The sequence below is a fragment of the Papaver somniferum genome, chromosome 10 (genome assembly GCF_003573695.1).
Source record: "Papaver somniferum cultivar HN1 chromosome 10, ASM357369v1, whole genome shotgun sequence".
NCBI classification, from domain to species: domain Eukaryota; kingdom Viridiplantae; phylum Streptophyta; class Magnoliopsida; order Ranunculales; family Papaveraceae; genus Papaver; species Papaver somniferum.
Genome location: NC_039367.1, coordinates 61,820,447 through 61,879,254, shown reverse-complemented (window position 1 = coordinate 61,879,254; position 58,808 = coordinate 61,820,447). Strand labels below are relative to the sequence as shown.

The 58,808-nt window shown below is 35.2% G+C and overlaps 3 protein-coding genes and 1 long non-coding RNA gene across 4 annotated transcripts; 2 read left to right on the top strand and 2 right to left on the bottom strand.

Annotated features, from left to right (window-relative positions):
- Positions 1–22,691: 22,691 nt before the first annotated feature.
- Positions 22,692–25,024, bottom strand: LOC113319325. Its single transcript, XR_003345364.1, has 3 exons — positions 24,672–25,024; positions 24,528–24,579; positions 22,692–23,001 (listed from the first exon to the last, which is right to left on the bottom strand). It is a non-coding gene; the product is annotated as an uncharacterized LOC113319325 (long non-coding RNA).
- Positions 25,025–26,380: 1,356 nt separating this feature from the next.
- Positions 26,381–30,066, top strand: LOC113318447 (F-box/kelch-repeat protein At3g06240-like). The gene is made up of 2 exons (XM_026566614.1): positions 26,381–26,532; positions 26,845–30,066. The coding sequence occupies exons 1-2, from the start codon at positions 26,463–26,465 to the stop codon at positions 27,594–27,596; spliced, it is 822 nt and encodes a 273-aa protein (XP_026422399.1). The 5' UTR covers positions 26,381–26,462; the 3' UTR covers positions 27,597–30,066.
- LOC113315710 lies at positions 28,929–30,201 on the top strand. Its single transcript, XM_026563966.1, has 2 exons — positions 28,929–29,286; positions 30,155–30,201. Exons 1-2 carry the CDS (start codon positions 28,929–28,931, stop codon positions 30,199–30,201), a joined length of 405 nt encoding a protein of 134 aa, XP_026419751.1.
- Positions 30,202–30,265: 64 nt separating this feature from the next.
- Positions 30,266–30,928, bottom strand: LOC113318449 (calcium-binding protein KRP1-like). The gene has a single exon (XM_026566615.1). It carries the CDS (start codon positions 30,797–30,799, stop codon positions 30,446–30,448), a length of 354 nt encoding a protein of 117 aa, XP_026422400.1. The 5' UTR covers positions 30,800–30,928; the 3' UTR covers positions 30,266–30,445.
- Positions 30,929–58,808: the final 27,880 nt, after the last annotated feature.

Here is a 58,808-nt window from a genome sequence, read left to right as displayed (position 1 = left end):
CAACCCGACCAGATTTGTCCATTATTTGCAGGTGGTCACCTGGCTGATCTGCACAAGCAGACTGTACGTGGCCGCATGGGTGCGATCATAGAAATCTAATATTTAGGAATTGGATGTGGGTGCTAATTTAAAACTGGTGCGGTCTTAGAAATCTAATATTTAGTGGATTGGATATGGGTGCTAATTTAAAAATAAGTCCATTGGCATTCAACCCACTAGGTTTAGGGATATATGGGATATAAACACAGAGAGGTATTCTTGTATTTGGACGATGATATATAGGTTTGGATGTTTTCTTGTTCATTTCGTTGCACTTCTTCCACTTCTTTTGGTTTTAGACACTTGGATCCATGGAGTTGTACACTTTCTAGCTCTTTTGTAATCATTTCCACTCTTCTTGAGATGATTCACCTGATAAAACCAAATAAGAAAGAAAACAAGAGTACTACAACATAGAATGCAAGAATATAGCTAAAACAAGTATGGAATGTACACTAAAATCATGTGACTTATGCAGCTATCAAATTCCCCCACGCTTGGCTTTTGCTAGTCCTCGAGCAAACTACCTAACAAAAAGTACAACAACTCCCTTTCGTTGAGGATATGGTTGTACTTAGCAAATGAAACAAGTCGTTAAACCCTTAGGCGTCCGTAGTGGACGAGTTATAGTCTCGTGAGGGCTTATGAGAGGTATACCCACAAAACCTACTCCAACTTCAAAGTGTTTCGCGTCCCAAGAACCCAAAGAGATAGGAAGACATAAGGGTTCTCAACCTATTGTCAAGAAGTCAGAAGTACAAGAAAAAAATTAAATGTGAAATGCGATTAATCAAAGAAAGTGTGACCGGTCAACTTATGAATGCATGTTCGAGAGCGAAGTCAGAAGTCAATAACAATCTTATGAGTCTTGAATCAAGATTAGTTATCATTGAAGATGATTGGAATCCTTTAAGATCTACTGATCTGTCTCCAAAGAAATTTGAGAAACTCTAAGAGAGTTCAAAGATCAAAATTAGTATAGACTAATCAATTATTGATTTATTTCAATATTGTGTAAAGTCTATCCAATAACTATCATTATTATGAATGAATAAATTTTTATTTTATAACTATTTGGTTCATTCTTTGATAGTTGTGATTACATAAGCTTGTGATGAATAGCTATATTTTTATGCCATTACTTTCGGTTTATGATATGTTAGTTTCAGTTTTTGTTAAAACTTAATTTCCGATCTCATATTGTGTGAAAGTAGGCTATATCAAAGGATCATAAGGATACATGATTAAAACTCATGTGTGAAAGTCACAATGATGTTGATATCAATTTATTCTTACCTAAGTTGAATTTAGCATAACATGTGAGTTTTGGGTTTAAACTTTTGCTATTGGCACGCAATGGTTAAAACCGAATCAACCTTTCTCTGGTAAAGGTTGTTTTGTCTTTGTTGTTATTCTTTTGTTCTTGCGAGAGGATGACAACAAACAGGGGGAAAGTTCTTATTGAACTCGTGCTTAATTGATATATCTTCCTGGGGAGAAGCGGTTGCGGAAACCAAGGTAACAATTTTTTTATTGTTAGTTAATCGTTTATCCTGTTAAGAAATGCTTGATTTTATTGCATATATTTTGCTTTTGCTTAACGAAATTCGGTACAATTGATATTTTCCATTATGATGTATGGATTGATTATTGTGGTTCAATTGTTTCCGGTTAAGAAAAACTATGTCAATTCTATTTAACTTATTAGTGTAGTTACTGATTTATTGTTCGGTATCAATTGTTTCTGCTTAAGGAAATTCGGTGCAATCGTTATATTTCCATTAGATTGGATAATCTTTGTTCAATTGTTTCCGGTTAACAAGAACTATGACAATTCTATGATTTGATTTGTATATACTGTTTTTTCTTAACAAAAATACAGGGTCATTTGTTTAATCCATTTGATTCTGGATAAGAAAAACTAAGTTAATTCTGATCTGAGTTTAGGCTTATCAAATGTAATTCAAGTCTAATTGAAATCTTGGACAAGAAAAACTAGTTAACTAACCTAGTTTTTGTCTTGTCTAGGAAGGTCTAAGTTATTCTATGATTAATTTGAACCTGATAAGAGAAATTGAGTAAATTCTGATATCTATATGTGTCTTATCGAATAAAGCAATTATACATATATAATTGGTTCGAATTGTAACCGAAATATCTTGGTTGATCAATCGTACTAAGGGAAAATTTCTTCGGGCAATTGTTTCCTTGATAACATACTAAAACAAGATTACTTTTGTAGATTCGGTTTTAGTATTGGTTATCTAAAATGGTATGTGAAACCTTCGTGCTTAACTCTCATAGGTTGTATGTTAGAGCATAGCTCGGTTGAACTCACCAAGCGTAGGTATGTCAAGTTTGGTTGTCGTATTTTAGTATCAAAACTCATCTTGAGTCGCTTGATTAAATACTAGAGTCAACTTCGTTTAGGTAAGACTAAAAAGTCTAAGAATGTTGAGACATACAAGTATTACTTCGAAGACCTGACGAATAAGAAGAAGTAACGAACTACAACGACGACATCATCCTTTCACTTGAGGTTAGTAATATTGACTTGAACTCATTTCATTCCTAACGTATCTTTCAAGTCGTGCATATTAAAAACATAACTGCGAAGCTTTATATACTGTACATATTGTATATAATACTCTAGTGATGAGACATGATCATAATAGTATGATCATAGTATTAAGGAATTAGACTACGAAGTATAACGCTTATCTTTTGAACTTCGTAGATATGACATTGACATAATCTTGTATATAGTTTTATGATTATGTGTACGGGTTATTGTTAGAGCACTGCTCGGTCGAAATCGCAAGCGTTGCTATCTCAAGCTTGTTTGTCAATGTTAGTGATCAAAACTATAAGTCTTGATTTCTAGTCTACTTATAGATGTCTCGGACTAGGATAGATTGTGTAGTTGAGCATTAGACTTCACGGCGTTCATCAATTGATGACGAAGAACTACTAAGGAGATCTTGTGGAACTTCATCAACAAAAGGTATATGAAGACAGAAACTCATCTATCACTTGGAAAGTCTATTTCTACTCTATGTCCTATATTGAGACCTAAGTCGTGTTACGATATAGTTTTCTATTATACACAATTTGAAATTTCGAGCTGAGTTTAACTCGCTTAATTACATATTTCTCGGAATATGTGTTGGTAAGCTTTCGCTTCAACCAAGTTCATCTTATATTCTTGACGAAATTCAAAAGATGATCATGTGAAAATCCCCGAGTAACATCTTACATGGTTTGTGTAATACAATCATTTGGTGTAGACTTGGAATGTTTCCTTATGATTATTTCAATAACTTGAAAATTGCTTTGATGCTAATAGTGTGTGAAAACGGCTATTGTCATCCTCTAAGAAAGTTTCAATGATTGAAATAAGAGTTTAGAATACTTAACCATCACTGGATTATAAACATAGTGCGCATTCTTGCATGTATGTGATCCATGACCGGAACTAAAGTATGCATACCCGTATGCGTACTTGAAGTTGTTAAATTCCGTGTACCAAGTACACATACCGGTACGCATACTTGCGTAAGGTATAGGTCCGGGAATTTCTGCTGGGTTTTGGAAGTGTACTAAGTATGTGTACTTGTTCGCATACTGGCGAACCCAAACTCAGACCGGCTACTTAGGTATGTGTACCTGTATGCATACTTGAGTGGATAAAGTTCTAAAATCGGTTGGCTCATGAACTAATACATTTATATATTAAGGAATGCATTATTTGCAAACCGTGGCTATAATATTCATGAATTGATTCGAGTGAATCAAACTGATTTTGCTTTAATTGTGTTCTTGTATACTTCTATGAGAATATAGCAATTCAACAACTCTTTAACTAGTTTCATTTGAGTCATTTGAACTAGTTATGGTTATGAATAATAAAGATGATATGAGAGTGTTCATATAGCTAACCTCGGTTAACTACGATTAAGCCAACATGGTGTACACGTTTAGGTACGGTTACTAAACCTAAATGAGGGTATATTTCATTTGTGTATAACAAGCTAAGTTTGATCTGACGTTTGAAATATATTAGCTTGAATCTAATCAGGTTTTCATCTAACGGTGAATGTTGAATGCTTTTTTACCAAGGTAACTTAGATTGCAAACCCTGATTTGAAACTATATAAAGGAGAACTCTAGCAACTGGAAAACCTAATACCCACACCTCATGTGTGATACTAGTTGCATAAGCTAGAGTCCATTCTCCTTTAACCTTAGGTTTTTCACGAAACCCTGTAGGTTAACGACTTAAAGACTTCATTGGGATTGTGAAGCCAGACCCAACTATTTTCTGTAGTTGCGTAATCTGATCTTGTTGTTTCTATCGTGTTTGAGTACTATCTTCTCTAAGATTGGCTCGAGATTTAATCTCCGATAGGCAAGATAAAAAGTAGTCACAAACACCTTCGTCTCATCGTTTTTGATTCCACAATATCTTGTTTCGCTACCATAAGATTAAGATTATTGTGAGGTGATTGGTATTTCTAGGTTTTTCTTCGGGAATATAAGTCCGGTATATCAATTGGTTCATGTTCACCTTGATTTATCAAAAGACAGAACAAAACTCGTAGGTATTTCTGTGGGAGACAGATTTATCTATTCCTATAGATTTTTCTGTGTGAGACAAATTTGTTTATCAAGTCTTCGACTTTGGGTCGTAGCAACTCTTGGTTGTGGGTGAGATCAACTTAGTGAATCAAGTGCATAGTATCTTGCTGGGATCAGAGACGTAAGGAGCGCAATTGTACCTTGAATAAGTGTGAGATTGATTAGGGTTCAACTACAGTCCAATCCGAAGTTCATTGGTAGTAGGCTAGTGTCTGTAGCGGCTTAATACAGTATGGTGTTCAAATATGGACTAGGTCCCGGGGGTTTTCTGCATTTGCGGTTTTCCTCGTTAACAAAATTCTTGTAATGACCCGTCCCTCCATCGATACTATCCCCACCTATCCACTGCAGTCATCCAGCAGTGTGGGGTTTTCAACGGGCATCGCTCATCCAGCAGCAACTTCTCGGGAGGTCACCCATTCCTGGATTTCTGCTGAGTTTTCAAACTCAAATTCTGGTTGCTATGGTACACGTACCCGTACGCGTACCTAAGCTAGTTATATTTCTCAAATCGGTAGTTTCATAAACTTAAACAATAAATCAATAAGGAATGCAATCTTTGCAAACCGTGGCTATATTGTTCATGAATTGATTCAAGTGAATCAAACCGATTTTGCTTCAATTGTGTCAATGTATAAAGATCTAAGCAATTGAACAACTCTTGAACTAGTTCTTATGAGTCATTTGAACTAGTTATGAGAAATATGAATACGGTTAATATGAAAGTGCTCATATGGCTAACCATTGGTTAACTATTTGTGAACCAACTAAGTGTACACGTTTAGGTACGGTTACTCAAACCTAAATGAATGCATTTCATTTGTGTGTGACAAGCTAAGTTTCGATCTAACGGTTGAAAGATATTAGCTCGGATAAATCAGGTTTTTCATCTAACGGTGAATATTGAATACTTTGTTACCAAGGTAACTTGGATTGCAAACCCTGATTTGAAAACTATATAAGGGAGACGTCTAGCAACTGGAAAAACTAATCCCCACACCTCCTGTGTGATACTAGTTGGTTTGCTAGAGTCGATTCTCCTTTAACCGTAGATTTCTTCTCGAGACCCTGTCAGTTAATGACTAAAAGACTTCATTGGGATTGTGAATCCAGACGAAACTACTTCTCTTGTTGTTGAGCGGTCTGATCTTGCCATTTTCTATCGTATGAGTTCAACTGTAAGATTGGCTTGAGATTATATCTCCGATAGGGCAAGATAAAAAGAAATAGAGTAAATTATATCAAAGAGTTTAATATCTCTAACTCTTAATTCAATCCGCAATCAGAAAATAGAAATCTGCGAGCCCGATTGAATAAGATGAGTAACTTGAAAGGTACCAAAGACCAATGTTCAAGTGTCAATCAATGTAAATCAACAACCCAAGGTTGGATATTCTAATTAATTGATCTTAATGCACAACCTGTGATATTTCAATTATATAACAAAATATAATACGGAAAAGAAATAACACAGACACCATAATTTTGTTAACGAGGAAACCGCAAATGCAGAAAAACCCTGGGACCTAGTCCAGATTGAACACCACACTGTATTAAGCCGCTACAGACACTAGCCTACTACCAATTAACTTCGGACTGGACTGTAGTTGAACCCTAATCAATGTCAAACTGATTCAAGGTACAGTTGCGCTCCTTACGTCTCTGATCCCAGCAGGATACTAGGCACTCGGTTCGAAAACTTCCGCCAGTATGCGTACAGGTACGCATACTTAACCTGTCTCCTTCATCAATTTCGTATACACACATATGCATACACTTGGCTTCCGGTTTATGGATTTATACACTAATGTGCGAACACACTATATATGCTTATATCCAAACATGGTTACATTCTCAACTTTTTATTTCAATCATTGAAACATTCTTGTATAATGACAATAGCCGTTTTCACACACTATTAGCATCAAAGCAATTTTCAAGATATTGAAATAATCATTATAGAAACATTCCAAGCCTACATCAAATGATTGTATCACACAAACCATGTAAGATGTTACTCGGTAATTTTCTCATGATATAAGATGAACTTGGTCGAAGCGAAAGCCTACCAACACATATTTCGAGAAATATGTAAGCGAGATACACTCAGCTCGAAATCTCAAATGTGTATAGAGAAAACTATATCTTAACACGACTTATGTCTCAATATAGGAGATAGTAGAAATAGACTTTCCAAGTGATAGATGAGTTCAAGTCTCCACATATCTTTTGTCAAAGAAGTTCCACAAGCTCCCCTTAGTAGTTCTTCGTCTTCAAATGATAAACTCTGTGAAATCTAAGATCAACTACGCTATTTATGTCCTAGTCCGAGACATCTACAAATATGCTAGAAATCAAGACTTATATTTTTGATCACTAACATTGACAAACATGCTTGATATAGCAACGCATGCAAGTTCGACCGAGCAGTGCTCTAACAATCTCCCCCTTTGTCAATTTTAGTGACAAAACTATCAATACATATGGATTACAAAATAGATAGAAATTGTAGCTTCTCATCCAAATGCTTGATCTCCTTGGCATCTTCAACGCGACTCGAAATCTTCGTCACTTCCAAGTACTCCATGATCCTAAAGGTTGTAAGTTCAGCATCACAGTTGTTGAAGATCCGTAGTGATAACAATGAAAAAACAAAAATGCTCTCAATCATTGTTATACGGTGTCAAAGTATTATTACACAGCATCAAAGTTCAATTGTATCACAACTTTGACAACAATACTATGGTGATATGTATCACTCCCCCTTAGTCAATACTTCATCTCAACATGAAAACCACTCCTCCTTACATAATGATCCGTAAACCATATGTATTTGTAGTATCACACTACACATTAATTCTCCCCCTTTTATCAATATAAATTGGCAAAGGCACGAAAACTAGTGGGATCCTCATGATATTTTCACAGAGATAGTTCATGACCAAAAGAGAATACCATATCAACTTATTTATATGCCATCATAAAGCCGAAGATAAATGCATTCATCAAGGAGTTTATAAAGATACAAGATAACCCCTAATATTCCACAGCCGCACTCCCCACAAAGATTTGGCAATTAAGCACAAGTTCAAAATGAACTCCCCCCCATAAAATGTCAATTCGAAAGAACAACAAAGGCGACCTTGCTTTTACAAGAAAAGAAGGATTTCTTTTGGATAACTCAAATCACATGAAAACATGAATTTGTATCCAAATTATTCAATTGAATTAACCACAAGAGAACCCGTGATTAATGCAATCGAAAAAATACAACCAAATTAATCACAAGAAAACCCACGATTAATTTAATTGGAATACACAACCAAATTAACCACAACATGATAAATTCAATTGGTCATGCTCGACATAAGAGAACTTACGGAGCAACAACTAAACTAACCACAAGAGAGTGATCAATTTAGTTGGTCATGCTCAAACATAAGGAACCTTACGGAGTAACACAGTATATGCACAAAGATGTGGATTGGAGATCGACCAATACTGCGGAATAAACAAGGATTCATTATATTTCCATCATTATTTGCACAATGACATATAATAGATTTAATCCGTGTAAAGAAATTTTTTATCCTTTCTTCCATCAAAATAATGACATAAAAGGCTTTAACTTTTGTAATGTCAAAAGTTTATTCTATCTTCTATCAATACATTCATACCGACATAATAGAGATAACTTTTGAACAAGTATGGGACAGTCACAGGTTCACGGACGTAAACAACATATCCCATAACAATTTGCAATATATAAAATCATACAGATTAAAATTGCAAAAATCATCTTCCAAAAACTTATAATTTAACTAAATAAATCTAAAAACATTGAAGATGAAGTTCGTTGTACATAGCTATGTGTACTCACAATAATGGCTATTCCAAACCCTAGTTATTCTTCTAAAAACATAAAAAGAAGATTTACTAGACATTGAGACCTCTGAAGAATTCTTTATCGTCCCCGAACTCCTTTTCGTCAACAACCATGGGAACATAAGGTTCATGGAGAAAGGATTCGATTCCAACAAACCTTCTAGGTTGATGATGTCGAATCAGGGCCTTCTGAATTTCGAGAGTTCTCATAACCAAAGCCTTTATTTGTTGAATCTCCTTCCTTGCTTCCTTCAACTCTTTAAGAACATCAGAAAACTTCTGAGAATTTGAAGGAACAACTCTTGGCTTCCTCACATTCCTTCTTTTTCTCTTCAAAGTTGGAGGCAACGAAGATTTTTCTTTTTCCTTCATGATTGATGGCTTAACAATCATATTAACATCTTTTCCATCAGAACATATGATGCTTGGAGTCTCCATACTTGTATGGGTTTGTGAGAGGAAATCACAATAAACTCAACATGCAGTCTTAAGATGAAAAGAGTTTCAGAGAGAAAAAAGGAATGTAGGGTTACGGAACCTTTTAACCACATAGGTTCACGCACACTCAATTCACGACCCTAAAGAGAGTGGAATTGACGAGAATAACCCTCTTTTATTGAATACATAGGGAAGTCCCTTACAATATCAGGTAGATATCAAAGAATTCCAAAACATACAACAAAACTAAGAAAACAAACATAATAATTTTTTTTCTTTTAAGCCTGAGGTGTGCAGAATCTTGTCTCTTTTTGATCAGGCACATGAGACAAGATGCACTAAAACAACACAATCAAGTTGTGCTGTGGTGAACAACAATTTGTCCACCATCCCTTCTTTGAAAGGAATTCATAGAACCCTGTCTATCAAATTGTTTAGACCATACTCTTTTCTCTAGTGGTCTTGACCTATATTTGGAAACCAACTTCTTTGAAGAGGATAAAATCTTATATACCTCAGCGGTTTTTTGAACAAGTTTGAGCTTGTTTGCTAGGCGATTTGCTATTCGTTGAAGTCTCTTGACATGCTTCATCTTGTGTTTATACTTGTAACACTTCGAAAGTTCATGACCCTTGAGTGAACAATAAGAACATGTCCCTGGATAAGATGATTGAGACACACGAGATGTGCAAGCTGCTAGGCACAAAGTGGAACCTGAAAAATTAGACATAGAGTTTCCAACAGAAAGGTTAATTTCTTCTTCCAGATTGGTTGAGTATTCTTCTGGAAGGATATCAAGATTGATGTATGTATTGCTACAATTATCAAAATCAATATCTTCACAAAGAAGTGCAACACTTGATTTTTCGTCTTCGTTGGAATTATATTGATGAGACATTTCATCAAGGGTTGCAGCAAGACCTTTGTTTCCAGTGTATTTTATACGGTTCGGACACTCATTCGCAAAATGACCAAAACCTTTACACTTAAAGGATTGTGGCATATCCCCATCATCAGCCTCATTAGCATCCCTGTTTTTAGGAGGAATGTGATTGTGAGGTTTAACTGACGACCTAGGTTTGTCTCTGGAGAACTGTTTACTTTTCTTCAATAGAAGATCTTTAAACTGTCTTGTGATCATAGAGACTGATTTTTCAAGATCTTTATCTGATGAATCAATCTCGGAAAGATCATCCGCAGAGACATAAACACTTTTACTTTTGTCAAGTAATTTAGTGTTATTTTGTGCTTTGAAGGCAACATCCTTTCCAACATTGGATGTATGCTCATGATCAAAGATCTTTGGCTTTCCAACCAACGTATTTTTCTGGAGAGAGCATCAAGGTTATTTCCTCCAACGATCACATGCTTCTTTGAATCGTATCTAGATGGCAGCGATCTGAGAATTTTCATCACAATGTCCTTTTCAGGAATAGTCTTACCCAATGCAAAAGATGCGTTAACAATTTCAGACACTTTGTGATTAAAATCATCAAATGAATCTTCATCTGCCATACAAAGGTTTTCCCAATCGGAATTAAGGTTTTGAAGCCTAGCTTCCTTTTCACTGGTATTTCCTTCGAATACGGTTTCTAAGATATCCCAAGCATCTTTAGACCTAGTGCACGTTGTCACATGGTGTTGAAGATCTGGGTTAATGGCATGTATGATTGCATTCAAACCGTCGGAGTTTTGCTTTGCAGCAAGTATCTCTGCAGCATCGTATGCACCAATGTTCTTTGGAACGGTTGCATTACCTATTTCCACAACGGGAGCCTCATAGCCATTAACTAGATAAACCTATGATTGAAAATCACGCGCTTGAAGAAAGGCACGCATAACAATTTTCCACCATAAGTAATTTGAGCCATCGAAGACTGGTGGTACGTTTATAGAGATAACACCTCTGTCCATATCAGATCGCTACAAACACAGACTTGTAAGGTCTTTAATGTGTTTGCCTGCTCTGATACCAATTGAAAATGCGGGGGTCGTCTAACAACCACACCCAACAATTCGTTTGGAAATCTGAGAGGATTTACTCCAATATACTTTCTAGAGAATCAACTAGACAGTTAGACTCAATCTAGAGTAAAGTATATCAAAGAGTTTAATATATCTAACTCTTGATTCAATCTGCAATCAGCAAATAGAAATCTGCGAGCCCGATTGAATAAGAGGAGTAACTTGAACGGTACCAAATACCAATGTTCAAGTATCAATCAATGTAAATCAACAACCCAAGGTTGGATATTCTAATTGATTGATCTTAACGCACAACCTGTGATATTTCAATTATATAACAAAATATAATGCAGAAAAGAAATAACACAGACACCAGAATTTTGTTAACGAGAAAACCGCAAATGCAGAAAAACCCCGGGACCTAGTCCAGATTGAACACCACACTGTATTAAGCCGCTACAGACACTAGCCTACTATCAATTAACTACGGACTGGACTGTAGTTGAACCTTAATCAATGTCACACTGATTCAAGGTACAGTTGCGCTCCTTACGTCTCTGATCCCAGCAGGATACTACGCACTTGATTCCCTTAGTTGATCTCGCCCACAACCAAGAGTTGCTACGTCCCAAAGTCGAAGACTTGATAGACAAATTTGTCTCACACAGAAAAGTCTATAGGATAGAATAAATCTGTCTCCCACGGAAATACCCAAGATTTTTTTGTTCCGTCTGTTGATAAATCAAGGTGAACAGGAGATAATTGATAACCCGGACTTATATTCCCGAAGAACAACCTAGAATTATCAATCACCTCACAATAAACTTAATTGACTAGCGAAACAAGTTATTGTGGAATCACAAACGATGAGACGAAGCGTTTATGATTACTTTTGTATCTTGCCTATCAGAGATATAAAATCTCGAGCCAATTATTTCAATTGTACTCAACACGATAGAAACAACAAGGTCAGATCACGCAACTACAAAGATAATAGTTGGGTCTGGCTTCACAATCCCAATGAATTCTTCAAGTCGTTAACCTACAGGGTCTCGAGAAGAAACCTAAGGTTAAAGGAGAATCGACTCTAGTTATGCAACTAGTAACACACATGAGGTGTGGGGATTAGGTTTCCCAGTTGCTAGAGTTCTCCTTTATATAGTTTTCAAATCAGGGTTTGTAATCCAAGTTACCTTGGTAACAAAGCATTCAATAATCACCGTTAGATGAAAAACCTGATTCAACCAAGCTAATATCTTTCAACTGTTAGATCGAACTTAGCTTGTTACACACAAATGAAATGTACCCTCATTTAGGTTTATGAAACCGTACCTAAACGTGTACACCATGTTGGTTCACAAATAGTTAACCGATGTTAGACATATGATTACTCTCATATCAATCTTATTCATCTCAACCATAACTAGTTCAAATGACTCAAATGAAACTAGTTAAAGAATTGTCCAATTGTTATAGAAAACACAATTGAAAGCAAATCGATTTGATTCACTTGAATCAATCATGAACATTATAGCCACAGTTTGCAAATATTACATTCCTTATGATTTAAATGTTTAAGTCCATGAACTGACCGATTCGACAAAGTAACCAGCTTAAGTATGCGTACGGGTATGCGTACTTAAGCAACCGGATTTGAGTTTGTTTAGTTTCCAAACTCAGCAGAAATTTTTGGTTCGAAAACTTCCGTCAGTATGCGTACGGGTACGCATACTTAAGGTAACTAGTTAAGAGTTTGTCAAAACCAAACTCAGCAGAAATTTTCGGTTCGAAAACTTCCGCCAGTATGCGTACGGGTACGCATACTTAACCTGTCTCTTTCACCAATTTCGTATACACACATATGCATACACTTGCCTCTCGGTTTATGGATTTATACTCTGATGTGCGAACACACTATATATGCTTATATCCAAACATGGTTACATTCTCAACTCTTTATTTCAATTATTGAAACATTCTTCTATAATGACAATAGCCGTTTTCACACACTATTAGTATCAAAGCAATTTTCAAGATATTGAAATAATCATTATCGAAACACTCCAAGCCTACATCAAATGATTGTATGAAACAAACCATGTAAGATGTTACTCGGAAATTTTCTCATGATATAAGATGAACTTGGTCTAAGCGAAAACTTACCACACATATTTCGATAAATATATAAGCGAGATATACTCAGCTCGAACTCAAATGTGTATAGAGAAAACTATATCTTAACACGACTTATGTCTCAATATAGGAGATAGTAGAAATAGACTTTCCAAGTGATAGATGAGTTCAAGTCTCCACATACCTTTTGTCGAAGAAGTTCCACAAGCTCCCCTTAGTAGTTCTTCGTCTTCAAATGATGAACTCTGTGAAATCTAAGCTCAACTACACTATCTATGTCCTAGTCCGAGACATCTATAAATAGGCTAGAAATCAAGACTTATAGTTTTGATCACTAACATTGACAAACATGCATGAGATAGCAAAGCATGCGAGTTCGACCGAGCAGTGCTCTAACACCATCGTTGAAGGTAATAACCTTGCAACTCTTTCCAGAAACACTCTGGTTGGGAAGTTAAAGATCTTTGATCAAGAGCATACATCCAAATCCGGAAAGGACGTGGCTTTCAAAGCACAAAATGACACTAAATTGCTTGACAAAAGTAAAAGTGTTTGCATCTCTAAAGATAATCTTTCTGAGGCTGATTCATCAGATGAAGATCTTGACAAGTCAGTCTCCTTGATCACAAGATAGTTTAGGGATCTTCTTTTGAAGAGAAGTAAACAGTTCTCCAGAGATAAACCCAGGTCATCAGTTAAACCTCATAATCGTGTTCCTCCTAAAAACAGGGATAATGAGGAAACTGATGACGAGGATAATCCTCAGTACTTTCGTCAAGAATAATAGATGAACTTGGTTAAAGTGAAAGCTTACCAACACATATTTCGAGAAATATGTAAGCGAGTTAAACTCAGCCCGAAATATCAAATGTGTATAATCGAAGTCTATATAGCATACGAATTTTGTCTCAAATAGGAGATAGAGTAGATAGACTTTTGAGTGATAGATAAGTTCAAGTCTCCACATACCTTTTGTTGATGAAGTTCCATAAGCTCCCCTTAGTAGTTCTCCGTCTTCAATGGATGAACGTCGTGAAATCTAAAGCTCAACTACACTTTCTATCCTAATCCGAGACTTAGCTATAAGTAGACTAGAAATCAAGACTTATAGTTTTGGCAACTAAACTTGACAAACAAGCTTTAGATAACAACGTTTGCGAGTTTGACCGAGCAGTGCTCTAACAATCTCCACCTTGTCAATTTTAGTGACAAAACTATCAATACATATGGATTACAAAATAAATAAATTTTGTAGCTTCTCATCCAAATGCTTGATTTCCTTGGTTCTTCAATATTACTTGAAATCTTCGTCACTTCCAAGTACTCCAGTGATTCTGAACGTGTTCAACTCAGCATCATAGTTATTGAAGATCCGTAGCTATAACAATGAGAATACAGTAGCTCAATCATTGTTATACAGTGTCATAGTATTATTACACAGCATCGAATTCCAATTGTATCACATACTATGGTGTTATGTATCACTCCCCCTTAGTCAATACTTCATCTCACAATGAAAACCACACCTCCTTACACAATCATCCGTAAACCATATGTATTTTTAGTGTGAACTACACATATAAGTTGGAAAATGTACGAAAACTAGTGGGATCATAATGAAATTCTCATAAAGATACTTCATGACTAAAAGAGAACATATATCAACTTTTTTTCGATGATTTCACGTAGTCGAAACTTAGTGTATTCATCAAGGAGTTTATAAAGATACAAGAAAACTCCTACAATATTCCACAGCCGCACTCCCCATAAAGATTTTTCAATTAAGCACAAGTTCAATTAAGAACTCCCCCTCATAAAATGTCATTTCCGAAAGAACAACAAGAGCGACCTTACTTTTGCAAGAAAAGAAGGATTTCTTTAGACATTAACAAATTACATGAAACATGAATTTGTATCCAGAAAACTCAATTAAATTAACCACAAGAGAACCCGTGATTAATTTAATCGGAAATGCTCAACATAAGAGAACTTACGGAGCCGCGTAATACTTTCACATAGAAGAGGATCAGGGAAAGATCAATACTGCGGAATATTCAAAGATTCATTGTATTTTCATCAATATTTGCATAATGATATCATAGACTTAATCTTTGTTATCAAAAGTTCATTATATTTTCCATCAATATTTGCATAATGATACATAATAGACTTAACTTTTGACATATATGGGACAATCATAGTCCACGGACACAAACACACATATCCCTTAACAATTTTTGCAATATATAAAACCAATAAAGATTAATACTGCAAAATCATCTTCCAAATAAACTTTAGAATATAAATAAATAAATCTAAAAACATTGCAAGATGAAAAACGTTGGCAATAGCTATGTGTACTCGTAATATATGCTATTCCAAACCCTATTTATCATTCTTAAAACACAAGAATAAATTCTCATAAGAAGTTTCCTAGACATTATCTAAGCAAGTAACTACACAGGAATCATTTCACTTACTTTGAAGACTCTTCTCATATTCCCTATAATCATCAAGCTCGTCTTCGATTAGATCAATCCTGGATTCGAGATTATTCATCTTGTCCTTAAGTCTTTTGTATGAAGATTCGAGTTCAATCTTCAAAGCACGTACTTGTTCTAGGACAAGATTCATAGTTAATGAGGGTTTTTCAAAATGAGAGACAGTAGGATTCTCAGCAGAAGAGGAATCACGTTTGTCTTGACACATCTCATTATTGGCGGAACCAAAACGAACTTTCTTAGAGGGAAATATAACATTCCAGGCATCATCTTCTTTACTGGAAAGACTTGATGATGACATGTTGGAGAAAATGAAATGCTTGCTTAGAAGAAGAAATCTTCCACTCTTATAAAGAAGAAGATAAAAAGCAAATTCCTAAAAAGTCCATTGACAAAAACCCTAAAAGAATTTAGGATAATCAAAAAAGAGCTTTATTAGGAAAACCGTTTATTCTTGACTTCAAACACTACAGTTCCAGAGAGGGGAGAAAAGAATAGAACAAGACAGAAAATAACATAAATATATTCACATCCTTCTTGAAGATTATAGTCCTTGTTTAAGGGAAACAAGAACAATCTCAAAACCTATTACAGATTGTAATTTCTCCCATTCAACAGTGGATCGGGTGGATTCTTACGAGAAGATGCCGATTTTGTTATTCCTTGTTCCTGATATCTTTTTATAGGGAGACGATCATGATTAGCCGTCTTTCTTTCTTGTAGTGGAAAACCCTGTTTACCAATTTTCGTAAATTATGAATGGTTCTGACAATCTCTTTTGAAAGTGATGTAGATTTGTTATGAGATTTTCTTTTCTTCTTCTGATAACATGAATTATTGGAAGGAGATTTAAGAACCTTTGTGCACACCAACTCTTGGTGATCCTGGTTTTTATACGGACACGGTTGATTTGTTGTGCCATTGTAATAAATGTATTTCTCATTACAAGAGAGTTTTGAGTCAGACATGATTTCAGGAGTAATATGTTGATTGAGTTTAAGAGAGTTTATCGAAGTTAATCGATTTTTCTTCTTGAAATCACGATTGCGAGACATCGCTTTCTCTTGTCTTAATTTTTTCAGTTGATTTTCCAGATTTTCAATCCTTTTAATCCATGCTTCCTTCTTCAGTTGAAACATACTCTTCATTGAGTGCAAATCTTTGGATTGATCTAACCAGACAAAGGAGTTTATTAGATTAAACATAAGAGCCTTTGTCAACAACTCATCATAATCTTGTAGCAAGATTGATTAGAGTGGTTACCAAACAGATTCTTCCTTTGTTGTTTGGAATATGATCCAAAAGACTTGATATTCACGTGCGTGACTCTAGAGGTCGAAGGCGCATGGAATCTGAGGGAACTAAGTAGCTCGGGGTAATCTGCTTGGTCTCAACTATACGAAGTTGGTATTAGATTTTGTATTGCGTCTTAATTCTGAGAGTATTTAAAACTGGACTGAGTCCCAGGGTTTTTCTGCATTTGCAGTTTCATCGTTAACAAAATCTTGTTGTGTCTTTTACTTTGTTTTCCGCATTATAATTTTTATTATAATTAAGTAAAATACACAAGTACCGTAACTCCATAATAATTGATAGTGATCCTGTAGAGTTTCGGTTATTACCGAACCTATTATCAAGTACTCACTTTTTTGTCGTATCGTCTCGATCTTGTATCCATAGTCAATCACACAAGTGATCTTGTTGTCGTATTGTCTCGATCTCGTATCCATAGACGATCACACGAAGTGTGAACCGAATTGTTGTATTGTCTCGACTTTGTCCATAAACGATCACATTCAGAAGAGGTTGATAAATAAAAGATTGTGGTGTATTTGGGTACCCTCGTCTTTTCACTATACAAGTCTTATGGATTTTTAAGATCTTTTAAGTTTGCTATTTTTTCTATTCGTTTATTTGTCATTTTTGTGACAAAAATGGGGAGAAATATATGGACTAAACAAGTGATTTATGATAATTAGGAAATGATATATGTGCTTAAACGTATCTAACGAATGAGTAAAGCATATACTAATTAATAGTAACCCCTTGGTTTTATCTAAACCATATGCATAAAAAAAATAGATTACATCTTTTGAGTTTACTTTTGTTGGGTAGATAAAATGTCAACATGCTTCAACGCTACATAATATGCCAACTACTCCAGAAACATCAGTGTTTTTTGTGTGCAGAATAAAGACTCTAACAAAACAAATATTTAATAATACCAAAGTCGTCATTCTGCAAATTTATAACCTTGACGATCCTGGGATAGTTAGCATGTTACGATTTGAATACCATGACAAAGGTTGGGGCATTTACCATACCATTCTCGGAATGAAAATGTCTGATAGTCGTCATGGCATAACTTTCAGAATCGTGATAATAATCCAAAATAATTAGTCGGCATGGTTTTAATCAATAAACCATGACGACGTTTGATGTCACTATTAAAAATCATCATTTTGTTTTAATACCAACCTGCCGACTAGTTATTGTCGGCATGCTATTTCTCAGTCGAGCATGACGACTTTCCTTAGATTGAATTCTGAAATTCTTAATTTCTTCTCTCATTTGAAGAATTAAACCAACAAAATTCTTGGAATTCCATTTTGAAAAGTGCTTGACTGAAGTAATTCATTTCGTTACAAAATTCTCAAAAACCCATTTTTTTTCAAAGATAACTTCCAACTACATTCATTAGTTAAATATAATAAAAACTATAATCCAAGAGATAACTTAACTAATTTACTCTAACTATGTTTATTTAACTAATTAATTAAATAGATTAGGGTTGATTAAATATGGATAATTTTTTTTCATTAGATAAATGGATAAGAAGCTTTGGATTTTACTTCCAAATGATCCTACTTTGTTTTACTACCTGTCCCCAATTAATCGGTTATTTATTTTATTTTATTTACTCAATCAAAAAGATATAATAAGGAAAACATTGAAATTTTTTATTCTTGATTCCGACTCAACTAAACATGAGATTGGGAACATGGGAAGAATATGATTCATAAACCTGTCATAGCCAAATAATATTTCTTGGGAATAGGATTCCTGGAATCACAGACCCTTCTCCCGACGTCAGTTTCTTCTTTTTGTCAGTTTGTTCCTTTTCGTATTGTCCATGAGCAACCCGACTAGACGCACGACAAAAAAGATAGGATAGATGTGGGAAAGGAGGTGGCGCATTTTCTCACCTGAATTAGCCCTCGATGCCACATTTGTCCCACTTTTTTGCCTTAAATTTGTCCCACGTTTAGTGTGTGTAAGTTAGATACATCGTTTCTTTTTTAGTCTCCAGCTTCGGTAATAAATCTTAACTTTTTGTCTTTCACTTTTAAGATTCGAAGAAGAAAGCAGCAGTAATGTCATGCACACCAGAAGACATCTACCATGACATCCTGTTAAAGTTATCAGTGAAATCATTAATCATATGTAAGCGTGTTTGCAAGAATTGGTATTCTCTAATTTCCCAACCCTAGTTTTTGTTAAGTTGCACCTTAATCTTACTATTTCAAAATTAACCAAATAAGAAGGTGAAATCCAAAATTTATTACTACAGAAAATAAATGTATTTGCAGGAATTATATTTTGCAATGCACACGGGAACTATCGCTTCATTATAATCAATAAGAAAATTATTAAGTATGTTGCTTTAATAATGCAAGTGGGTCGAAACATGAGGAATGGTTAAAACCATGATGGACATTGAACAAAGATGTCCGGTTCTGCTAAATATTTTCCTCTTTTCTCTTTCTCTTCTTTCACCCCTTCTCAAAAACCTAGAGAAAACCCATCATCTTCTTCCTCCTTTGCTCAGATCTAGTCCTTTGGGGCTAGATCTGAGCAAAAATTGTTTGTTTTTAGAAGTTATTTAGTTATTTTGAATAAATTTCTTCGCTATTAGAGCGAATATTTTCTTCGCTATTAGGCCGATTATTCTCTTCGCTATTAGGGCGATTTTATCTGCACTTTTAATAGTGTTTCATTCTACAAATTTGATCGTGATTTGGTTTGTTGGATACAAGTACATCGGCGACTTGACGGAGGCAAGATCAAATTATTCTTCAACAGAATAATAAATCTAGGGTTTCTGGGCTTCTCGCTACGCATGAGTTTTTGGGAAAATCACTCCTCTCTCATTGGAGTATCTCTTTTCAAGAAGAAAATCAATCAAAATGGTCGAACTATGATTTCGAATACCATTCCTTCTCCAATCTCTACATACAAGATTTGGGTGCTACCGTTGTGGATCGTTCATTCTCTTCGCGATTTATTTTTCTTTTGCATCTATCATTGTATTTGTTTCATGATTATGTTGTACTTGTTTTTTCTTATAAACCATCATGTAAACATTTCTTATTTGGACTGAAATACTAATGGTTTGATTATCAAAAAAAAAAACAAAGATATCGGCAGAGAGGCGCCGCATCAACGAAAAAGACTTCCAATATGGAAGTTGTTTTGAGATTTTAAGAGCGTTGCCCAAATATAATCTAATATTTGTGTTTTAATTTCTTAATTATCAACTTAACCTAAGTACAAGTTTTAAATTTTTTCTCACTTTATTAGTTAAAATTCTAATTAAAAGGTAGTCAGATTTTAATTAAGAATAAAATATAAGTTTAATTTTCAACAATATGAGTCAAATTTTCGAATTCATAAACAAGTGCGCTTTTTTTATATAAATTTCGAATTAATCACTATTAGTCATTTTGCAAGACATAAAACTAGACAATAATAATTAAAAACAAAAATATGGAACATTGTTCTTCATCTTGTTTATCTTTTTCATTTCGCATAACATCCATAAATGCGCTCATGAACGAAGTTTCCTTTGTTTATCTTCTTCTTTGCTTTCAAATTTGCTTTGCCTTGTACTCTTCTTTGCCTTTTGTTAGCTGCATGTTTCAGTTGGTTAATATCCAAAACTTGAAGACTTCTTTATTTTTTTACCTATTTCTTTATAACTATCACATATCTTCTTAACAAGACCTTCAAGTATTACTCCAAAAAAAAATTCTTTCTCTCTCACTCCTTCTTCTTCTTAAACAAAACCACCATGAAGAACAACCCTTCTCTGCTCAGATCTAGTCCATTTTGGACCGGATCTGAGCAGATTTGTTCACTATTTCTTGGTTTCTAGGTTAGTTAGTAGTTTTAACTTAATTTTTATTATGTTTTCTACTTATCTACACCATTATGGTGGTTTTATCTACTCTTTTGAGGTTTATTTTCGCTTTAATGGTGTTTCTTGGTTCTTGGGTTGGGTTCTAAGATCGATAGTGATGCTCTCCAACGACAAAATTTTCATCTTCATCGGTGATTTCTTTGACGATGGAAACTTCATCACTAGTTACAAGAGATTTGAGCAAATCACTCCTACTTTGGGAGCATATCTTTCTAAATAAGAAAAACAAACTAAATGGTTGGGATTTACTTCGGAGAAAAACCATTCTTCCTCTAATTTCATCGAATCTTATTCATACTTGTATTTGTCTTACTCCGGTAATCCTTCTCTTTCTCTTGTCGGATTTCTCGGTATTGTACTTTTACGGTATGTTCTTGTTACTCTGTATTCTCTTATTTTCGATCTTAAACTCATTGTAACCTCGAATTTTCATTAATAAAAAGATTCCTTGTTTATCAGGAAAAAAAAAAGAGTACTACTCCAGAAAAATCAAGTTGTGTTGCCCAATCAAGTTGAAATTCCACCATTTTTGAAAAAAAATAGATTGAGAAACAGAGAAATAGAGAAAATTAAAATTTTTGTGTAAATATTAATAATATGATTTCAGGTGATTTTCCTCTGTTGTGGTTAAAAACTGAACAAAGCTCAATTCCTAGAATTTCTGGCCCACTGGAATATGTTTCAACCAATAAAATCGTCATGATTATTCACACCACCAATACTTCATCCGGGAGAACCCACAAACTTATATGTCCACCGAGCTTCAAAACTAAAAAACAATTAGACTTGCTCTTGCGATTCTCTCTTTCTTTTCTTTACCGCCACCTTCCCCACCTCTTCCTCTTTTCAGTCTTATGGAGGAACCCTAGCATTAAAGTTTTCTGCCTCTCTTCTTCTTTTTCCTCTTACCCGACCTTTCCACTTTTCTCATAATTGAAAGCTTAAGATTCTTGTATACAATATCGTCGTGAGTTTGTTGGTATTCTTCCATAAATATTCAGCCTTCCTGTTTACTGATTTCTTTTTGTTCTTATTTCTAATAAAGAACATGTCAGTCATGAACTCTAGAGTGGAGATTAAACCTTAATCTTGGTAATGTAATGTGCCAGAGGTGTACATGAGCAGCAATATCACTAATAATTCGCAACTCAATGATGCTGCTGCGTAACTTGACTAGGCTAGCAGTAACACAGCTGTTTTTCTTTGAGGAGTTCTTATTCGAGGGGAGAACATTAACGATTATATGCGTACCATTAACGTGATCGAACAAAACGTGTACACTTACATTTTTGTTGCGAGGTGGTTGGCAAATTTTTAAAAGCTCAATGTTCCAAAACACGTATCTCTACACGTATCTCTTCTCCTTCTTTATTTGCTTAGGGTTTATCATATTGTTTTATTGGTTTTTTGCTTTGTATAGTTTGCAGTTGGTTTGCATTGGGGGATTATTGAAGTATAAAGTGATGGGAATGGTGTGGTGTGACATACCAGAAAATTTACCCTCTAACTGGTTGATTAGCAGAGCCAAACCCCGGTACGTCACTTGAAAATTTAAAACGATACATTTCATTTCCTCAGTCCGGTAATGAGTATCAGATGCCAACAAAAAGAAAACCAATGAAAAACAAGAAATGAAAATCTCCTGTCGTGGCTCTGACTAATAAGGATTATAGAGGTCAAATACAAATTTTCTTAAAACAACATTTCTAAAGAAGTAATTAAACAAGTTGAAGGTCCTGAAACGTACATTCACATTTAAGGAAATCATTTAGGCCAATAATGGCTAAAGTTTATATGGTTGTTAAATATACACTGGAAATGAGCCAAGACAACATGAGTTAATGAAAGTAAATCTCACTGGATAGTGGGAAAGCTAAAACAAAGAGTTCAAGTACTTGTCAAAAACACAAACATTAAGCAATTGATTGTTGTTTAATGCATTTGTAATCACTGGGCACGAAAACATATAAAATACATCTAAAGATTCTAATGTGTATGCATAAGAAAATTATCTAATACAGTAGAGAAAGAAATACATGCAATTCAATCAAACTATTTACCAACATCCCAACACACTCCCAAATACAGTGCCATGACATACATATATACATATAAGGACATCAAAGTATATACCAGCTTTGCGTCCCTAGCTTTCTTGCTGGAAGCTTTCCTCAGATTACTACACCAAGCCATTTTGTATCTCTGTGGGGGAAAAACAAAACAAAACAAAACAAAACAAAACGGGGTGAGTGAATGCCCAGTAGAGGGTATAACGATGAAAACATAATACCAGCGCGAAAATGTAAAGGCCTCGACAATGAGCAGCAGCTAGATCAAAGTAAAAATGTAAACATGTAAATCTTAAGCAACTGTAGATCATAGAAATACTCAGAGCCGCAAATAAAGTACTCTACTATTCTCATGGCCAGTGCCAACGTCAGGGTAGTCAGATACCAGCCACCGTTACAGCTAACAGTCTTCCGGGTTGCCATCCGGGTTGCCATCCGTAGATGGGTGCCAATTAAGGCCTGACGGTCCTACAGTAGAGTCCACTAGTTTCCAAATCAAATCAGCATTCGTCAAGGAAACACCCACAAAACCAAGTTGTGAAAACCTTAGAAATCCATAAATGAAAGCTTACAGAAATATAAGCAATGGAAGCAATTGCAAATGATTTGTAAATTATATTTTACAAAACACCAGAACGCAGCATAAGAGTGAAAGTAACTTGCCAGTACCTTTCAAATGTTAAGATTCAAGCCATTTGTTCATAAAAGACAACATTATTTACTAACCAAAGTAGATGGTGATACTGCCCACAAAAATGTGAATAAATAAGGTTGTGAAAAAGAATAATTTAAAACGACAAAGTGTACAGCAAAACCAAAAGTGCAAGATGTTTAAGAAATTTCAGCTCAAGTCCCTATATCCATAAATCCGTATAGACTCCATTAAGGGATGAAATACAACAAATCTGGTCTTGTTGGAACTAGGGAAAACCCCTCTATCACAACAAGTTTATAAATAAAAATTCTAAGGTAAATTGCTGGGTCAAAACATTCCGTTAAAAAAAAATCAGAACATGAGTACTATCACAGAAAAATTCAGTCCCAACATAAAACGAAATAAAACCCCTCAAATGCCCAAAATGAGAATCAGAGACTTAACCTAAGACTGTATAGAAACTAAACCCAATCGATATAGCTAAGCGAACTTTGAAAGAGCAATGAAATCACCATGTCACAAGCCGGCAGGAAAACCATGAATTTTGACAAATGCTATTAGCCGGTAAGCTTGTATTATTTGGGTAGCTTTTGAAATCACATAGTTAATGTTCTTAAGATTTCATCTATTGGCTGTAAAAGGAGTTTCAAATACAAATCTCATTTGGTCATTTTGTCAAACAGTCCAAAGGATAAGATTAAAAGTTTTGTACATGCTTTGATCCATGATGAAAAATCAAACTTAGTAGTAACACAGTATTTGTAATATTTGAACACTTGAAATTAATCACAGAACCATAGATTTTGAGCTTCGTTAGGGAGAGTATCAACCACACTACTCTGAATAGGATTTCAAATTGATAAGGAATATTTCAAATACTTACATAGCAACACAAACCCATTTCTTATTGGTCTAGAAACGTGATTTATAAAGATCAAATTTAAGGATTAGAAACAAGGCGCACAAATTGAAGATCAAATTAATTCGGTAAGAAAACCCCCTACCTCAACCGCTAATTCCACAGCAAGAGCACCCATTTGCAGTCTTGTTCTCGAACTTCAAGTCATTTAACACAAATGAAATTTAGTTTTTCTTCAACTAGTTGGTCAAGAAATTAAAATTCGAAATTGAAAAGAGAAATTCCTTACCTCTTCACACTATTACAACTCAAGAATCATTATCAAAAGAAATCTCAGTGATTCACCCTCCAGCACTCACTGATACAGAGGTTTTAGAGATGGGAGAAATTATATTTAGAGAAGAGGGACGGAAACAAAGGACGGGAGAAAAATTGGAATTTTATTACTTTTCCAAAAAGCCCTTGACATCTGTTTAATTGCATGAAAGTTTTCTCCAAGCATCTTGACATGTGTCTCGGTGCATGCAGACTTATCAAGGCAGCCAGGTACAGGATTAGAGCTAACTGGTAAATTAGACACACCCAATCTAAGGTTTTAGTTTTAGAAGAAAGGAAATTGATAAAAAGACTCTACAACCGCGTCTATAAGCTCTCCGTACTAAAATTCAACACCCGAATATATTAGGAGTGGGGTTAGATAAACTAGGGAAATTTTCAGAATGTTACATGTAGCCTCATAGGTTCCCACAAAAGTAAACTTTGTGAGTTATTTTTTATTGAGAAATCTAATTACTCATATGCAGATCTTTTAACCAAAGATTTTAGCTTCAATTAGAGGTTTACTCATAGAATTTTGCGCAACAGTGGGATTGTAAGTGCACATCACGACTGTAACGCTTAAGGATAAAACGCATAGCAAAGATCAGCTCATCGTGGCATTCGATGTTGATACCAAGAAGTTTAGATCCATTAGACTCCCATGCTTTATCCTTAATCAGCATACTAAGGATTGTTTCATCGAATTATTGGAAGTGGATTGTTTCAATCTCTTCTTTTTCTTCATTTGTTATCTTATCAGACTACAGGAAACATCACTACTAAGTTACGTATCCGTTTCGGGAAGAACTAATGATTAATTAAGCTGCAGGAAAACTAATGCTCACTGCAAAGCTGTCATACCTTAAAGTTATGTATTGTTTTGAAGAAGAGATTGTTATTTGTTACACCCAAAGAAGAACAACGCATCGTAGTAGAGGCACGGGGGGCTGGGTCGTGGGGATACCTTAAACAGCACGGGGTTTCTTTGTTTTAGCAGAAAGCTAAAGACATATCTTCCTCCAATATACAACGAGAAGTGGAGATGTACCACATACATTTGTTGTAATTATATTTTCCTTTAGATTTAGTTCAGTGTAGAGTCTGTAGACTGATTTAACACATGCATAAAATAAAAAACCCAGAAAAATGCATACTTTTCGATTGCTATGTTGCTCATTGATGTTTGCTCTCATTGATGTTATAATAATATTGATTATTATACCTCACAGCCAAAACTATACGTTTGGAAAAACTTATCTTATCTCGTGCAACGCACGGGGGCACCACCTAGTTTAGTTTGAAAATTACCCATTTATAAGGCGATAGAGAATTAATCGTTGGCGCTGGACATTCCATCGAGCTATATTCAGAAAACTGCCAGCGATAAAGTCTTTATCGCTGGCGTTATTATTAATATCGCTCGTTAATAACACTATCACTTACCCGACTTTAGCGCTGGAGTTATTATTAATATCGCTCGTTAATAACACTATCACTTTCCCGTAATGGTGCGGCTAGGTTAGAAAATTAAATAAATTTGACATGGCCCTGGTGATGCCATGGTTGGGCACACCTTTTCTATCACAATTCCTACAGTGCCGTATTTGTCTCACCTTTTTTCCTTCACTTTGTCTAACGTTTAGTGTTTTCGGTCTATAAGATTTCCTCTAAATAATCTCCAGCTTCCGGCATTCGCATAAAGTATAAAACCTAACTTTTTGTCTCAAATTAAAAGCTGAATTCGAAGAAGAAGGCAGCAGGAATGTCAAGCATACCAGAAGAAATCTACCATGACATGCTTTTAAAGTTATCTGTGAAATCATTACTCACATGTAAGTGTGTTTGCAAGAATTGGTATGCTTTATTCTCCAACCCTAGTTTTGTTAAGTTGCATCTTAATCTTACTATTCATACAGGCAACCCTAGTCTCATTCTGAATGGGTATACCCGGATTAGGAATTGTGATACATCATTATACTCCATAGATCATGATCCGCTACAATCATTGTTGTCGAGGAGCACAGATGATTTTATTGAATGTGCAGCTGAATTGGATTACCCATTCAAATTATATGCAAAGACAATATGTCTAATTGGTTGTTGTGATGGTCTGCTTTGCCTATGCTTATCTTTTAATCTTACAGCTAGGAAAACCTTTTGTCTTTGGAATCCAGCCACCAAAGAGTACAAGGACTTACCAAAATCACCAGATGTACATGATGTGGATGGAATCAGCTCAAGGTATTTTTGTTATGATAGCAAGAGTGACAATTACATTTTGATTATTTGGCATGACAACGTAGTCCAAGTCTATTCGTTAAAATCAGATTTGTGGAAAACCATGGATATCGTGCCTTATGTGCATTATACGCTAGACAATTCTGGGGTGCTTTTTAATGGGGATCCTCATTGGATATCCATTAAAAAGCAAGACGACTATCAGAAAATTGTAGTCTCCTTGGATATAAGTACTGAGAGATTCAAAGGAATAGAACTACCAAAAGAGTGTTTGGAGGGTCTTGCTCACACGGATGCAATTTTAGTGGTGTTGGAAGGGTCCCTTTGTGTGCTTAATTTTAATGTTTGTATTGATGTATGGGTACTGCAAGACGACGGAGTTGAGGAATTTTGGACTAGACGTTTTATTATAAATTATGAGAGTGAGTATGGTGGTCGTATGAGGGTTGTGTCATCTTCTACCAGTGGTGATATTCTAGTTGAGATAAATGATGAATTATATTATTATGGCCATAAGTTCGGAACTGTCAGAAAACTGTATTCCCGAAGCTTACGTTGCTGGAGAAGAGTTGAACAATATTTTGAAAGCTTAGTTTCACTTGGTGCTGGTTCTTATGTGCCGGAGAAGGACCGAATCGAGGAATCAATACACACCTGAAGAAAACAGGTTACTCTCTCTCGTTATACGGATGAATTTGATTTTATTTCCATGGCAAGTTTGTATTGGATTCATGGTTTTTTTAGTATGATAAGTGTTGGTGAAATTATTAGATGGGGTTGTGTGGTTTTTTCTTATTTGTTTTTTTCTTGGATCATGAAGAGACACAGCCTTTCGCAATTTCTTTTTCTAACAGTATATATACAGAAGACCGAAAGCGAGAATAACTAGCAAGCGTTTTAAAAATTCTCTCTTCAATATGTGTTCATCAGCAAAACGCGAAAGAGTAAGATGTCATCACATACTGACATAGATCTACTATCAATGATTTTACTTTGTCTATCCATTTGGTAATACTAGATTCCAGTTTCCAACAATCGCTCGAAGAGAAGTGTTGGCTTCTGTAATCTGTTATGTTTATGTACAAATTATGGTGTTTGAGGCATAGATTTCGAGAATTTGAATACAATTTTCTTGACAAAGATGCTACTAGTAGTGTGCCATTCAGAACCTGTGTCTGTAATGAAGGTATAAAAATAGCTCAATCTTACAACGGACTTCTTCTGTGTAGTAGCTAGATATCGACAAATAGTTCGCGGTGTGCTTATTACATTTACTATTCCTGAACGGATCAGTATTACGGTGTTAGTTTGCTTGGTTCAGTTAGTTTGGCTTTCGATCCATCGAAATCACAGAAGTGGTGGTGGAGATTTTGGAAGGAACCTGATGCTCCTTGGGTTAAAATTATAAAAGACAAATATGGTGTCGTTGATCTCGGCTGGAGGACTAAACAGCCAAAGGAAAAACATGGGGTCAGCTTGTGGAGGAATATTTATTCAGACTCGGAAGATTTCTTTAATCTTTCCATGTTCAAGATTGGTAATTGGGACAAGATAAGATTGTGGGAGGATAAATGGTTCCTTGAAGGTCCGTTGTGTTCGCTTTGTCCTACATTGTAACATTTGTCTTCTAATAAGAATTGTTCTCTATCGGCTGCTCACAACATAGGTGATGAAGGTTATGGCTGGGACTTGGGTTTGAACCACAGAAGGAGATTATATGATTCTGAAATTGAAGAGTTGACTGTTCTCATGCAACACTTGGATGCAGTTAGCCTTTCTACTTGTGAGGATGACCAACTCATTTGGCTGGGGGATAAAAAAGGGATCTTTTCTGTTAAGAAAGCTTATGATGTTGCGATGGTTTCTGTTAATCCTGTCAATTCCAAAGTCTAAAATTTGGTCTAGAGCTTGGCCACAAAAGGTGGGATTTTTTCTTTGGCAAGCTTGTTTGGGGAAGCTTCCAACTATGGATAATTTGCATCGGTGTAATATGGCTCTCGACTCTTCTAGTGTTTGTCAGCGGTGCTCTAGCAATGTTGAGTCAGTTGACCATCTCCTTATTCATTGCCATGTTGTGTATGATATTTGGTTTTACTTCTTGCGGTCTGCCGGTAGGTTGAGTGCTATGCCGCAGTCTGTTGAGAGAGTGGTGGTCAGTTGGAAAGGTTACAACTTAATGGAGCAAGGCAAGCAACTTTGGAGGAAACTCCAGGCAGCAATCATGTGGGTCGTATGGCTTGCTAGAAATGCTAAATTCTTTAATTCAAAAGACATCAAGGTTCCAGATATCATCAGGGATATTAAAATTCAAGCTTTTAATTGGGCCAAAGGTGCCTCGTGCTTCGCTGGTATTAACACTTCTCTTGTCATTGTTTTTAGGGTTTTTTTTTTTATTTTTCTTTGTTTGTTGTTGGGTTTCTGTATTTTTTTTGGGGGGTTTTGCGTGCAGTATTTTGCACCTCCTTCTTATTTTCTTTGGTTGGTTTTCTTGATAAATTCTTCTTTGCCGATTAAAAAAGAAAGATCCATTGAAATCACATTTCTATGAAGTCATAAGTTTATGGGGAAGAGATGTGGTCATCAAATTGAAATATACTCTTCCCAAATTTCCTCTTTGAAGATTTAGAGAAAAATTTTCAGATACAGGTTCGTACGGTATTAAGCACCGGCGTGTACTGGAATGGTTATTTGAACTGGATGACCGTCGGGATCTTTAATATATTTTGAAGTTGATCAAGAAGTAGTCAAGCATCTTACGGTGATGCCTTACGCGATTGACAGAATAATAAAGGTCCCTTACTCTGGATGCTTTCAAATTTCCTAGCACCCTCTGAATTGTCTTCCATCTCTGATTAATTTAATGCTTCAAAAAAATAATAATATCCCTCTTCTCATTTTGGGCATGATCCAATTATACTTACAAACTTGCTTATAAAGGGCATACCAACATTCCGTCTCCACGGTTGTATATTTCTTGTCATGTGCGGTTTGGAGAACTATTTTCGTCGGCAGGCGTATCTGCGTCTCCTCCCGGCGATGCTAACTCAAATCAGCTAATATTTTCAGAACTCGCAAGTCCTAACTCAAAGTTTCAAGTGCTAATTTATTTATGTTGGTCATGGGTTCGTCTCAACAGAGTGTTCAGTATCTAATTTCTCTTCCAAACACCTCGTTTGCTATGAACTACCTTAGGATCTGGGTTAAATTGTTTTTCAGGCACTGAGCTCTATCCTTCATCAGATTTATTTCTCCCGCATAAGTAAAATGGATGTGGCAAAACAGAGAAATTTTAGGACTTTAAACTAGAATGAAGAAAGACAAGAGAAATTAAACCGAAAAAATTAGTGTTGGATTAATTATATAACAAGATTAAGTAACCAAATCTAAACCCCTCATAGGTTCATTAATGGCAACTCAGACTGACAGTAGATTTTCCCTTCCATTTTCCCTCATTTCAACAATTACAACAATCAACAGGAGAGAAAATAAAATAAAACAAAAATGGAACTACCCATGATGTTTGAATTCTTGTTGAAGAGCATCTTCTAACCAAATCTCAGATTCTTCCATCAAATCAGGACTTAATCTAAACATAAGAACACAAAATTCCATCTGATTAAGAGCACCATCACCATCCATATCGCCTTCTCTTAACATACTCCTTAATTCGTCATTGCTTAATCCCTGTAAACCTAAATGAGCTGAATTTCTTTTCAAACTCTCAAAAGTAATCAAACCCTTTTCCTGATCCATTAATAACTGAAACCCATTGCATAATTCACCTATTAAACCTTCTCCTCCTAATTTATCAGCCATGGTTGGCAAATAATCTTGGAAATCAACTGTCTTTGTTCCTGCCATTTTTTCTAAGATCTTTGTAAAGAGAGAAGATAAATAAATCACAGAGAAGAATGAGATTGAAGATTTGAAGTGATGATGAATTATAAAGATTGTTGGTTTGGTATAAATAGGGAGATAGAAAGAGAGAAAAAAGGGTATCCAATTTCACGGAAAGTGATGCCTAGAGATGGGAAAGAGGGTATGGGATGCCAAGTGCCAACCAAAAGACAGTTAATTACGTCGACAATGCTGCAAACCTGCAATTGCTGATGGCTTTCCTGGAAGGTCCCCAAAAGGGTAAAAATGTAAAAAAGTTGTTAAAACGAGTGGTTCTTTCTTTGTCCTTCGCTTTCCTTGGCTACTGTTGGACGGTTCGTTTCCCAAGGCGTGAGATGTTAATTTGACGTAAATACTTTTATTTCGTCAAAACTGACGGAACTAACCCGGGGGACGGAGTATAATTTGGTTCATTGACCTTTTAAAAGATCTGGGTAGTAGTTTCTTTGGTACGTATAGACATGCATAAAAAGTGATCTCTCTATTTTTAGCTGTAGTTAATTATCCTCGCGTTTGTAGGGGCCACTTAAAAGGATTTAGGGGCCAACAATAAAACAAAAAAGATCACCCAAAGGGAAAATGTAGCCAGCCTTTATCTCGCGTAATTCGTAATGTCAAAATTACCCTTATATATTGGGAGGATATGATAACATTTTTATCCTCCGATTTCAATCGGAAGACAAAAATTTACCCAGACTTCCGATTGTAGTCGGTGCAGTATTAGAATTATTTCTGTTTCATTTTTTCCATTTCTTTTTCATTTTTGAGTTGTTAGAGTTATAGAGAAGAAGGTGAAGGAAAAAAGGGAAAACCCATTTTATCACTACAAAAATGGATGGATATGAAGAAGAAGGTGAGAATCATGGCGAAGACGATTTGGGGTATATGTTGAATGATCCAAACTTTTGTGGAGAGGAAAACCTAGACGACCCTTTCATGGAAGAAAATGGAGAATCGCCTGATATTGAAGCTAACGATGCATGTAAAACACAGGTATTGTGTTAAGAAACTCAAATACTCGATTTGCATGCGTTTGTGTGCTTTTGTAAACAAGAAAAACCGATTATTGCATGCATTGAATGCCATGAACTACCCAGATTCGGTAGATAATTTCTCGAATAAACTTGCGAATATAACACACTGAGTACCAAATATGTATATTCGGTAGTTCCAAGATAGTAGTTTACTGCCGAATATGAGGAAAAACCCCAAACTGGTTTTCCAAAAAAATCTACATTCGGTAGTTATGTAGAGTTATTTACCTCCGAATAGCCCCAAAAACAAATTCCTCAAAAAATTTCAAAACTCAGTATTCTTATCCTTTACAATCGGTAATAGTTTAACATTATTTGACTGCCGAATATAACAGTGGCCTCAAAATAAAATTTCCGAAAACTTGAAAATCGGATGTTTATCGATTAAAGTTATCTCCCAGTTATTTATATTCGGCTGTTTTACTATATATTTTAGATTCCGATTATATCATTTTTTGCACTCAGTAAACTGTGTACGATGGCCCAAAAATCAGAATTTGGGAAAAACTGATACTTTTCAAATTTTGAACTTGCAATAATCAGAAGTAAACTTAATTACCCAAACTTCCGAATATGGGTTGTCTAACCTTCTATATTGGCCCTTGGAACCACCTAGAGCCATGGCATGGTTTGTTTTGAACTTGTAATATTCGGAGGATAATTTTTTTTTGTAAAGTCCCGAATGTACGATGGCCCAAAAATCAGAATTTGGGAAAAACTGATACTTTTCAAATTTTGAACTTGCAATATTCGGAAGTAAACTTAGTTACCCAAACTTCCGAATGTACAACACAAATCATTGTCATTTATCTGCTCTTCTTTACTTTACGACCATGACTACCTCCCAGTCCTGCACGACCACGGGTTTGAGCACCTTCAGTTGGAGCACCTTCAGCGCTCGATGAAGCTCGAGTTCTTCTACCCGTCTTTGATACTGCCACCTTGGGCGGATGCCTCTTCGTGACTTTCTCCCCAAACTGGGCAGCATAATCTTCGTTATCCATATTATCAACTAGGTATCTAGCCTCTTTGATCTTCTCAGCTGGCATGGGATCTCCGCTCTTCAGGCATGCAGTTAACATTTTGGAAACATGCTTGAACCTATTCACCTGTTTTTTATACGTAATGACATAACATCAAACGGTAATTACCTAAGATTTATAGGAATAATATAAAATGAACAAAAATATAAGAACACGCACCAGTCTATCATAACCAGCTGGTTTGTCTTTGATGATACAATTATAACTTGAACCCGCCGCAGTAGTGTTGGATTTGATTTCACGGATAACCAAAGGATGTGATACGTTGTTATACCAAGTCATATAGTCTGGAGAATTTTCATCACCTCGGGTGGTTCGTCTACCAGTGTCGATAATGAAGTCATTCCTCTTATCCCTGTTATCAAGAACAGTAGGTGGGCCTGTGTGAACAATCGTGAGATTATCACCACTAGAAGAGCACAACTCCAACTCCACTTTCCAAACATTATTTCCGATTATATATAATCGGAAAAAAAACTGAGTACCTATCCACCGAATACCCAACATTCGGAAATAGATATGGATCATTTCCTAACGAATATGCGTCATTTGGAGTTCAGTAACCTATAGTTTTTCTGGCCTGTATATTCGGTAGTAATATCAAAAGAATATTTCCGATTATATATAATCGGAAATAAAACTAAGTACCTAGCCACCGAATAACTAACATTCGGAAAAAGAGATGGATCATTTCCTACCGAATATGCGTCATTTGGAGTTCAGTAACCTATAGTTTTTCTGGCCTGTATATTCGGTTCTAATATCAAAAGAATATTTCCGATTGTATATAATCGGAAAACAAAGTAAGTACCTAACCACCGAATAACCAACATTCGGGAAAAAAGATGGATAATTTCCTACCGAATATGCGTCATTTGGAGTTATGGATATGCATCATATGTATTGTCTACTGAATAACTATAGAGTGAGTTATAGAGTTAAAGAAAAAACCTGCAATAGAGCCACATTCCCGGCAACTTGGCAGGTTCCTAGCCTCGAAGCCTTTCTCAACTCTTCCATCAAGAATGCTAGGCATGCCGTGCCCCAAGAATAGTCACCGACTTCATGGAGAGGATCCAAAAGTTGTATAAGGTTGGCGTCGATCCGGTTGCCAGAAGTATTGGGGAATATGACACATCCCAATACACAAAGGAGATATGCGGTGGCAGCGTGGTTCACTTGCTCATCAGTTAACGTTCCATTCTTTTCATTCTCCAAGGTGCCTCGAAACATATTCATCAAAGCTGTAATGTTGATCTGTCTTGTTCTGTAACTTGCATGCCTCCTAAACTCTGCTGTTGTTGTCTCTTCATCCCAACCTAAGCACTTTTTAGTTAGAGCATAAAGTTGTGCCCAACTTAACTACTTTGTGTAGTTAAACTTCACAGCTGTGCCTTGGTCGGGAAGGTTAAGAATCTGCACAACATCATCCGGAGTAATCGTCATCTCCCCAAACGGCATATGGAAAGTATCGGTCTCAGGATACATTCTCTCCACGAACGCCGATATGGCCACACGATCATGTTCCAACAATGAATTCTCGGCGGCATTAGCTAACCCCGAGTTGGCAACAATTGACTTGAACCTTTCACATTCACCGGATAAAGGCCACGCAAGCATTTTTGTTGGTGCGGCGGTAGGTTTGAGTAGACGGACCGCATCTTGATGATCCTATTAAAGTACATAAAAAAATCCTTAATACAAATATTACGATATAACACATAGACAATACATTAATAAAAAATAGTAATTTTATTACCTCGGTTTCGTATATTTCTCTGGCCCATGAGTCTTTGTATCTAAATAGCAATTTTCCTCCATCCGCCGGTAGCCCAAGGATTGTGCCTGCTGGAATACCCTTCTTCTTCAAGTGCTGAGGGACAACATGTGATGCTTTCTTAGCAATATCCTTCTTTACACCATCTTTTCCTTTTTTGGCTTTTTGGGTACCACTTGGTTGTCCTTCTACTCTTGGAACTGGATCAACTGGTTCAATTTCATGGTGGGGTGTAACTTGTGGAGCAGTTGGTTCTGCACTTTGTTGAGCGGCTTGTTCAACACTTGGTTGCACCCCTTTTTCACTGCCTTGTTGTTCTACACTTTGTTCAGCACTTGGTTGCACTCCTTGTTGACTGCTTTGTTCTTGTAAGCTTTGTTGAGCACTTGAATTATCTTTGGCACTCCTTTCCCTCCTAGCACTAGCTGTCACTTTCTTCCTCCTTTCTCGACTTTGTCTAAACAACAAAGAAAGGAACAATAGTTACAAACTATACAATCGGAAGACAAAGTATGAAAATATAACCCGAGTGTACACATTCGGACGTAAAAAGACACGTACTGTTCCCGAATACAAAACAATCGAAAGCTAACTAAACATATTTACAACCGAATATGCATCAATTGGAGTTCAGAAGCTCTAAATTTTTCATCCTACACAATCGGAAGAAAAGTACAAACTATAACCCGAATAAACAAATTCGGAAGTAAGAAGACACATATTTTTCCCGAATGAAAAACAATCGGAATATAACTAAACATGTTTACAACTGAATATTCATCAACTGGAGTTCAGAAACTCTAAAATTTTATCCTACACAATCGGAGGTATAAAACATTATATTGTCTTCCGAATAAATACTGGCCCCAAAATGGGATTTTTCCTATATCAGAAATTTTGAGATTTTTTCAATATATATATATATATATATATATATATATATATATATATTCGGTAGTGAGTGTACTTCCGAATACTGTGTGTCTACTTAAATATATTCGAGAGCCAAAAAATTCATTAAACTACCGATTATTACCAGTTTGTATCCAGGAAGATATGGCCAACAATATTCGGCCGATAACCATCAAATATTTCTCCCGAATACTGTCGATGTTCTTGAGAAATGAAGAACACGACTACATTCGGAAGTAAATGAGCATGAATATCGCCCGAATCTGGATAAATAACCGAAAACCCTAGAAAATTTTTTTCTCGATTCGTCGAATTAAAGCGAAATAAACCCCAAAAATGATAGATTCTTACCTAATGGGGCCATTTGAAGTTGACGAAGTGTTTGACTATCGGAATCGCAACCACCGACTACATCGACGGGTACTTCTTCTTCGCGTTCTTCTTCATTTGCAGCAACAATTTCTTTATTTCTTGCTAAAATCCCAATCTTTGGATCGATACCCCGAGCAACGTTTTTGGTTCTAGGTATGTGGGTTTTATTTCCCTTATCCATTGTTTTATAAACGAATCGACGATGTTTTGATTTTACGATTGGCGACGATGTTTCGGTTGAACACAAGAACGAGGGAAAGTTTTTTTTCTTCCACGATCGGAAGATAATATGAAACTAGAAGAAGAAGAGTTGAAATGAGTAGAATTTTTTTTGATTTGGTTTTTATACAGTTTTACCAGAAGGGCATTTATGTAACTTCAATATCATATAGGGTACCCCTTAACTAGAGTCTTTGGCTGGGTATAAATTGATGGCCCCTAAATCCTTTCGGGTGGCCCCTAAAAATGCGAGGTTAATTATGTTTACTTTTTCGTTTGGTTTGAACAAATTCTTTGAGCAAAACTAGCTTTTTTGAGTGAGTGGCGAGTCTAGTAGACTTGGAATTAATGTGAACCAGCAAGCGAGCCATTCTGTCCATGGGATCTAACAGATATGGACAAATCATTTTAGTTCCAGAAAAAGACAGTTTACTTGCTATTTTGCCCTATTAAGAAAGACATTATACGGAAAAAGACAGCAAGCTGCAGTGTTGTCCTGGTCTGAATGGCTGTATATAGGAGGATAATGCAAATTCTAAATCTTGTTTGGATTCAGATGGTGAGTAATTTGATTAGTACAGCTTTTGGAATTGCGCGTAAAGGCTTTATGAAAATTGGAAAACGTTTTGAACACCGTCTAAATGGTTTATTGCTTATTCCGTCCAGCTTTTAAGTATTTCGGACGTTATTGCATTTGAAATTTCTCTCTTTAATTTCTTTTCCCAAAGGAAAGTCCCATGTTCGTCCAAGTAAATAGCCAGAAACAGAAGACTTCGGGTTTAAGGATTTTAAAGTGAGTACTACTTCTACTATGTGACGGACTGCAGGAGTAGTTGGGCAACATTTCGTGTGGATGGCAGAGCATGACTAAAAGTTACCCGGAAAAGTAAGATGCAGATTGTGTGGCCGAAGAAGATTCGTTCAGAGCATGACTAAAAGTTAACCGGTTAGCAGCCTGACTCTCATATTTAAGATTTATCACATGTTAAAACATAAATAAATGAATAAAATAAATACTCCCTCACTCCTAAATTAAACAGATCGCTTTGACTTTGTCAAGATATTAAGGAAATCCTATAAAATGTCATGACTAGCCCTTGACTAGTCTATTTAATGTTATGTTGTTACCAAAACTAAAATTATTAGTGTTAAAAATTCTAAATTGGATAGTATTATTATGTTAGGAAATATTTTAAGAAATAAAAGCAAATTATACTGATTTTATTATGAAATCCACAATTTAAGAATTTTTTTTATATAAGAATAAGTAAGAATAACCAGAAGTTTTATTATGAATCTTATAACTATCCATAAGTGTTTTTATTTAAAAAAAGAATGACAATTAATATAAAGATATTGAGTAAGTTTTTTTTCTTATATATAATGATAATATTTAAGATTTTGAATTAAGTTTATATTAAAAATGATTTTATAATTATTAAAAATAAAGGGTATATTTGATAGTTTAAGGGAAAAGTATGTCTATAAACATAGCGAAGACATAAAAGTGGACAGACGAAAATAGACACTAGGACAGGTAATTTAGTACAGAGGGAATATATACTTGGAATGAAATTTTATAATTACAGTTGAAGTTGCCCTTGTGTTTGAATAATATGAATCTATATATTGTCTGATCAACCAAGCTAGGCAGGAAGATTGAACCAACATTGTTTCTTATTTGAACACGAGTTGGTCTGATCGAGGGAGCATCAACGACACTAACAAGAAATTATTTAAAGATAAAAGATGATTCGATGACGATGTTGATGATATTACTAGATCTTTATGTGGATATCTTTGTAGACGTTGTGAGATGCATAACAACACGATCCTGACTACAAAATATGATATTAGAATTGAAGAATGGAGGAGGAAGGCACGATATGGAAATCGTCGGGAGACATGTTTATTTCTTGTCTTTTATATCCCTCTGAACTTCCCAACGTTTGCTCTCGATTGTTCTTTTTAAAAAATTGATAAAACCCTCCTGCTTATCTTCATAAGCATTTTCATATCATTAATTGCATTGGCTTAAGAGTATTTGTTAATTGCATTGGCTTGAGACTAAAATGATCATTAAATATTTTTGGGTGCTTTTATTTCGTAACTTAACTAGACATGACCCGTGCTCTATCAAGGCTGCCTCCGTCCGTCCAGTTCAGCAATAATATTTATCTTTTTTGCTGGGAAAAATACTTCATTGAACCATAAAATGATTACATATGTTCAACGAGGAAGTCTGGAATAAAACCAAACCATTCGCCATTCATTTTAGAAGTTTTACAAAGTTTAGCTGTAATATCAACCAATAGCTGAAGTTTCGGTTTAAGAATTCAAATCTAATAAACTTAAAGAAATTTGTGACTGACTTGCAGTCACTTACCGTAGAGTTATTGAACCAACGAAGCTGGTTATTATTGATTTTAAACAATCTATGACTAATTTAGCGTCACTGATGAAACATGCATTCTCCTTTCCTTGCTCCTTCGCTCAAACAACAACTTCAAGGATAGCCAAACGCGCCGTTTCTTCCGCATTCCTTGTTAACCCTAAGATGATCTTGCATTTGAGATAGTTCCTTGTATTGTTTTACATGATCAAAACGATATCAGATATGTTAAAGTTATGATCAAAATGAGCATCACAAAAAACAATAACACAATCTTCAGGTAAGTTATTTAATCCCTCTGGGGTGATAGTGTGATGGGGACCGCTGCTAACTGAGAACCATCGTTACTTAGGTACTGTTCGGTATCATTTACTAACTTAAAAGATATTCCAGTTGTACCATGATGGTTTAGAGTCTTGTTTTGAAAAATGAAAGCATATCCGTCTCTCGATATACACCACGCAAATGTGAATACATCCACATTATCCTTAAGAGAAGGATTAGTCAGCCAATTAGAAACTCAATCGGACATAAAAACATTCAAAGTCGAAGATTGAGTTATCAAATTAAACTAAGGTGTGAGAGACCACACTGATGTCGTAAAGGGACAGTGCAAAATGATATGTTCAATAGACTCACAACTAGCAGAGTTACACATATCACAAATCATACTTTAACCTGGACTGAACCTATATATATTGGTCTTAGCAGGGGTAATACCCTCGTAGCATTTCCATATGAACAATTGTACTTTTGGTAGAAATTTCAGTTTCCATAAAGCTTTATAGACCAGCTTTACATTGCTAGGAATTTGGATGTATGCAATCTGACCTGAGATAAGTTTATATGCAGATATAGCCAAATAAGTCTGTCTTGACCAGTAAGGGGAATTCTAGTGCTAAGGATAGATTGAGCGTTAGTAGGTATGAAAAAATCATTAACCAAATAATGATTCCAGTTCTTTGTGTGTTGATCAGTAAAACCAGAGACACAATAGTTTGGTTAGGAGCAGATACATGCAAAGGTTGAACAGGGTTAAGTATCCAGTTATCTCTAAAAGCTAAAATATCCTGACCATTTCTAACTTCCCAAAATGTGTTTTTCGAAATAAAATCAAGACCGAAACAAATACTTTTCCAGACCCAATAAGAGTTTTGCTTCTTATTGTAATTAAAAACTCCACCATGTTTGAAATATTCGCATTTTTGAATTTTGCCCCATAACTCATCCTGAGAATGGACCAATTTCCATGCAGTTTTACTCAAGAGTGAAAAATTCACATGTTTCATATTTTAAAACCCAAGCCTCATTGCAATTTGTGAGAACATTTTTTTTCCAATTGGTAGGGTAGAAACCCCCGGGTCTAGTTTTACCTCACCAAAAGTCCCTTTGGGATATCTCCATTTAACTAATGATGTTATCCGGGATTATGAAGATATTCATGTGATAAATAGGAGAGGCTTTAAGCACAAAATAATCTCCAAAAACTCTTGCCTTGATTTTTGGGCATAAAATACTTCTTGGATTTTTTTTTCCAATGTTCTAAAGCAAGTTATACTTGTCTGATACACTCTAAGTTCTGATTAGTATGGGGAAGACTATTCAGATTGTGAAGCTCACCATTAAGAGTTTTCACTTTTTGGTTTATGTTAAAATGATGGATATTCTAAAGTTTGAGATCATGCTTAACGAATCTCAGTCTATTAATTAGATGAAAAGGAGCCGAGCCTCTGACAAATTTAGAATAAGCATTTTTAATTACTTCTCTAAATGGGGGGGGGGGGGGGGGGGGGGGGGGGGGGGTCCTTACTGTTAGAGCACTGATCGGTCGAACTCGCATGCGTTGCTATCTCAAGCATGTTTGTCAATGTTAGTGATCAAAACTATAAGTTTTAATTTCAAGCCTATTTATAGATGTCTCGGACTAGGACATAAATTGTGTAGTTGAGCTTAATTTTCACGGCGTTCACCATTTAAGACGAAGAACTACTAAGGGGAGCTTGTGAAACATCATCGGCAAAAGGTATGTGGAGACTTAAACTCATCTATCACTTGGAAAGTCTATTTCTACTCTATCTCCTATATTGAGACATAAGTCGTATTACGATATAGTTTTCTATATACACATCTGAGATTTCGAACTGAGTTTAACTCGCTTACATATTTCTCGAAATATGTGTTGGCAAGCTTTCACTTCGACCAAGTTCATCTTATATCATGTGAAAATTGCCGAGTAACATCTTACATGGTTTATGTCATACAATCATTTGGTGTTGTCTTGGAAGGTTTCATAATGATTATTTCAATAACTTGAAAATTGCTTTGATGCTAATAGTGTGTGAAAACGGTTATTGTCATCCTCTAAGAAAGTTTCAATGATTGAAATAAGAGTTTAGAACACTTAACCATTATTGTCATGTTGTGCACTCTTGCACATATGTAATCCATGGCCAGGAACCATAGAATGCGCACCCGTTTGCATACCTGTTGGTTTGAGAAATCCGAGAACCTAAGTATGCGTACCCGTTTTTGTACTGACGTACAGGTTCATGTCCGAGAATTTTTGTTGGGATTTGAAGTTTGCGTACCCGTTTGCATACTGGCGTAACTCAATCTTGGTCCGCTTATTTCAAGTATGCATACCCGTTTGCATACTTGAAGGTTAAAGTTCTAAAATTGGTTTTAAACATGAACATAAGCATTTACAGTAAAACTTCGATAAATTAATAGTTTTGGGAACGGAGAAAATTATTATTTTAGCGAAGTTATTAATTTATCGAGTTAAAATTTAGCTTGTACAAGCCTAGTTGGGACCGGAGAAAATTATTATTTTACCGAAGTAATTAATTTATCGAAGATTAATTTATTGAAGTTCTACTGTATATAATAAGGAATGAAATCTCTGCAAACCGTGGCTTTAATGTTCATGATTGATTCGAGTGAATCAAACCGATTTTTCTTCAATTGTGTTCTTGTATAATTCTATGAGAATATAGCAACTGAACAACTCTTTAACTAGTTTCATTTGAGTCATTTGAACTAGTTATGGCTAAGATGAATAACGTTGATATGAGAGTAATCATATGGCTAACCTCGGTTAACTATTTGTGAACCAACATAGTGTACACGTTTAGGTACGGTTACATAAACCTAAATGAGGGTACATTTCATTTGTGTGTAACAAGCTAAGTTCGATCTAACGGTTGAAAGATATTAACTTGGTTGAATCAGGTTTTTCATCTAACGGTGAATATTGAATGCTTTGTTACCAACGTAACTTGGATTGCAAACCCTGATATGAAAACTATATAAAGGAAAACTCTAGCAACTGGGAAACCCAATCCCCACACCTCCTATGCGTTACTAGTTTCATAACTAGAGTCGATTCTCCTTTAACCTTAGGTTTCTATCGAGACCCTGTAGGTTAAAGAATTCAAAGACTTCATTGGGATTGTGAATCCAGACCCAACTATTTTCTTTGTAGTTGCATGTTCTGATCTTGCCCGATTCTATCGTATTGAGTACAATTGAAATAATTGACTCGAGATTAATTTCTCCGATAGGCAAGATAAAAGTAATCACAAACATCTTTGTTCATCGTTTGTGATTCCACGATATCTTGTTTCGCTAGTCGATTAAGACTATTGTTAGGTGATTGATAATACAAGGCTGTTCTTCGGGAATATAAGTCTGGTTTATCAATTGGTTCATGTTCACCTTGATTTATCAAAAGATGGAACAAAAACTCTTTGGTATTTCTGTGGGAGACAGATTTATTCAATCTATAGACTTTTCTGTGTGAGACAGATTTGTTTATCAAGTCTTCGCCTTTGGGTCGTAGCAACTCTTGGTTGTGGATGAGATCAACTAAGGGAATCAAGTGCGTAGTATCCTGTTGGGATCAGAGACGTAAGGAACGAAACTATACCTTGAATCAGTGTGAGATTGATTAGAGTTCAAATACAGTCCAGTCCGAAGTTAATTGGTAGTAGGCTAGAGTCTGTAGCGGCTTAATACAGTGTGATGTTCAATCTGGACTAGGTCCCGTGGTTTTTCTGCATTTGCGGTTTCCTCGTTAGCAAAATTCAGGTGTCTATGTTATTTCTTTTCCGCACTATATTTTGTTATATAATTGAAATATCAGATGTTGTGCGTTAAGATCAATCAATTAGAATATCCAACCTTTGGTTGTTGTTTTACATTGATTGACACTTGAACATTGGTCTTTGGTACCGTTCAAGTAACTTCTCTTATATTCAATCTGGATCGCAGATTTATATTTGTTGATTGCAGATTGAATTAAGAGTTAGAGATATTAATCTCTTTGATATACTTTACTCTAGATTGAGTCTGACTGTCTAGTTGATTCTCTATAAAGTATATTGGAGTAAGTATTCTCATATTGCCAAACGAATTGTTGGGTGTGGTTGTTAGACCCCCGCATTCACTTATCCCAGCACCTAAAATATTTGTATGGCTTACTACCCTGGGAATACATAGATGAGGTATCCGGGATAATTGAAAACGCAGGGATACCAAATACACCCAACTTTTTCGTTCGACAACCTGATAGAAAAAACTTAATACAATAGCAAGTAGACCAACTGAATGATCCTTGATAATATGTATATACATTTTATATCTCAACATTACTCAATTAGTATGTATATATACACAAGGTCCGTGAACCTGATTGTAAAGCGGAATACTTGGACGATCTCAAAAATCAGTATCCAAAATCAATCTAGTCGTATCCAAATAATCTAATCAGAATTCTTCCAATTGATTAAACATGTTATCTATCTTTTAAGGTACGAATTTTACAAGTAACAAGTCTCATAATCGATTACAATTAGGCGGACGTATCTACTTAGGCTGAATACGTACTAACATGTGTAAATACAATTATAAAGATAAACAATATAATGTGGAAAAGGAAAAAAACAAGACACCCGAAATTTTGTTAACGAGGATCAGATTGAACACCAAATTGTGTTGTGTTAAGCCGCTTAGACACTAGCCTACTGTCAGACTTCGGACAGGAATGTAGTTGAGACCGAACCCACCCTCCAAGCGATTCAGTTACAATCGCGCTCCATACGTCTCTTAAACCTCGCAAGGATCTCCACACTTGATTCCCTTAGCTGACGTCCTTTACATCATAAGAGTTGCTTTAGACGAAGTGAATACTTTTGATATCAATATGCCTCTAACAGATAAGCCTATTTGATTTTCGTTTAGATCAAAGATCAAGGTGTGTAAATCGTTTGCAGGGCAGGTGGCCTACAAGCTTCAACTACCCCCTGGAGATAAGATCCATCCCAGCTTTCATGTATCTCAATTGAAGCCAAAACTAGGTGCAGGAATGCTTCCTCAAACCACTCCGCCATGACTGACCAAAGAGGGAGAGATGAAGGTCACTCCTACCAGAGTATTGAAGTTCAGATTGGTTATGAAGAACAAGAAACATGTAAACAAAGCAAACAAACCTCACAAATCCAGAACTTACGACTCCCGAATAAAATCCTACATTCTTAACCACCTCTCAAGAACAATCTTAGAAATATCAACTAATCAACCTTTAGATATCTATCTTGAGGAATCACAAAGTCTGAAACGAAGAGAACTTTACGATTATTATCTATCTTGCCTGAAAGAGATTACAAAAACCTCGATAACAGAAAATCAAGATCGGGACTCACAAACTATCAAGGTAAAGATAGTCAGAACTGGATTCACGAATCCCCAAAGTGAAGTCTTTTAGTCGTAGACCTAATAACACAAAGGAAAACTAGGTCAATAGAAGAATACTCTAGAATCAATTAGGACACAAAGTGTCAGGATTAATTTTCCCAGTTGAAAGAGATGTTCTATTTATAGTTTTCAAAGACCAAGGTTAGCTTAGAATTGAAGCTAAGCTAAGTTGAGAATAAAGCAAACAAATTAGGTATTCAAAATACAATAGAAGAGTATACACATAGGTTCGATTAAAGAACCATGCATAATTTTTATTCGATTTGGCAAGTTAACCAAAAAACTAAAAGCTATTTGATGTTCATTTGAACACCTAAGAATTTAATCATGATACACACATAAGTGTCTAAGTTATCCATGAAGTCTTAGAAGCGTTTAAGATTGTTCTAGTACTGTTAGACATATTATATAAGTTTTTAAGCATATGCTAAAATATAAACTGAGACAGTTGTTACAAAGGTTCGTGAACCACGGGGCTTGTTAATGAATCAGGGTGCAACGGTTTGTGAACCGCCTTCGCCAACCCTATAAGACTACTGAACTCAGTTAACCACGATTAGTGGACCGGGTTCGCCAACCCTATAAGACTACCGGACTCAGTTGACCACAGTTCGTGAACTGGTTTCATCAACTGCTAGCCTATTTATCCAACTTATAAAATTTAGTTCACCATAGTTCGCCAACTGAACTTGCAGTTTGCGAACTGGTTCGCCAACCTTCCTGTAATTTTGTAACTCAGATACTATGGTTTGCAAACTCGTTCGCTAACCTAACCTGAGTAGAAATATTAGTAACTTCATATTTCTCTCTTATGATGTTTGAAACCTTCCCAAGTGATATAATCATTTGCATGGGTAATTTTCAATTGATCCACAAATTAAATCAAAGAACTAATATTGTTAAGGACCGTTGAACATCTTATTTGCTAAATCATATTTCGAGATTTTTCACAAGACAAGATTGACTCGAAATTTCTTCTTTGTGACTCTACTAGAAGTCATACGACATAGTCTCAATAGATATAATGATGGTATAGTGAGTAAAATAGAATGTTTTAGTCTTCACATACCTGATACATAAGTTCTCCAAATGTCTTCGTCGATATTCAGTTTTCAAGGGTGATCTCTGATACTCAACTACAATTCAAATCTAATCCGAGACTTGACTTAGTAGACTAGAAATCAAGATATAGTTTTGACCACCTAACATTGACAACAATATTGAGATAGCAAAACTTGTTGGTTCAATCGATGAATGCTCTAACAATAATAGGTACATATGGTCACTACCTATGGTATCAATATGAGCAACTTTTGAATGTTCATAGTATTGCATCCATTGACCATTACCTAAAGCCCTATCTATTCTAGCGCAAATTATATTTTCACCAATGTTTCTATTATTCCATGCGTATTGATTACATATGTAACCTAAATCAGATAGGTCGGCATTGTCAATAACATGTTGGATGATAGGAAATTCAATGGTGGTAGCTCTTGGGGGTTGTAAGGGTGGATCTTTCATGAGCATGCATGGTAATTTTAAGATCCCCTATAATAACCCTAGGAATGTTGACTCTAGAACCAATTTCCCTGATATATTCCCACTATTGAACTCTCTCTTCATGGTACACAAAATCATAGAAAAAAGTTACCAGGAATTTAGGCTGCCTGGGGTAATCTCTGATAATCACATTGATCATTTTATCAGTTTTTGAAAAATATGAAAATCAAAGCCAGATTTCCAAAGGAGGGCAATGCCCCCAGCAAGACCATTAGAGGGAAAAACCCAACAATTAGGAAAAATTAAATCTTTTAAGATATTGATGCATTTTTCAGACTTATTTTTAGTTTCACAGAAGAATATCTTTAGAGACCTGATCAAATTCGATAAGGAAGTTCTTGTGGGCAGGTTGCCGAAGCCCTGACAATTCCATGACATAATTCTCATTTTATAAAACTGAGAATAAGCTACAAAAAGCTTTTTTTTCCACAAGAAGCTGAGACGAGGCAACAAAAACAAAATATCGAAACAACAACTGAATCTGACACCAAGATAATTAAAAACAATAAGCCACTGGAAGTATTTACTTGAATCAGATTGAGTACAGTTGCTTTGAATAAGAAAATGGAATGTAAAGGTGAAGTAGAAAAGCAGATGGAGACAAGTGTTTGAGCATTTTTCGGTTGAACCCACAAGTTTTTGTATCTCAAGCTTGTTGTTAATGTTAGATGATCAAAACTATATCTTGATTTCTAGTCTATTTGGTCAAGTCTCAGACTATGTTATATTTTGTAGTTGAGTATCAGACATCACCCTTGAAGACGAAACATCGACGAAGACATTTGGAGAACTTCTGTATTAGGTATTTGAAGATTGAACCATTATATTTTACTCACTATTTTAGCATTCTATTTGTTGAGACTATGTCGTATGACTTCTAAAGAAGAAGTTTCGAGTCAAGCTTGTCTTGAGAAAAATCTCGAAATATGATTTTAAGCAAAGATGTTCAACGCTCCTTAACGATATTAGTTTTATGAATTAATTTGTGGATTAATTGAAAATTTCCCAAGCAAATGATTGTATCACTTAGGAATGTTTCAAACACCATAAGAGAGAAATATTAAACTTACTGATATTCTCATGGTAGGTTGGCAAAACAGTTTGCAAAATATAGATATCTGAGTTTCAGAAATACAGAAAGGTTGGCGAACATGTTCGCAAACCACAAGTTCAGTTGGGAACAGTTCACAAACCCGGTTGGCAAAACCATTATGAACTGAATTTTCAAAGTTGGAATAATAGGCTAGCAGTTGGCGAACCCGGTTCACGAACCGTTGTCAATTGAGTTCGGTAGTCTTTTAGGTTTGGCGAACCCGGTTCACGAATCATAGCACCCTGACTCGATTAAGGTGTGTCAATAAACTGCAATGAAGGGTGATTCGTTTGACAAGTGTGCTTAAACTCTTTTAAAAGTCAAACCCGACTAAGGTATGTAACTCTGTCTCTCCTACTTCTCATAAAAGTATTATTATCTCTAAGGAAAAGATCAATTCAAAGGAAAAGAAGAGATCAAGGTCTAAACGATCGAAAAAAATGGAAATTGACAAACCGGTGCAGGAACCAATTGGTGAGCTTGCTGATGCTCACCCCAACACAATCTAATTGTGTTAAGAAAGGTGTTTTCTTGTCTCATGCGCCCTTAAAAGAGACAAGATCTATGCACCTCCAGGGGCTTTGGACAAACAAATTTGTTTGTGTCTTGAATCTTATTACTTGAATTTCTATCCATTTATCACAGACTCAAGATAAAATTCCTTTGATGTTTCATGATGTTTAAAAACGAGAGTAACATTATTTCATTTCGAGCTTTGGTCCATTGAATTCTGTTTAGTTTTTATGGTTTTTGACTTGGTTATTTTACTTAATGGTCAAAACTTATTCTCACTTCCGCGAGGAAATTGTCTTGAATATTCAAAGAATCTTATATTTTGAAAATTGTTATTTGCACTCCCTTTACACTATTTTTCAAGTAATAAGAATGAAGACTTTCCTATGTACAACTTTAAGAAAGGGGTACTCCCTCCGTCCCAAATTAGATGACCTAGTTGTGATTTGCACAATTATTAAGGCAAGGGGGAAAAAAAGAATTTTTAAGTATTTTTTACAATTATACTCTTATGGATAATTACTTATAAAATTTAGAAATGATTTATCTCTCAAACCATACGAAAAAAAATTTCGTAAAATTTATACCATCAGAAAGCATTTTAAAACACCTACGCAAGGAATATAAACATGGCTATCAAATTATACATATTTCTTATACTAATAATAATCAACTAAAGAGTAATTATAGAAATATCCTATTGTTTAATGATATAGGTCATCTATTTTGGGACAAAATTGAGCTCATCTAATTTGGGATGGAGGGAGTATTTTATCTTTTAGATTGGTTTTTGGTTCGTGAATGGACTTATTTATGAATTCGGTCGGTTCCTAAACTAACAGTTAATATTCTTCCTTTTTAAAATCATTCACTAGTTTTTGGAATTCTTCCAAAAGCTTAAGGTGTCTTGAAGGTCTATACACGAATTTTCGCATACTCAAATTCCTGAGCTATGATATTTTGAAGTATGATCTCTTCTGGTGTACTCTGCACCTATGTTTATTTCACAACAAAAAGTGTTGAGAATTCCTATCCTACGGAGAAATATTCACTTTTTAAGAAAAACAGGAAGAATGTGAAGAAACCTAGTAGAAACTGGACAAATCAGCAAAGGTTTGCAAATATTCTTGAAGAGTTTAAGAAGACCAAGATGGAAGTGCAAGGTCTTGAAAACATCCTCCAGAAATCTCTTGAGATTCAAGAAGCACTTGTCAAACAACATCTGAACAAGTTTGAAGGGGTTAACAATCTTTCTCATAAACCTTATGTTCCGATGTCAGTTGATGATGATGAGTTCGGTGATGATGCTGCCTTCTTCAAGTATGCTTTCACTAGTTAACTCCTTGTAGGAATTTTGTTCTTATTGTTTAAGGAAGAACACTAGTTTTTTCAGTAGTTTTTATGTGTTACATTAGCTATTCCAAATATTATCATCTTGGCTGTTAAAGTTTCTTAATTAAATTTTATTTTCTTAATTAAAGTTTCTTAATTATATATTTATATTGCTTATTTTGTGAAATTTGTTCTTTGTTGTCATTATTTGGTGATTAGAACATATATCTCATAGATTCTCATAGATTAAGCTCTTTCACACTTGCAAAAGAGGAGTAAACTATTTTGAGAATTGTAGTTTTGAGCTCTGCACGATTACACTTTTGTGAATAAACTGCTATAGGATTCCATAAGTAGTTATTTAGGGATCAACTTACTTCCTTGATTACGTCACCAGCAAGGAATAAGTGGCGAAGTTTAATATCTACGTTCGTACATGTATAGAGAAGTTGTAATTCTTATGTTGAGCCATATCGCACTAACCGTTCTCTTGTTCATAACTTGCGTAGATTATAGTTTGTGTTGATGATTTTTCTCTTGAAAATTTTGTATCTTAGTGCCTCTAACATTAAGATCGTTAATTTTAACTTCTTTGTTCGTAACTGGCTTAGATAAAAAAAAATTCGTAACTGTCGAATAAATTTAAAGTCCGAGAAAATCCTTCTCTTGTGACTAGAGTAAGGTCGCTCATGTTTTTCTTCCAGGGATGATATTTAATGGGGAGAGTTCTTTTGAACATGTTCTTAATGGTAATATCTTTATAGGGAAAGCGTATTTGGAATTATAGGAAATGCTTGTGCCTTATGTCTCCTTGATGCAAAACAAAATTTCTTTGTGAAATCGTCTAAACAAAGGTTGGTATGTGTTCTCTAGTCTTGAAACTATTTTGTTTAATTCATGATTATCCCGATTTTTCACCTTTGCTAATTTTGTTGACAAAAAGGGGGAGAATTATTATGTAATATTTTACTACATTACATATGGCTTTACGTAGCATCATGTAAGAGGGAGTAGGTTATTGTTTATAGGTTTTACCAATTTCTCAAAAGTAGTATGTAATGACTAAGGGGGAGAACATGTCACCGTAGTATTGCTTCAAAATTGTGGTGCAATTGAATTTTGGGGAAGGTAACAATACTATTTTTTTTGTATAACAACCAATGAGTAAAGTGATTACCTCATTCTATGAAAGATCTTTTTGAGTATTCTCTGAAGTTATTATCGCTACGGATCTTCAATAACAAAGTGCTGAATAAACACATGCAGAACATTAGAAGAACTTCAAGACGCGTGTTGAAGAACCAAGGAAATCAAGCATAGTGGATTGGAAAAGTTAATTTATTTTTGTATCCATGTATTGAATAGTTTTATTAGTAAAATTGACAAAAAGGGTGATTGTTAGAGAATTGCTCGGTTGAACCCATAATTTTTGATATCTCAATCTTGTTGTCAATGTTAGGTGAACAAAGTTATATCTTGATTTATAGTCTACTAAGTCAAGTCTTAGACTGGGTTAGAATTTGTAGTTGAGTATCAGATATCACCCTTGAAAACTGAAGATCGATGAAAAAATTTGGAGAAATTTTTATATCAGGTATGTGAAGACTGAACCATTATATTTTACTCATTATCTTACCATTCTATCTGTTGAGACTATGTCATATGACTTCTAGTGTATTTACAAAGAAGAAGTTTCGAGTCAAGCTTGTCTTGTGAAAAATCTCGAAATATGATTTTCAACAAAGATGTTTAAGAGTCCTTAACAATATTAGTTTTATGAATTAATTTTTGGATTAACTGAAAATTTCCCGGCAAATGATTTTATCACTTGGGAATGTTTCAAACATCATAAGAGAGAAATATAAAACTTACTGATATTTCTACTCAGGGTAGGTTGGAAAACTAGTTAGCAAACTATAGATACAATATTTGATTTTCAGAAATACAGGAAGGTTGGCGAACCAGTTCGCAAACCACAAGTTCAGTTGGGAATAATTCACAAACCCAGTTAGCAGACTGAATTTTCAAAGTTGGAATAATAGGCTAGCAGTTGGCGAACCTGATTCACCAAACGTTGTCAACTGAGTTCGGTAGTTTTGTAGGGTTGGAGAACCCGGTTCACGAACCGTAGGACCCTGACTCGTGAACAAGCCCTACGGTTGGCAAACCGTTGTACCAATTGTCCCAGTTTATATTTTAATAAATCCTCAAAGACTTATTTTCATAATATGTTTAGCAGTACTAGAAGTATCTTAAACACTTCTAAGACTTCATTGATCACTTAAACACTTATGTTTGTGTATCATGATTAAATTCTTAAGTGTTTAAATGAACATCAAATGGCTTTTAGTTCTTTAGCTAAATTTCCAAACCGAACAGTCATTATACGCGGTTTTGTAACCGAACCTATGTGTATACTCTTCTATTGTATTTTTCAAGAATAGAGTTTGCTTAATTCTCAAGGCATCTTAGCTTGAATTCTAAGCAACCCCTGGTCTTGGAGAAACTATAAATAGAGATTCTCTTTCAACTGGGAAATTTAATCTCTGATACTTTGTATCCTAGTTGATTCTAAAGCCGTCCTCTATTGACCTAGGTTTCCTCTAAGATACATAATTAGTTCTACGACCAAAAGAATTTTATTTAAGGATTCGTGAATCCAGGTCCGACTATCTTTACCTTGATAGTTCTTGAATTCTAATCTTGCTTTTCTGTTATCGAGGTTCTCGTAATCTCTTTCAGGCAAGATAGATAGAAATCGCAATATTCTCTTCGTCTCAGACTTTTTGATTCCTTAAGATAGGCATTTGAAACTGATCTTAATTGATCTTTTAAATATTTTTCTCGAGAGGTGGTAAAAAGATCCTGACTTCTCATACAAGTGAGTGTATTATGAGGTTTGCTAGCTTTGTCTATTGCAAACATATTTCCTCACCTTGATCTTTGATCTAAATGAAAATCAAATAGGTTTATCTGTTAGAGGAAGATTAGTATCAAAGTCTTCACTTCAGTTGAAGCAACTCTTAGGCTGTAAAGGACCTCAGATAAGGGAATCAAGTGTGTAGAGGCTTGCTAGATTCAAGAAATGTAAGGAGCGCGACTGTAACTGAACCGCTTGGAGTGTGAATTCGATCTCAACTACATTCTAGTCCGAAATCTGATAGCGGGTAGCGTATGTAACGGCTGAATACAATGTGGTGTTCAAATATGGACGAGGTCCCTGGGTTTTTCTGTTATTGAGGTTTCCTCGTTAACAAAGTTTCTGGTGGCTTGTGTTTTTCCTTGTTCTGCATTATATTGTTTATCTTTATACTTGTATTTATACAGGTTTGTACGTATTCAATCTAAGTAGATACGTCCACTTAATTGTAATCGACTACGAGACTTGTTTCTTGTAGAATTCGTATCTTGAAAGATAAATAACAATATTAATCACTTGGCAGAATTCCGATTAGATTATTTGGATGCCATAGATTGATCTTGGATATTGATTTTTGAGATCGTCCAAGTACTCTGGTAAACAATCAGGTTCACGGGCCTTATGTCTATACATATACTGATTGAGTAGAGGTTGAGATATAAACTCTATATACATATTGTCAAGGATCATTTAGTTGGTCTACTTGCTATTGTATTAAGTTTTGTCTATACAGGTTGTCGAACGAAAAATCTAGGTGTATTTGGTATCCCATGCGTTTTTAATAAGCATCGCAATCACAGATAAGTAACTTACACAAATAGATATACTAAAATGTATCGGAGATGAGCAAGTAAACTCGTGTAGATTTATAATTAAGGAAGGTGAAAAAAGATAAATACTATCGCGCATGCAATGAAATTAGAAATGAAAAAAAAATCTATAACCTATTCTTTGATGGAACCCTAGGTCTGGGCGTAATTTACTAACAAACTGAACAACATATGTGTAATTTCTAATTTTATTCCAACAATCCGGCCTATGGCAAGTGATCTTACTTAAGTTAGGATAACAAATCGAAACCCTTGAAATTTAACTAGAATTTAACTGGTCAATTACCCTAATATTTAAAACACTTGGATTAGGAATTAAGATGGGGTTTTTGAAAAATACCATGTTTGCAGTTCTCCCATGTATTCCCCGATTGAGATTTCCAAGAGCATGTGTATCCAAAACTCCCTCGCACATCTCGACATCACCCTCAACCAGATGATTAGCAGTAGATCTCAGGATATTTATGTGATTCATCTCGATGGGAACTATAGAAGATGATTTTGAAGGTCGGAACATGGGATTGGTATGAATGAGATTTGATTGATTAGGATCTGCAACTTCTGGATCTGAGTCTTTCATCCTCTTACGTTTACTATATTCTTGTCCTTCAGATGTATATCCATCTTCCGTCGATAAGGATAAAGAGATATTTTTATTTAGGCACCTATCCTCAGCTTCTAGGGCTGCCAAAAGTGCATGTCTATCAGGTTGATTTTTATGCCAGTTCAAAAATTGTTCTGGGTTATAAGCTACCACCTTAATATTTTTTGCTATCTCTTGATTCTCTTCACAGATAACATCATTGTGATTAACAACGAAACATTTGTTGCATATTTTGTGGGATTGTTTTATGAAATAGTACCTTGCCCAGTACATATGATTGTTTCTGGCTGTGTAAATCCACCCTCCCAGTTATAATGGTTTATCAAGCTCCATATCCACCCATATGGTAATGAGTTTAGTACCACTAGGTCGGAAGTAATTTGGTTCCGTATTCACCTTTCTTCCAATATCTTTATATATATATCATCTATAACCTGCACATTTGGGTGCCCGAGAAGAAGATTACTGTCAGGATTCAGATGATACATCTATGTCAGATACAGTTAGTATGAGTCAGATATGAGTCAGTCAGTGTGTAAGAGTGTGATTCACACAAGTCCTGTAACTGTCTGTCACAGCTGTAATAACAGATTGTCTTGTCTTAAGTGTGTTTGTATATAACAGAATCTGTCTGTATTGAATCCGGTGTTGAAAAACTTAATAAAAATATATCTTCACCATTTCTTTCATGGTATCAGTCTTCTAAGGAAGATTCTGATTCTTTCATCTTTCGATCCTAAGATCTCTAAAAAAAAATCCGTTGCTTCTACAATTTCTACAGATTTCTACGATTTATCTCTACAATTTCTTAAAGTCTTCAATTATTTCTTCATCAGTTCTACTCATAATTCTAGATCTACATTCTGAAATTAAGAATTAGATCTCATTCTTTCAATTATTGCAAGTTCTCAGATTCTTCATCTATTTCTTTCAATCCTTACTGAGTTCTTGTTATTTCTTTCTAATGGATGGTCATAATTTTGCATTACCATTTCAAAAAATCACCAATTTTGTATTTGTTACACTCAGAGAAGATGGTTCAAACATTTTGATCTGGAAGAATCAATTTGAGTCGATATTGATTACTACTGATGTGTATGAGATGTTTGATGGTTCAAGTGTTCAATCATTTGAAACTATTGATCTTGATGGGTAAAATTTACCAAATCCTTTGTTTCTTCATTGGCGCAAGATGAACAGATTTGTTATGTCATGTTTGAATGCCACTTTGGATGAAACGATTTCTAGGAGGGTTACTGCTTTTCGACAGCAAGAAAAATTTGGGTTTATCTTGAAAGGCAGTTTATTCAGAAGTTCTCTGCAAGAAAATCTTTGTTGCGTAGTCAACTCCATTCTATCAAGAGAGGTAATAAAAGTATCTCTGCTTATTTTGATGAACTAAAGATCATTACTGACTCCTTAGCATCTATAGGCGAGAGAGTTGATGAATCTGATGTAGTAATGTATGCTTTAATGGGGTTAGGAAAAGAGTATAAACAGTTTGTCATATCTTCTCAAAATAGAGATATTGCTTTCTCTCTTAGTGATGCTATGTCAAGGCTTCTGCATCATGAACAATGGCTTAAGGCAGAAGATGTTGAAACTGCATCTGCTATTGAATCTCATAATTCAGCTTATTATCCATAAACAATAATGCGTCTACATCAAGATCTAAATATGATAATAAGAATACCAATATTGTGAATGATTTTAGTCAAGTTGAGTGTCATATTTGTAAGAAGAAGGGTCATACAACAAACAGATGTTACTTTAGGTACATTCCTAATAAAGTTACTGCTTCTACATCTACTTCTGCACCTTCATCATATAAATTCTAGTGGTTCTGGAGCATCTAATACCTTACGACAAGAGTCTGCTTCAATTCACATTAATTCTACAGAGGTCACTAATTCAGATCCAAATATAACATCAGTTTGGTTACCTGACTCATGTGCTACAAACCATTTAACAAAGGATGCTCATCTTTTGTCAAAGGATTATTTTGGTTCTGATAAAGTAATGGTGGGTGATGGTACTTTATTACCAATTGAAAAAACATGTAATATAGTTCTTGATACAAATACCATTCAGTTTCATGTAGATGATGTTTTATATGTGCCTACTATCAAGGAAAACTTACTATTCATAGCAAAGTTCACAAAGGATAACAAAATGTCTGTTAAATTCTTTGAATGGGGTTATGAAATAAAATGTGTTAGAACAAGAAAGGTTTTAGCTGAAGGTAAAATCAAGAAAAATCTATATCTTATGGAGGGCATTACTTCATTTGCTCTAACTGCAACTACTGCATCCACTTCAAAGACTAGTAATGCACTTTGGCACAGGAGATTGGGCCATACTTATGCTTCATTTCTCAACAAAATTGCTTCTACTTCATAAATTCAACTTGACTCAACAACTGAGTGTCTTTTTGAAGCTTGTCAGATGGGTAAAAACCACAAACTTCCATTCTCTTTATACAAAAGAAATACCACAACACCTCTCCATTTAATTCATTTTGGCATATGGGGGCCAGCACCAACTACTTCATTTTTGGGATTCAAGTACTATATATTGTTCATTGATGATTTCTCAAGATATCACTGGATATATCCATTCAAGTGCAGAACAGAAAGTTTAGCATGTTTTCAGCATTTTAAGACTACTACTGAGAATATATTGTCTGCTTCAATAAAGTTTTTCCAATGTGATGGTGCACTGGAATTAGTGAAAGGGCAGTTCAAAGAGTTTCTTGATAAGTCTGGGGTAGTGTATAGAGTCTTTTTTCCTCATGTACATCAAAAAAATGGTATAACTGAAAGAAAGCATAGACATATCTCAGAGATGGGTAATACATTGTCTTTTCAAGCCTCTCTACCAAAATCCTTTTGGTATGATTCATTCTTAACAGCATCATACATAATCAATAGGCTTCCAACTAAGGTACTTCACTTTCAATATCCTTATGAGGTGTTTTTAATACATTTCCTGATTAGTCTTTCTTTAAAGTCTTTGGATGCTATTGTTATCCAAATTTAGAACCATATAGAGCTGATAAACTTAGTGCTAAGAGTACAAAGTGTGTCTTCTTAGGATATAGCCCAATTCATAAAGGCTATAAGTGTTATGACCTACAAACTAAGAAGATTTATATCTCAGTCCATGTCAATTTTTGATGAGAATTGCTTCCCTTTTGATTCTCATTCTTGTACTCCTACTCTTACTGGTTCTGGTCATATTCCTCAAGATACTTTTACAAGTCTTCATGATACTTCAGATATAGTCTCTCCATCTGATACTACTATTACTTCAACTACTTATTCATCTCCTATAGTTACAAGGTCCAAGACTGGTGTCTCAAAGCCAAAACAGTTAGCATCTGATTTTGTATCCCACTGTGTAGCAAAATATCTAGTCTATTCTGCTTTTGCTGCTGAGATTACTTCATTATCTGAGCCAAAGTCATTCAAAACAGCTATTAAAATTCCACAATGGCAGAATGCTATGAGACAAGAGAATACAACTTTAAAGGAGAATGATACATGGGAATTAGTTCCTAATGATCCAAGTTACAATGTATTAGGCAACAAGTGGGTTTACAAGATTAAATTGAAAGTTGATGGAACTATAGATAGGTTTAAAGGTAGGCTTGTGGCAAAGGGTTATAATCAGTTAGATGGAGTGGATTATATTGATACTTTTAGTCATGTAGTTAAAGCTACAACAGTGAGAGTTGTTCTAACTATTGCACTTACAAGGAATTGGTCTATTATACAGTTGGATATTAGTAATGCCTTTCTACATGGATTTCTTGAGGAGGATGTTTATATGGTGCAACCAAAGGGTTTTGAAGATGTTGAACATCCTGATTATGTTTGTAAGCTCAAGAGAAGTTTGTATGGTCTTAAACAGGCTCCTAGGGCCTGGTTTGAGAGGTTTTGTGGATCCTTAACAGATTTCGGATTTTACAGGTCCACTTTTGATTATTCAATGTTTCTCTACCAATATGCAGACATTATGGTTGTTCTCTTACTATATGTAGATGATATCATATTGCTTGTTCATCAAATGCTCTATGTGATCAGATTCTTGCATATCTTATGAAGATTTATCCAGTCAAGGATCTTGGTACTCTCCACTATTTTCTGGGAATAGAAGCAAACTTCTTGAACAACTCTCAACGGCTTTTATTAACTCAGCAGAAGTACACTATTGAGATGTTACAAAAGTATGATCTCATTGAGTGCAAGCCCTCTAAGACTCCAGTTGCAAAGGGTCCAAGACTGTCTATTGATACTGGTGTGCCATTAACTGATGTTACTGTGTACAAAAGTCTAGTAGGAGGTTTGTAGTATCTTACAATGACCAGGCCAGATATCAGTTTCAGTGTCAACTATGTTGCTCAATTCGTGCAGTCCCCTACAGATGAACATCTCTTACTGGATAAAAGAATTTTAAGGTACTTAAAAGGTACTCCTGGTTCTGGTGTTCTTCTTTCTGCAGGAGATATTACTTCCATCAGTGCATATAGTGATTCTGACTGGGCAGGCTGCCCTGATACCATAAGATCAACTTCAGGCATGTGTGTGTTTTTGGGTTCTTCTCTAGTGTCTTAGTCCTCCAAAAAGCAGCCTACCATCTCCAAATCTTCAGCTGAAGCTGAATATAAAGCATTGGCTATTACTGCAGCTGAGGTGGTTTGGATATCTTTCTTACTGGGAGAGCTAGGTGTATACCTCAACACTCCATTAAGTCTTAAATGTGATAATATTTCTGCCAACAACTTAGCTACAAATCCAATGTTTCATGCCAGAACAAAACATATAGAAATTGATTATCATTTCATAAGAGAATTGGTTAGTTCTGGTTACAAATTTCAATGCATCTGACTAGTAAATTTTTGATCCTCCACTTTCATTTGCTTATTGTATTTCTGCACGTCTACATATGACCTTTCACCATCCATGTACCATTTTTGATTATTTTTTCACATGATTTTTCTGAATTCAGTTTGAAAACAAAAATGTTAAGATCCATAGCATTAATATGGATTGGTTTATGTCTTTCCCACATCCTATTGGATTTCGTTTTAATATCTAAAAACTTGATGGGATCTTTAAGGTCGTTGATAAAGAATTAACCAAGTAAGATGGTAGACCAATCTTCTGCAGCTGAGTTGACAGTTTATGATGATGTTATTGACCTGTTAATAAGACCTTGTGAAGAAGAATTGAGATTTGCAAGTTTCAAACGAGGTTTGAAACATTTTGTTTAGATGATGAATTCATGAAATGGTTAAGATCAAAAGGAAAAGTAGGAGTTTTCAAATTTTTATGCTTGTCAGAGATGTGAATTAAAAGTTTAAGGCTAGGGTTTAAAAGTTATTCCGTAGAGTATAAACCTCCATATTGGATTCACAAGGAATATTTTATTTCCTTAAGGTACAATAGAATTTAAGATATTTCTTATACTTCGGAAGAGGAGATTTCTAAAACTTTTGAAATCTAAATTTAGGCGAAAATTAGTTTGAATATGGCCAATAATTACTGAACAATGACATATTATGTAACTTCCTTTTTTGAAAATTTTGAAATGCAGAAACTGACGAATAATTA

Coding starts and splice junctions, on each gene's coding strand:
- LOC113318447 (XM_026566614.1), top strand. CDS start 26,463: ATGTCAAGCATACCAGAAGAAATCTACCATGACATGCTTTTAAAGTTA. Junction 26,533..26,844: donor TGTGAAATCATTACTCACAT/GTAAGTGTGTTT, acceptor TTAATCTTACAG/CTAGGAAAACCTTTTGTCTT.
- LOC113315710 (XM_026563966.1), top strand. CDS start 28,929: ATGGCTCTCGACTCTTCTAGTGTTTGTCAGCGGTGCTCTAGCAATGTT. Junction 29,287..30,154: donor AGGTGCCTCGTGCTTCGCTG/GTATTAACACTT, acceptor ATTGTTTTTCAG/GCACTGAGCTCTATCCTTCA.
- LOC113318449 (XM_026566615.1), bottom strand. CDS start 30,799: ATGGCAGGAACAAAGACAGTTGATTTCCAAGATTATTTGCCAACCATG.